The 62847-nt window shown below is 45.7% G+C and overlaps 1 protein-coding gene and 1 long non-coding RNA gene across 2 annotated transcripts; both read left to right on the forward strand.

The window, feature by feature from the left end:
* Nucleotides 1-18706: 18706 nt before the first annotated feature.
* LOC125757245 (uncharacterized) lies at nucleotides 18707-24584 on the forward strand. The gene is made up of 3 exons (XR_007415168.1): nucleotides 18707-18829; nucleotides 20626-20749; nucleotides 24449-24584. It is a non-coding gene; the product is annotated as an uncharacterized LOC125757245 (long non-coding RNA).
* Nucleotides 24585-28134: 3550 nt separating this feature from the next.
* LOC119383811 (MAM and LDL-receptor class A domain-containing protein 1) lies at nucleotides 28135-50720 on the forward strand. The gene is made up of 9 exons (XM_049412967.1): nucleotides 28135-28221; nucleotides 31804-31912; nucleotides 32944-33060; nucleotides 37716-37855; nucleotides 40879-40989; nucleotides 42038-42254; nucleotides 43726-43896; nucleotides 44995-45222; nucleotides 50689-50720. The coding sequence occupies exons 1-9, from the start codon at nucleotides 28135-28137 to the stop codon at nucleotides 50718-50720; spliced, it is 1212 nt and encodes a 403-aa protein (XP_049268924.1).
* Nucleotides 50721-62847: the final 12127 nt, after the last annotated feature.

A 62847-nucleotide genomic window follows, 5' to 3' on the forward strand; every position in this document is an offset into this window, starting at 1 on the left:
TGCGCTCCCAGGCGCCTCGTCGTCGCTGCTTGGAACGGCGCCCATTTCTGCGGCGCGAATCACGATGGTTCTCAATTCGAGAATTCATCATTTTTTGACAAAGCTGAAGGTGGCGGCAGCGATGCTGGTGACAAGTACATAATTGCACGTATGCGCCAAGCAGACCATATATCAGCTGAACCTCACGTCACTTCTGTCTGTGGCCGCGTCATCAGCTGGGGCGCGGTCTGGAGGTGACCGCGAGGCAGCGCTGCCAGCGCCACAAATTGCCGGGCTTACCACCCGTTTTGAATCGTGCTCGATAGTGGTTATATTAATCAACGTAACATATATTTATTCATCCCTCCGTTGCATTTTGTGTCACGAATTGATCATAGGGGGTCGATAACTACTCGTAGATACAGAAATATTAATCTGTAAATTTGATATCAGTGCTCCTTTAAAAACAAGCATTACGCTATGAACACCTATAATATTATAACACCCTTTATAGAGCCAACGGATGGTTCCTGCGACTTCGACTGGGGTGACACCTGTGGGTACGACCTCGGAAACGACCGCTTGGGCAAATGGCTGCTTGAAGGCCGAAAGCGGACGAAATTTTTTCATCCCGACTACAGCGCAAACACACCCTCTGGTAAGTTGTCAGTTACGACACTGTGGTAAGGCCTGCATACCGCTGCCGACCGAATCTTGATGAGCCACCATGTTCACCGCAACGGCTAGCTGAGGAGATCACGCAACGGCGAAAACTATGGAACGGCCTGACATGGCGATCCCCTCAGGCGAATGTTAGCTTCTAGAAGTTCGCAATGCAAGCTTTGTGCTCGTTCTAACTAGTGCTGCGGCATAGACATCTATGCAATATTCCTCGTATGCGGTTTCCTTACATTATTTCCGATATTACCGTTACAAAACAGCTATTTGTGCGCTCTTTTAATGGGACTTGACAAGACAAGCTTGCACTCTAAAAAAGTGTATTTCATTCTTTTTCGTGATCCTTGATTTGTCACGTACAAGACTCTATTTAAAGGTACACGCTAACTCTATTTCGAATAATTACATTCACTTCGCAATGTCTTGTGAGGCACGACTCTCCAAAAGAGAGTTAACGAGAATCTTTAAAGGCATACTAAACAGAATTTAGATTTTTCTCGTATTAGTAAAGTAGTCGTTACTAATACGAGTAAAGGAGACGCTTAGTAAGCGAGAAAATGCGCTAAAATAAAAAGCCGGTGGCGACGCCACCTTGAAATTCTCCCACTAAACGACCTGGCGTCATGGGTTTTCACGGCGCCTAATAGGCTCTACGTAGTTCTTTATCAAGCTACTACGTCGCTTGAGTAGCAACTGCGAACTTTGCTCATTAGGGCGTGATCGCGAGCGCTGCCGCGTGCGTCAACTCTACGGAAATCAGGAGACAGCTCGTAAACTTGCTGTGTTCTCAACGCTTTCTGCACGTTGAGGAGACTGACAGAACGAAAACCCCGCTTCGGTCCCTGGAGCAGCCGTATCCCCTTAAACCAGCGTTTTGTTGAGTTACGCAAGATCGCATCCAAAAAAGTTAGCTGCTAGCCTTAATTCGTATAACATTACAATTCCTTAACATCGCATTCATTGCTTCGTCCTTGCGTCGAAACTGCTATTTTTAGAGTGTCTTTGTACCACGGCGGAGGCAACGATTTTCCATATTGCGCTGCCAAACTGCGCTGCCTGTAAGTACATCTGCTTTCACCAAGTGTGGTACTGTTATTGTAATGGTTTGCGCTTCCCGTTTAAGTCCGAGTGATATAATTGAATTTTCTATTGGAAACAGTGATCTTAATAAACAGACCGCTGCACTAGCGAGATGGGTGAGTGTGGGCACTTGTCCAGTTTTAACTAATGAAAACTGCTTTAATATAACAGAGAGCTCAGCTAGTTGGTAAGTATTCATGGTAAAGAGACAGGGCGTGCAAACACGGACACAAGAGAGATGTCAAGACACCGAAACGCCGACTAACAATTGAAAAGGCGCACAACGGCGGAAAAGAAAGAAGGAACGAAAACTTATCTGCGCATGCCCAAGCAATAGGCGAACCTATCAATCCCGCACGCGTGGTGGTCTACGTGAAAGATAACTATTCAGACACTGGATTTCTTCTATAAGCTGATTAATCGACGGTTGGCTCACGCATGCGCTACCACTATTATCGATATCCCAGGCCTCAACCCTTAATTTCGTTACTTCATTCCTGTGCAGGTACAAAATCGCGCATTCATCGAAGTTTGGCGTGCACTTACACTCTCGACAATGTAATGATAAATTAGATGCTGAGCTTCCGGTTAGTGATCAGTTATGTTCCATTAATCTCTGGTTAACACAGTGACCCGACTGGCCTACGTAAAAGTGGCCGCAGCTAAACGGAACCTTATACACGACACACGTACGGCAGTCAGTAAATTTGTTGGTATGTTTCACAAAACAAATATCAGTCCGCCTTTTGTCTATCACCCGCTCACACTTTCTCCGTACCGCGGCGCATATCTTACCTCGCTTATTGGCAGCCGTACAAACAACATTAACGCCGTATCTACCCCCTACTTTCTTTACCCTATGAGATACGCAATGAATATAAGGAATACCGACGACACGCTTTTTTCCTATTGCTTTCTGCAACCATGCTTGGACTTAATCAAATGGATTTCTTTAAGCGTTCAGCGACAGTGGCCACTGCCACGCGAGGATAACCTACACCTGAAAGACGCGTAACCTGTGCGTTAAAGCTGGTACTCATTTTGTGTTCACATGACTTAGTGAGAGAAGACTTAAGGCATGACATGGCTATACCGTTTTTTTACAGTCTTTGAATGTTTCTGACGAGAAGTTTAACAGCGGTTTAGAGAGAGATGAAAAAAGGAAGGCCGGGAGGTTAACCAGATATTAACATCTGGTTTGTTACCCAGCACTGAGGTGGAGAAATATGGGCAAGAAAGGGGTGTAGAGAGAGAGAGAGAAAAAAGAAAGAAAGAGGATAAAAACGCACATACACACAAACAGGATAAAACTCAACATCACACACAGGAAGGGTGTTGTGGTTACAGTCCTTCAGAAAGGCGGGTCGATAGCAAGGAGCGCAGTAGCGCTTGCACAGCCTTCTTCTGTGACGTTCCGTCCTGTCCATGGCGTAAAATTATTTCCTCCGACAAAGGTCGTTCATCCAACTTGTTGAGCGCGTTGCGGTTTAGAAGACCTAGGAGAATATTGCCAGCAAACGTGGTTCTCCTGAAACGTTAAGGAAATGCCTAAAAACTGTATTTGGTCATTCTGAGGCAATTCTTCAGTGAAGTTAAGCCCTCCTCCGTTTAATTGAAATCGTTCGCTCATTGACGTAACCACCGATTCAAAGGCATCACAACTACAGAAAATCAAGTAATCGTCCACGTACCGAAAAACCTTAATAATACAATTACCTAAGGCCTGCTTTAAACGTCTGTCGATCTTGCTAAGGTATAAGTCACTAAAAATCGGGGCAGCCTTAGAACCAATGCAAATTCTTTATTTCTGCGCATAAATGCCTTCCTTCCAACCTACCAGCGGCGACTTTAAATACATGGAAAGGATTTATAGAAAAGCCTCCGTAGACAAACCGACACTTATCAGTGAAAACCGTTTTCTGCACTTGTTCATTATTACAATTTTAACACATAATAATAACCCTTCATGCTGCAAGGAGTAATGAAGGTGTTCGATATCCGTGCTAAAAGATTTACAACCACCAGGGCTGTCCTCTGAGAGGAACTGAACTAGCCCCTGAGAATTACGCATGCGAAAAGCGCCTGAAAAACTCAGTGAGGTTAAGCAGTTCTGCAAGTAGCTAGCAACATCGATTTGCCAGGTGCCTTTTTCAGAAACAATAGCTCGAAAATGAATCGCGTTCTTATGCGTTTTCGCTGAAAAACAAAACAACTCTGAAGTGAATGATTGAGCCTTCTTGACATTACACGCTCTTCTCTCAAGATTATATCTCAACAAAACATCGACAGCACGCTGCCTAACTACCGATGGTTTAAGTTTTACCGTCCTAAAATTCTTTTTTGTGGCTGTTAACACTTTTTCTGGGAACATGCTGTCCGGCATAATTACGAAATACCCTACCTTATTTAAAATTACAGGCCTAAGTCTCTTCTCCTCACAATACTTAACCAAACGCTGGATGGGATCTGGAGAGCTTCCTAGAACGCTTGATACTAGCAATGCAGTCTGAAATGCAATGCGAGCGCTCTTCTTCCGCTTTTCAGTTAGTCGGCGTTTGTATAGTGTCTTGACTTCTCTCGTGTGTCGGTGTTTACACGCCCGGTCTCTTGACCATGGAAACATTGGTGTTCACTAAAAATTCCGGTCGCTTCACAAGTCTTGCAATAATATTTCGCATTTCTAGTAAAGTACCACAGCCCAGGCACACAAATATAATGCAGTGCCTAAGATGAAACGAAAGGAATACTCTGTAGAATTTAAATTCAGTTGATTGGCACTGGCGCTTCCTACATAAATAACACCTCCACCCTTCAGGCAACATGCAGAATTACAATGTACGACAAATTACTGAAATAACACCGGATTAGCTATGGTCTTAAATAGAGACTATAATTTTGGTCACGGAAAACACCCCGAAACGCTTGGAAGCCGAGTTCTCGCATTGATACATCCAAAAAAAGCTACTTTCATCTTGTTATGACAAATAGCTCTAGTCGTTCATGCCCCGCCGGAAATCACGGCATTTAATTCAGGAAAGGGAGAAAAAATTCGGAAGCCTACTTGTAAAGTTATGTCTAATTTGCTTGCGCCTGATGCAACGACAATTTTTTACAGGTGGCTTGTTGTACTCGGAGTTAAAAGGAAACGAGACCATGGCTATGCTGACGTCCCCAAGGCTGACTGGTCGCCGCGGCACACAGTGCCTCGATTTTCGTTATCTTTTACCTGCGAACTCCGGGGAGACTGCTTATCTCCTTCATGTATTTCTGCATGGTAGGTTGCATGGCTTTCTCTGTACGAAATGGGAAAAATAGGGTCAATGCTATGTATGGACAGCGTGGCTTCTTGAAATAGGGACAAATGGACAAAGCGACAAAAATAAGAGCTGGTGTTCAGCTAAGAAATTATTGCTGACGAAAAATGCACAAATGTTGCTGAAATCAACAAATAAAGATTCCATCATGGTAAACAACGATATAAAACACTAGCGCACACGAACAGAAACGCACACACGACCGCGCGCATTAGAGGACGGAGCAATATCGGAAGCTACTTCGCAAAATGCAAAAATGGAAACAAGGAGACCAGACACGAAAGCGTTTGAGTCTACCAATCAGAATGCCGCCTCGACAATTCTTTGTGTAACGCGAGACCTGCAATCGGTTTATTTTAGTTCTTTGTTGCTTTGACACCTTCGTAGCAACCTACCTTTTTTTTTCTCCGTCTTCCGAAAGGTTCGAAAGAAGCTTCGTGGACATGGCCTTCGAGCGAGCTGTCAAGAGGATCGTGGACTACGAAGGAAGTATCATTCAAGGAAGAAAAAGACTTCACGGTCAGTGCTTGAAGCAAGAAAATCATCCAAAATAAACGCAGCGTTTTATTATTGTAATTAGAACTTACGAAAGCGAACGGAGAAAGCGGATTAAATTGCATTAAGGTCCATAATAAGGCACTTTACAGAAATATTTCTGTGGCAGACATGGTTAAGAAGTTTGCGTTCAGTGGTGATCAACGTACACCACTGAGCATCTTTTATGCATAATAATTCTAGTTATCTGGGACGGAATATACACACCGAAATAGTGTATGAACTAAATGACGTAAACGTACTAGAAGTAAAATGATGCAGCTCTGTCTGCAGACCTTTAAGGTTAATTGTCACGAGTGTTTCACTCCTATGTTCGGGATACGGTGCGTCAAACGGCAAGAAATATTTAGCGGATATATCAGTGTACTCAAGTCTAGACCATCCAAGGTGAATGACTAAAATCATTGCAGTTTAACATACGCGAAAATGTATGTCAAGTACGCTACCACGCGTACTCGCAGAAATATCAGTTAACTCATCGTTAGACCATTAAGGCAAATTATAAGAATTGTTTTATTCTAACATACGGAAAACAGCACGTGTAATACTAAAGGATATTTCGCAAGAATATCAGTTCACTTACGTGTACAGGACTCTAAGGTCAGTCAGTAACGTTTTGCACTATAATGTACGTGGGCTGTTTGTAGAATAGAAAAGAATGTTTCACCGAAATATCAGCGCACGTACGCCTACGGAGCGTTTGGGTCAATCCTTAAAATTGTTGTAATTTAACATGCACAGAACTGTACACCTGAAGACCATTTACATTTGTGTGGTCTCACGTGTATATGCCACTGAGGGCAATAAATAAGGTATCACTCTATCAAACAGTTGCCACATGTCAAGTAGAACAAAATACTTCGTAGATATGATTAGCCTCACATTATGTTTTATAAAAGGAATGCATCTATCTGCAGATGATAATCCAATGTGCCATGAAAGGACGTAGTTCCTCCACATCATATTGTGCCATAGATGCCATAAAGCTACGGGACTGCCAAGGCAAGCGTGGTGAGTTGAGTTTCTTTCACGAAAATTGAAATGATTGGAACAGTCAGTTATTCTCGCAGGCCCTTCACTGGCTATGCGATTCATCAGCCTTCATTAGGCTGTAGCCTGAGTTAAGGCAGCTGTTTTACGTGTAACACACGGTCGCTCTACTTTGCATATTGCTCGAATCCAGTGAAGAAACATCCTAATTTTTCCGTCACTAACATGACCACACCACTGTTCTTTGCGCTGTTCTATTAATTATTGAGTGATGACTCTATACATTCCTTAAAGTAGGCGCTTAATTAAACCACCCTAATTGCAGGTAAGAACTTTTGTTATGCTTACTACGCGATACCACTGTGTTTCAATAAGATGTTTTTACATATTTTCAAAATGTGACAGCGTTCATATTTTCAAAAGGCGAAAAAAAAACAAACGCGAGACATCTTAAGCCAGGTATAGACAATTTTCCGCAGCTGGTTTGTTCAATCAAAACTAGATGGCGCCACCGCACCGTGGCCGTCTCCATGGCCATCCCCTGCCGCGGCCTTTGGCAGCGCTGCTCAATATGTCTCCATCCGCGTCGCGTCGTCTGCTCGGCTTTCCCATAGCGTCTGCGCGCACGCGAGTAATAGCGAGCAGACGGCAGCGCCGGAAAAGTAAACATGGCGGCACCTGTGGATGCAGTTTCCTTCCGCCTCGAATTTATCACGTCGTTGTCCTGCGCTGTGTGGCCCGTAAGTTCAAAACCTACGTATTTATTTGCTTTATATTCGCGTTCTGAAGCTTCGAGAGCAATGTACTTGTCGGTATTTTGCAGTGTTTCCAAGATTCATTCTGATATTCTCGCAGACAATGCTTAGCAGGCATGGCTAAATAAACACAGCTGATCGCAATAATAAAGACAAAGCATACCTGACGCTTTTTCTCCAGCATGAGATGACACAAAGCGATGGCCGATTTCGCCATTTATTTACTGCTGTGAGGACAGTGGGCGAGTAGCAAGCGCGAGTTCGGATCGAAGCGGGCTGTCGCGTCTGCATGGGTGCTGCCATGTTGGTTTGCAACCCCAGCTACTGGCGGTTGCTAATACAACAATAAAAGACATACACCATAAATGCGAAGTAGATTAAACATATCGCTTATCGTTGCGACGTGGTACGTACCAAACAAACGCAAATGTCTCAACGTTTTCAACTTCGAGGCGATTGCATGTAGAACTATGTTTTGCTGCGCAAGCATGTGACTTGCTTACACCCTGCTGCAACCAGCTTGTGTGGTACGGCCACGGCCGCTTCGCTGGCCCAATGCATTGGCTGGGGCAAATGGCTGGGGGAAGGCCAGTTATGATCACGTGATCAAACATGGCAGCGCCCTTGCGCTGCTGCGGAAAATCGTCTATAGATGGCAATGGGGAGTTTCAGGTAATCTGCCCGAAGCCTTGAAATCCGGGTGTGCACTCTCAGAATGCCACTATCTTATTATTGTTCATCGTCTCGGCCGTGGCGGTCCTATTTCGATGGAGGCATAAAGCTAGAGGCCCGTGTGCTTAGCATTTAGGTGCGAGTTAGGGAACCCCAGGGTGGTCGAAATTTCTGGAGCCCTCCGCTGCGGCGTCCCTAATAATCATATCGTGGTTTTGGGTCGCAAAACCCCGACAATTATTACTGCTATTACTAATATCCATTGGACCATTCTGTCAAAACAACAGTACTCTGACCCCTTCGGTAACCTATACTTGAGACAGGGGACGTTCAAATCATAAAGCACCATCTGCCAAAAATACCACAAGCGCTGTTCGCAATCTTTTCTTGGGTGCGGAAAAAAGGGAACGAGTCGCATATGAACATCTGGGCTGTGAGCTCTCCTTGTTTTTTTTTTTTTTTCATGCGTTCCACAATGCCTCCTCACTTCTGCGTTAGACCATGCACGTATATAGCGAGCAAGCCGTGTCGACACCTTGAACATGTCAACACTGTTTTAAACCAAACGCCTTGAAAACTTGGGCGATGAAAAGAAAATATACTGTCGCCATCGCGGAACTGGCTTTGTCAACGATATTGGCATTGCACACGCTCTAAAGCTAACTGAAGCTTCGAAGGACATAAGCAATTATGCGAATTATGCTGAATAATGTTTTTGAACTTACTAGACGGCACATATCACGCCCGCTATGTTGAGTGCACTGGAATTACTCGTATGACTATTGGTTAAATAATAAATTGGCCTGCTTTTTAATATTGCTTATTTATTTACTGGTACAAAACATTTTACAATGCGCACAATCATGATAAGGAAAGGATGCCGTGTGATTGCCTGTCATACCTTTTTTTTTTGTCTATAGGGGACTCCCAAACGTGTTATGAATCATCGTGTACACCATATAACTAATTCCTCTGAAGTAGACACTATAAGCCAAACGATATTACTGCGCTAAAAGGTCATTTTCCTCAATCGCATGGTATAATAATTGTTTAGGCTGCCAGATTACCGAAAACCTTGTAGGATTCGCGGTTGACTATCGTCGGATAACAACTTAAGAAGTCCGAAGCGGCCCCGCCCAGATGATCGAAGTGCGGCAGCCGATCGCCTCCGCGATTGAAGAAATAGTGCCGCTCATGCCCTCGACAATGTTATCCAAAGGCGGGGTCACCGGCCGTCTGGCTCATGAAATCATTCAGGAGTGTGCGAGCATTGATGCAAGTTTGTATCCATCCGTCCTTGAGTAGGTAATGCCGCAGACTTTTGAAGTTGTATGCGACTATAGTATCGTTCATTTGAGAACGCAGCGTGAGAAACTGGCCAAGAGTGTACCAGAGTTGTGTCCTTCGAACATCTTACGTGGTGCTGACTTGTACCACAAGGGAGATGGTATATGCTCATAGTACGGACGCGTTCCCCAACATGCTTAACAGGGTAATCAATCATTATTCGTATTTCACAGCTCAGAACGATAGCCTCTGTGACTTTGAGGATGGCTGGTGTTCCTGGAAAAGCCTGGCGTCCACTTCCTCTCGCTTTTCTTGGCTGCTGGGTGGCGGAAATGTTAAGACCACCTTAGCAAGGCCATCCAAGGATCACACGTACGGGAACACCACAGGTGAGTTCGACATGAAATACCATGAATTAAGCGTCGTGGGAGACCGTGAAGATACAGAACGCATCCAATTGAGACCTCCCCTTGTATATAATTAGCCGAGCTCTAGTTGTTTTCTCGGAAGGTGATAAGGCTACAGAAATACCACTATACTCGGCGACAACTTATCTAGGCATTGGAGCGAAGGCTACGGAGGCGGGGCATCCGCACATTTGTGTTACTACGCAAGTAGTTCGGCATCTTGCAGCCGATTTCAGTTCCAGTTTCGGTTTCGCTTGCTCGCATCGCTAGAGCGTTTAGCACCACGTCTACATGCAGAATGGGAACATCAGTGTGCGTAGATGCATCTACCTACTATACCGTATATTGTCACAGGGTTGTTACGTTGACGAAGGCAGCAGTGGGTGTGTCGAAGATGAAACTCTTTATTTGACCAAACTTGTGGGCGGGAAACGAGTCAGTCAGAGCGTCGTCCGTCAATAATTCTGACAAGTCGTAAAGCGTGTCGGCTTTTATACATGTTCTATCGAATGTTCCAGTGTTATCGCTGGTGGCCACGTAATCTCTGACTATTCGCGTACCGCGCGGAATCTTAACAGAAAGATCCAAAACAATCGTGGCGCTTCTGGAACATCGCATCGCGGTCTGCGCGGAGCATTCCAAACAGTCTTTGCGGGTGAAGCCCGAAGACAACAAAATAAGACACATGGGAATATGATGAACGCCACCAAGCGCACACCGCAACCTGAATACGGCGTTTGCTAGATTCTAACGCGATCACGATTGTAACGCGAGCGGCGACTTTAGTAGCAAAAATTTGGAGAAAAAGCTCGCATTGTATTCGAATAAATACGGAATGCAAGTACCATGGTGCCGCTGAATTGGGTTTAGATTTAAAGAGAGCTCACGCTTAATTAAAAAGAGACTGACGCAGATTATTTTATCAAGTTTCGCTGGTCACACACCTTCACAGAGCGTAGTTTCTCGGCCGTAGGTATTTCATTGCGCATGAAGTAGCTGTGCACTTTGCGCCGCAATGCTGCCAGCGCAAACGTGTAATAGCGCAGCAGCCGCGTCTTGCCGGTGATGCGCTTCTCAGTTTGGCCCGGGAAGTTCAATATCTTGCGCTTCGGGGAGGCAAGTGGGGCCCGCAGAGCTTCAGCCTTGATACGCTTAACTGTTCGCTCACTCACTCGAGCTCGGCGACAGTCCGGCACACTGCATTTGCAGACAAGTCACGCTGACGGCGCCTCACTCCAGCGATGACATTGCAGGTAACTTGCGTGGTCTGCTTTGATAGCCACTTTCTGTCACATTTAGAGTACAGCTTCTTCGGAGAACGAAACGGCGAGTTGGCGGCCGCACACGGTTCAGGCGAACTGTTCAGGGGGCATCGCGGACGCCATGTTTACTGGGACTCTGAGAGAGCAGGCGTGAGGAAAATGTGGTGCAGGCGTGAGGAAAGCGTGGTGATGTCCAAAAAATAACGACAGAAACAAACTTGAAGTTTACAATAACATTTTTTCACGAATGGCTTCCCATACTCGTTCTCTTTTTATAATGAAGAAATCTTTATTTATTCGAGCGAGGTAACTTTTCGAATTAGAAAATAAATATAGGTACTATTTCTTGGCGCGCGCGCATGCAGGCGCTTTGGCTCTGTAGCTTCCACAGTGGTGCCAAGAAAAGTTGTCGCGGACTATAGTAGGCGAGCACCCGGCAAAGCATTGTGCTGCGTTCGAGAGCGCGTAAATCAACAATGCCGATTTTTGTCCCTATCTCTAAGCATAGAAGTTCTCCATAAGCTACATTTTCGATCATATTTATTTTCTACGTTTTCTTTCCCCCTTCTGGCTCTTCACAGTTCCTTTCCTATAGGGACTCTACATATGGAATGGGGATCAGAAATGTAGATATTTCATCTTCATTCTCTGCTATTTCAGTAAACGACTGTATTTCACATGAGTAAATGATGAAATTAAAATGTCAATTTTCTGGTGGCGCTAAACTCCGGGAACTAATTCGTCCAGTAAGCGCTAATTATGAGGAAATTCCAAAGCAACAAAACACACACGTGCACTGAAGCCTTGTTATGCAATAACCGAGAGTGAAAACCAACATGATTCTAAGAAACGCGGTGGTGGACACCAGTGTAACTTTGACTTGGACTAGATAGCTTGTACTTGATTGCATGCAGTGCGACAGATTGGGATGAAGAGAAAAAAAGGAAAACACATATAAGCGCCGACTGCATCACACCTGTTTGTGCACAGAAACTGGCACAAGCAACGAACCTGTTTGTGCACAGAAACTGGCAGTATTTCTCAGCAGGGCACATAATGTATGAAAACATTAAAGAAACAAAATGTATGTTGACAGGTCATCATGCGAGATGGAAAAGTCATGCGCACCCATGTAGGCATGATAAAATTCATGCGCATTAGGATGTTTTTTTAATGCGAAGCATTTCTTACCGAACCCAAGGCAGTTTGAGCGTATCTATCTATCTATCTATCTATCTATCTATCTATCTATCTATCTATCTATCTATCTATCTATCTATCTATCTATCTATCTATCTATCTATCTATCTATCTATCTATCTATCTATCTATCTATCTATCTATCTATCTATCTATCTATCTATCTATCTATCTATCTATCTATCTGTCTGTCTAGCCGCCTACGTCTGGGTGCTCTCGTGATCACCTCCTTAAAGGGATACTGAACAAAATTTTCGCCGCCGAGATAAATGGCCCAATTGAAAGATTGGGTGCTGAAATTTGTTGCAACAACCTTCATTTCAGCCAGAAACTAGCAGAAAATAATGAATTTAGTGCATTTTTCGCAAATTGGCGCGTCTAGCGACTGTGCCGCGAACTAGAGAGGAAGTGACGCAAAACCCGGCGGATACTGACTCGCCAACCGTGCTCGCTGCAAGACCGCTTACCAATCGACATCGCAAGCCGCAATGCGCGGCCGCGCGTCTCACTCAAAACGTGCTTTTACGGAGGAAAGTCGGAAAGGTGTTCTCCGTGCGTGTTCTCAACCGGCAGCCAACGACGCCATTGCCGCGCTCTCAGCCGTATATTTGTTTTCTCGAGCGGAGCTTGCGCCCACGTCTACAAATTTGCCGTTTGTGTTGTGTGCTGCTACGTAATGTGAACGGTGAAACACCTGGCGCAACGCAGAATGCCTTACGCTGTTCTGCGCTAGGGTGTGCGAAGAGCAGCGTCGAGAGAGACAAGCCCTGTCATACCTTTCCGACAGAGCCGAAGTTTCGAAGGATATGGATTCGCGCTGCGCGCCCATCGCAGCCAACATGGCTGCCTTCAAAGCGTGACTTTTTGTGCTCCGAACACTTCGACGATAGTGACTATGAGTCACTGTATAAATTGCTGGTCCCGGCTGCCCACCCACGTTGGGCTATCGCGGCTCGTCTGGCTCGTCGTCCTCGCTGTCGCTTGAAGAAGCAGAAGGGTCACACGCACATGGTTGTATTTGGCGCATGCGTTTTGGAGGCCTGTCGAACACGGAGTCGCAACCACCGCTCGTGGAACCATTGTCACTCGCACCTTGCATCTTTGCGCGCTTGCGACACGCTCGGTAGTTGTAGTGGTTTTTGAGGAAGAATAGCTACTTTGTCTCCCATGTAGTGAAAAGGGGACAAGGCTCAGCGCCACACCAGCCACCCCGAGCCACCCTCGGTTCTTGAGAGGAGAGGTGGAGAAAGGGAAGTAGCAGGGCAGGAGAGAGCGTGCCGGTTGCCCTCCTCTTGCTGGAGCATTCGACGTCACAGCCGTCGACAAGCGCACTGGCGTGCAGCCGCCGCGCTCTCACATTCCACTAAAAATACGGCCAACTGCTCGAAATTACGTGAAATAAACGCTGTTTATAGGAACGGTCGTGTCGTCCGAGTCGAATGCAAGTGTTTTCGTAGATTTTTCAAATTTTTGTTCAGTATCCCTTTAACTTAGTGCAGTCCAAAATTGGCATGGGAGGGCAAGAGGGCTTGACAAATATGACTGTCGGGTCATAACATGAATGACGTGAAAATCCTGCCGCGTACTTAGTCAAACCCTTTCCTCCAGACACGTGTGGCTCACACCCGCATACCACGAGCCACGTTATACGGGTATGCGCCATGGGTGATTGACAGGTTATGTACACCCAGGAACGGCGCGATTAGATGTTGGTAATTATTGCGAGAGCGCTATGCGAAACCGACACCGGCAGCATTGATCCGACGAATTCAAAGAATAAAAATAAGGATCCCAGCAGGAATCCAATCCAAGCATTGTGCGTGGCAGTCAGCTGTTCTACCACAGACCCATGCCAGGTCTTCGAACTGCCTTGGAAAAGATGCTATACAGGCGTAATGTCGGTGCAACGTGAATTGTGGTTGTAGTACTGGCTATCTAATTTTATAACAAAACAATAAACACTATGTATATACTCCTACGATACAGTTTTCATGTCGCTTTAGCGTCAATTGTGCTTCCAGTGTTGGCTCCGCTTTTATAATGGTGTAATGAACATTACACTTGTACTCCTATGATTCAGCAAGCTATATTCAAGCGTTGCTCGACTCCTGAGGAATACGCGAACGAAAGTTACATATGACATTCACAACATCGCACCGCGTTGTGGACTTGGTTCCGATAACACAGACGTCTGTGCTCTAACGTAAGTGCTTATACTAAGTCAGACCACAACTTACCATTTAAACGTCAGCGTAGTCGGCGTGCCTGGTGAGCCCACGATGTGCACATTACCACTACACTTACAGGAACACGTCCATCCACCTCGTAACGCTTGCCTCGAAGCCAACAAATGCAGCGTAGAACTACTGCCTACCTGCTTCGCATGAAAACGGTTCCCACAAGGCGTGGGATCTGTTGAATTTTTTTATTCATTGAATGGGCGGATCAATTTTCTCTTGTGTTCATAGGTGCGCATAAGTTTTGATAATCGGTGCAGTTTGAAGCCTTATCAAGCGATATTTCAATTTTGTATCAAATGCTGTGGCCTGTTGGCGATATGGCCAGTTTCTGCGCGAAATTAGGGTTCAGTGCCAGTGACATTCAGTAATTGGGTGCCCATATGTGTCTTCTTCTCAGGCAAGTTGCTTGTAACAACATACTGGAGAGATGCTGAATCATTTTGACCAGTATGCTACAAATTTTATCCTCGGACTTGATTATTACATGAACGTTTCATTCTCGTCACAATGAAGCCACTGTTGACCTTGATTGACCTCAACAGCGAAATCGTTTAGGTAAATCAACGAGGCTTTACACGCACAGTAAACGGGAGATTTATGCGCCAAAGTGCAGGTGTTACCTGATTTATTTGTCGAACGAACAGAAACGTAATGAGCAGGAAAATTACGCCATCTTGTATTAATGTGGCCAAACTTTTCACTAGGGCCAAGGGGTAATGTTAAGATGTGTATATTTTAAGTAAAGGCCTACCTCTACGAGGGGAAGTCGCACCACTACTTCGCAAAGATGGGGTGTGGTTTTAGGGCCAAGGAACGATTTTGACGATTATCTAGGGAGGAAGGAAACATAAAGACAAAAAGGAGGGAGATTTAGAAGGGAAGCGCTTGCCCTACACTGAAGGCTTCACTCCCTCTTCCCTTTCCCCAGCACAGGGTAGCCAGCCGGTCTGAGAACTGGCTAACATCCCTGTCTTTTCGTTTTTCTTTTCGTCCTCCTCCTTGGGAAAGGAGAATCGAAAAAAATTTTCTACGCAGCTTGCACTGATGGCGCAAAGCTCAACCAACCGCGAAGGTAGTGTTTGTGCTAGCAAAGAGGTCGGGTTACTATTCGTTACGTGATTTTGGTAGGAACATTCCACGTGACTTGTTCTTACTGGTTTTTGGCGCGAACATGTCGCGTGAGTAGTTGTTACGTGGTCATGTAAGCGGTTTCCAAGCTGGACAAGGAACGTCCAGCTGTGCCAGGGGGTTGCTGGGCAACCCGAGGTACCGTTATTCGCCTCGAGATCTTGGAGTGGCGCCCTCTCGCGTGTGACGTCAGAGCGGGGGCTCCGCTCTCAACCGCTCTGCAGCAGCCGCTGCTCCTGTATGCGGATCGTCTGCTTCAGGCGGGAACTATGTCGAACGAACAGCCTCGCGACGGTCAACTAACGCCTGCAACGAATGTTTTCGAGTGTAATCTTGAGCTTGTTTTAGTTGCGGCCCAATCGACAGGGCCAAGAAATCCCCCCGATGGACGACGAGTGCGCCGATACCACCGGCCGCATTGCTGGTTAGAAAGTGAAACTATGTGTGAGTGTTCTCGCTCGTTTTCTTGTTTCCGCCGTAGGATACTTATTAGTTTGGGTGGTGCTTTCGATATTTCAATAAGCGTGCCCTTCTCCAGCATCTACAAGTATGCAGATAAAGCTTGTGAAAGGTTGCGGTGCCTCATCGAGGGTGAGGCAGTGTACGACGCAGGCCACGTTGTTGAATGCGTGGTCGAGGCCGTCAACGGAGATCGCATCACCGCCGCTGCTTTCGTCCTGCAAACAAGTGCGCAAGTGCCGCCTTGTTGCACACCCCCCTGGCGATGCCCGTGATCGCAGTTTGTCCCGTAATGTTGGTTCACTGAGAACGGTATTACGTCGTAGTTCCTATTAATACCGCACAGGGCCGTCGCATGGGTATTAGAATGTAACAAATAGTTAATCGCTGATTATACCACGCACAGGGCCATGAGATTAACGCGGCAAAGGCAAGCTGGGTCCAGTTTCACGCCACGCAGCCTAACGAAAAGCTTAAAGAGCTACGCTTTTAAAAAAGCGTCTGCACTGCCTCAGGTGAATTCTTTTAGAGAATGTGCACTAAACAGCGGCAACAGGTTTCGCTTATGACATTGTGATAAGCAGGTTGTGGAACGGCACCAAACCTGGTGTAAGTCGCCTATGCTTATAGCCTGCGTGCAATAAACGCCTTAAGTATTGGTGGGGCGCTTAAACACGCTCACAAGCTTACCTAAGAGTCGCGCGTACGGTGGGTAGCAGAAGTCACTGTCCGCGAAGTGCTTGCTGCACACGGTCGATGAAGGCGTGGGGCGCTTTCCCATTCTGAGCTTGCGATGCACTTCTTCTTCAGCTTTGGTTCCTTAGGGTAGTTGTGAAAGCTAACGCCTTTTTCACGAGCGGACGAAGTACACTGAGGCACAGAGCAGTACTTCACCATTGCGCAGCACTCGCCGCGGCGACAAGCGGCCGCAGTTCTAAAAAACAAAGATTTGTAGTTCTAAATGAATGTTAAAAGCAGTCCCACGGTTGTTCGAACAGCGTCAGTAGCCACCATACGCAAGATAACCAATTGAACTGCTTTTTTGTTGAGATTTACCACAACGGCGGTTTCAACACGGCGCTGGGCCTACGTAGCAGACGAAAGCGCGCGAATCCTCGCTCTGACGTCATACAGGCGCCGTTCGCAGCGCCGCCATCGGTCGCACACCAGGCCAATAGCTAGGCAGTCTCTTGCCGAGGCGACACAGAGGTTTGGCGAGCTTAAACATGTCCGCTGCTAAAGTGAGTGGCATAGATAAGGCGTACAAACCTCTTGAGCGGGTAGCTTGAATCCTTTGGATCACTAACAGACCAATTTAGGAGCTGAAGGTAAAGTGCGCAATTTATTATAAGATATTTTAATGCGCGCATCGCTATGGATAACGGAGGCGCCGCTAGTTTTCTTTCAGCTCTCCCTACTTTTGGGACTTGCAAGGTTTTGCGACGTGCAAAATTGCGCTCAGTATGCAACGTTTAGCCGTTACTCCGAACGCTCAGACCGTGGCATAGTAATATCTCTATTATGCGCCCAAATTTCGCTGTAAGTGTTTTCGAAATCTTTTTCATGTGTGCAAGTGGATGCGTTATTAATCTAACTATATTTCCAGACTTTCGCAATGTTCCTATATTTTCATGCGAGTGCTTTAAGACAAATATTCTTTCAAATCAGGTGGTCTTGCACGCCGTTTTATACAAGTAGGCCTTCTTTATTTTCTCCCAGGCTCATACGTTTTCTTCAGCAACTACGAGCGGACAAGCGGAGAAACAGGAAATCTTGTCAGCGAGATTCTTTCCTCTAGCAGCAAGATAACACAGTGCGCAGAGTTTTGGTACATCATCTCTGGAGACGAGACAGAACTGAAGGTACATTGGCGTACGCACAGACTTAGCAATGCCCAGCACTTTCAGAATGGGTACCAGAGTAAGAAAGTACTATTCTGATGCCTATAGCCCATTTGTAAAACTGTGTCTTTGTACATGTCACTAAATACTGCCATAGACAAATGCTTGTGATTATTAGACATGAGGCCCGTTATGTACCTTGCTTTGTGAACAATAGATAATTTTATTTTACAGGCCATTTTACTGTGGTCGCTGCATGACGCTTCCTTCAAGAGATACATACATATATGCATTATATGGCTTAACTTCGTGTTTCATGAAATACTCGTGATATCTCGTGATATCATGCTTGCTGCGATCATGAGATCAGTAACTGCAGTATATCACTTACCATGTAGTTACTGGAAAAAAAAAGGAAACGGCGAGTTGAAGCGAATACGCAGCAGACGATTCGCTTGATCCTATTCCGTCGCGCATGCGTTTTTTTTTTTTATGGGCTGGGTTACTCACCTTAGAGCGAGTGCTCTGGCCATTAATAGAGGTAATAAGAATAAAAGTTAATACGAGAACAGAAACGTACCATACGAAACAGGAAGGTTACGATGAGAGACGCGGAAGAAAAGATGAACTTTGCTTTTCCGCAATGAACCGTTTCAGATATTCGACCACCTCATTGCAGTGTCCCTAATGTCACACCCATCATGATGTCACAATATTATAAAAGTGAAAAAAACACGCAAGCTGGTACCTCCGAGAGATGCGGGCTTTCAGCGACATCTGTATTCAATACTATTTCAACTATATTTCTTTACACCATGCGCACTACTGAATTTTTCTTGCCCATACATGTCCGCATGGTCTGCAGGTGCTGACTCGCAACCCTACTCAGAGGGGAGTCGATCATCTTCCTTTGTGGACGCAGAAGAGCGGCGAGTCCTCAGGATGGCAGATGGGTCGCATCGCCGTGCCCCACAAGAATAGGGTGAGGAAAGAAATTCCTAAGAGCAGCCGCCAGTATTACAACCTTTTTTAGAGGCGTGCTTTCCCTCGCATCATTGCCAGTTCGTTTCATTAGGCTGAGTCTGGCAAAGAAACCAGAGCATCGTTCAACCTAGATTCTCTCACCCGAGCTTCGAAACTATAGCCAGGTGTATTTCAAAGAAACGGCAACTGTTTATATTCTGCATGAAAATTAATATCGCACATAGGAGCCCGTCAGGTGGGTTTGTTATATATATATATATATATATATATATATATATTATATATATATATATATATATATATATATATATATATATATATATATATATATATATATATATATATATATATGTGTGTGTGTGTGTGTGTGTGTGTGTGTGTGTGTGTGTGTGTGTGTGTGTGTGTGTGTGTGTGTGTGTGTGTGTGTGTGTGTGTGAGAGAATAGTGTACCAGAAAGGGTACAGACAGGTGACAGGCTCCTACGAGCCCAATAAACATGAATATATCCTCACGTAGTATTTTCATATTCTATGCCTTCATTCCTATGTTTATAGTTTTAATAATTTCTCACTTGCAATTCCTTCATTCCGATTTTTCGCTTCTTACTATTCATTTTTATTTGCTTACTCATCCTGCTGTTGTTGCTGTCTGTTTCGGTACGAAATCATTGCCCTGTTAGAGAAATGCGGGCGAGAGAGGCGCAAGCAGGCAATTTCCTAAATAAAACGCCGCTGGTATTTCGAGATATGCGAATAGTGTATTTCTAATATTCTAACTGCTAGAAACTCAGTGCATTGTAAGCGCCGTGTGGTCTTTCACACTTCTCGTTTCACATTTATAACGGAGCCATATGTGATTACAGAATAGTTGAAATTCAAATATTGCTCCTCAAAAGCCAGCTATTGCGTAGTATAGGCAGCTGGGTACGAAAGTGATGCACAGAGTCAGTCTTTAGATGAGTGCGCTGGAGCAGATCAATCTTTATTTGGTTTGCTTCAAGCAGGATTTCATTCAGTTGGAGAGCTTAAACATCTCCGCTGCTAAAATGAGTGCCATAGATAAGGCATACAAACCTCCTGAGCGGGTAGCTTGAATCCTTTGGATCACTAACAGACCAGTCTAGGAGCTGAAGGTAAACTGCGCAATTTGTTATATTTTAATGCGCGCAACGCTATGGATAACGGAGGCGCCGACAGTTTTCTTCCAGCTCTCCCTACTGTTCTTGTGTGTATTGTTGCTGCTGTCTTCTACATTGCCTTCGGGCCTTGAAGGTACTTAAATAAATAAATAAATAAATAAATATTTCCGGGAGAATATGTGCAAATTACGTCATTCATGCGAACGACGCAAACATTTCTTAAAATTATTTCTAGGCTAAATATTTCTGCTAAACAATTCACGCGTTAATACCTTACTTCAAGAATGTCCTGTTACTGCGCTATGCACGTGTGAAGCTCTCGATGCTAACGATGAATTATGTCGCTCCTCTCGTACCACGTAACTATATAGCAATACATAGTGACACTGCTATAGTTTTGCTTACTTTGCGGTATTATACCACGCTTAAGTATACGTGAACAGTGAAAGCTAACGCTTTTAATGTAGCTGTCCGTCAGACGAACGTGACTACTAAGCATTGGGAGCACAAAATAAGACACTTCCTTACCTATTTTTATCGCTTGTAAGGTATCGTTGGTTTCGTCGACTTGTGAACCACGTTTCAGATGACCGCATTCGAAGTGAAAAGGAAAACATACAACCTTAGCTAACACCACGTTTAATGCTATTACAAAGGTGATCTTCCGGGCAACCGTCGGTCCTCCCTCAAGGCCAGCGTTCGTCGCACTGGATGATATCGCAATCGTGCACCAAGATCGGTGCGAGACCTTCCCGAAAGGCAGCGAGGCCCTTTCCCCAAGTGAGTTCTCTTTTTTTATGCAATCTGACCAAAGTTATAGCATGCGTGTTTTACATACACGCGAGACACACTGTATTTGTTTCCATTAAACTATGTAACATTTTAAGATGTCTAAGAGTTGCCTAAACTAGCGATGCGTAGCCAACATTGAACACAACAAAAATAAGAAAGTGGAGGCGGAAAGCGTTGTTTGATCTCCACTTTACACCATCGCACTAACAAGCCATTACTTGGAGATCATAATGACCAAGGAACGGAAAACGTTCACTTTTTTGCACAGGCAGGAGCCGCCGAAGTAGAGTAAGAAATATAGAGTTAGGAGCACTTTTCTGCAACATCGCGAAGCCGTCAGAAAATAAATTCAGGAAAGCATAAAAAAATGAACTGTTACAACAATCCCAAAAGGAGATGTAGTTAATAGTTAAAGGGCCCAACCAATTTTTAGGGCACCAATTTTATTTAGCGCAACGGAAAGCTAACTGGTCAGAGTGTCTAGCCATGAAATGGTAACGTGGAAAACGCCGTGAAACATATTTAGTCAGATTTTGTTTTTATCTGCGACGAATATGAAGTAGTATACGCGCGTGATAATGCATGCTGCAAACAGTGAGCGTGAGGGCGGTTCGTGTACGAGCGCGGTGGTTTACAGCGCATGCGTGCACTGTTTACAGCGCATGCGTGCCGCGGCTCGACATGACCACCGGTGGCCGCGAAGGCAGCGCCGCTTCTCACTCTGCAACTCCTTATACCTCGTAGGCAGCATAGAACAGAGCCGTCGCTGTGAGGTTAAGCATAAGTCAAACATCCGGCAACACCTACTCACCTGAGCACAAAACTAACCAGCAATTATGCAGGACCCATACTACTATTGCCTTCCCGGTATCCCCAGCATTACCGCTATCACCCCGCACGCAGGTTGTTTCTTTAAAGGGAATCACTGTTTCCCTAAAATACAAAGTATCCATAGTGATAGCAATGCATTATATCTCTGCACAGAGTGAGTGTCGTAGATTTATCTACCTGATATATCAAAACACTCGCACATAATGAACATATCGAGTATGGCGTCATGTGAGTACTGGCAAACTTGAACAAGTGTCCCTCGAGGAGTGTGAAAACTGACGTTAATAATATCTGGGGTTTTACTTACAAAACCACGATATAATTATGAGGCACGCCGTAGTGGAAGGCTTCGAAAATTTCGACCATCTGGTGTTCTTTAACGTGCACTGACATCGCACAGTACACGGGCCTCTAACATTTCGCCTCCGTCAAAATGCAACACGTGGCCGGGATCGAACCCGCGACCTTCGGTTCAGCGGCCGAGCACCGTTACCGCTACACCACTCAAGAACCCTCGCGTGATCACCAGCACCAACATGAGTGAGAAAATACAAGGCGTGGCCTCTCGCGTCCGCTCGATAATTTGAGCTGTAAAAATAGGATCTCGTAGACAGGTAAAGTTTCCATAGACGCCCAATCCAATCGTATTTGTTAATATCCGTGACGACTAGCACTTTTCGCGTGTTTCAGGCACATTATTTTCCCGTACAGACATCATTTCGCTAGCTTTCGGTCGAAAAACATGACGCTCCTGGCAAATTGGTGCCTTGATTCCGACATGACTACTCGGAAAAACGTAATATATTAAGTAGGGACGGCGGACATTTAATTACTAATATCAGTAATAATTACACTAGCTGTGAAAAACCACTCATAGTTCCAACGGGAAACCACCTAGCACGACTCTCTGGCATGCATGAATGGCAGGCGCGCCCCAGTTCTGAGGAAGGAGGGGGGGGGGGGGCAGCTTGTATTTAATCCTAGGTTGTAAGCGACTACAGCCATGTCGATAAGATCAGCCGCCGCGGAACACTTGCAAAGTATTGAGCGCGAACCGCCCTTTATGAGCAACGGCCTGGCTGGCTGCTTCCTGAAGGCTGGCGAAGTGGACGCACACGCTCCACAGCACTCCGCCGCCCTCCCTCCCCCCACCCCCACAAAACACACACACACACACACACACACACACACACACACACACACACACACACACACACACACACACACACACACACACACACACACACACACACACAAACTGATTACTTCTGGAGCAAGCAGTGTGAAGGATGTTTATTTGGAGCGTCCCTATATTTGCTGCCCCAGTGAAACATACTTGTACGAGTGGCAACGATTTACAATATCTCAAAACGACGTTTTCTGGATACCTATCGGCAAGCTACCACACATAACATCATTTCCTGCGCGTGAAAGTATCCTTATACATATGTTTTCCTTATTTCGCGCAGGTAATACACACTCTGATAAAGAAACCTTGCCTAATTTTGAACTGCCTTAGCGCGCATGAATTCACTGCAGGCGCACCGAGTTTACCGCTCTCGCCCGCGTACAGCCGACGATATATTTGTCTTATGGAAGTCTCTCATTTATATCAAAACTTAACACATTTGATTACTTCAGCCCATTTATTCAACCACAGCAACTATTATAAACCGTGGTAATAGTAAGAAGCGCATCTGATCCAAAACGACGCTCTTGATTTGTGTGAGCAATCCGACAATATCAGCGGTACACTAAATTATGAAATCGGGCAGCCGTGGGAAGCTTCGATGAGAGTGGGGACGGGCCAGTGTATGAAGTTAAGGCGCTTGAGAAGCCAGTAGCTCTGTGCCCTGCTTATTGAATTCTGCGTGACCCGGAAGACAACAGAATTTGGCTTAGAGATTCATAGCGGCGTTTTCTGTTTGTGGAATGTGTCTTTTTTTTTCACAAAGCCCCAAATTCGTTTGGAGACCCCTTCAAAAAAAAATCGCAATACTTGTAGTGGTTTGTTGGTGCAGATTCGTCCCTATCCCAGTATTCGCTGCTTCCTTTTTAAGAAACTTTTGTCGCTTCCCCTTCGAGCTACTATAAAACTCCTTTGCAGCACATGATTCAGAAACAAATTGTTATGCAAATGCATTTTAAGCAGATTTTACCACTGTAACGTAAATGCTATGTAATCCGAGATTCACGGTTGGTCTCGGTCTAGGCATCTTTTTTTCTGGTAATCTGGAATTACTTCGTTGTCAGAAGCTATTCTTCTGGATAGAGGTCATAGCGATTATTATTTCTTTTGCTTCATTCCTATGACACAATTTGTTTAGCATTAGGTCTAGCTTTTTCTTCTCTTGTTTATGTAACAAAAGTGCGCCTTTACTGAAGCCTAGAGCTGTTCACTGACGCTATTCAGAAACGAGCGAATGAACGAACGAACGATCGAACGCACGAAAGAGTGAATGAATGAATGAATGAATGAATGAATGAATGAATGAATGAATGAATGAATGAACGAACGAACGAACGAACGAATGAACCAATGAATGAATGAATGAATGAATGAATGAATGAATGAATGAATGAATGAATGAATGAATGAATGAATGAATGAATGCTGTTTGTAGGCTCATTATTCTTACGTCCGTCAGCAAAAGATCATTTTTTTTTTCTTTTGACATTTTTTTCCTCAAGCCACTGGAAAACCCGTTATCATACAATACAAATTTGGCTATACGGGACAGAAGTTTGGAAAGAAAGTGTTAGTGATGACAAAAAAATCGGTAAAAGCAAACGCATGTTGCATTAATACCACAGAGGCAATTTTATCCTTCATGCTTTTCACGTGATTAATTGCAGCGGAGCTGCTGACTTGCGATTTCCAAGACTGGAACTTGTGCAAATGGTCGTCGCTTGGCTCTTCGATACCAAAGTGGAGGTTTCGTTTCGACCGATCCTTAAACCTCGGTCCTGTTTCATATCCCATTAAAAAAGGTAAGACGGCCTTACAATAGTTGTGGTGATGCCCTCACAATGCGCCTTATGTTAATGCACTGAACGCTTATTTTCAAAATGGCATGGCATTATCATTGTCGTCATAAATATTTATGTTGCTATTAAAAGCGCTCTGTCGGAATTCAACGCGGGGGGGGGGGGGGGGGTGACGGGAAGAAATAAAAAGCGACATGGTTGCAAATGTTTCGTACAGGAGTACAGCTGCGGATTGCTTGCAATTTAAGTAAAGCGGATACTCAACACAAGCGCAAAGAAAAACTGCGCAAAATGTCTCAATAGAAATGCAATAGGGAAAAGGAATAGTGAGGCAATGTACAGACCAATACCTCTTACTCCGTGCTATAAACATTATATTTCTAGGCATTATTAAGCGGTTGTCTTGAATGCTGTGGTGTTGCGCTCGTTTAAAACTTTGTCTGCTTGGCCGTACTCCGTGGCAATTGCGCTGAGCATAAAGAGTGACTAAACCAAGATTTCGAACCATGTACGCGCTGGATACTGGAAGGGTAAAAAAGGGAACGAAAGTACGGGCGGGAGGGAGAGGGGAGGGGAGCGGGTTATGAGGTTACCATGTAGTTTAGAGCATTTAGTATATAGTTGGTAAAGTAGAAACAGAGCCTGGCAACAACGATCCACTCTGGAAACTCACTCCGGTACATCCATCTGCACTTTCTCGATTTAGACCAAACGAGACACACATAAGCAAAAGTAATCTCGAGCAGGTCTTACTTCCACATCGGCATTGTGAAAGGCCTTTCGGGTTTGCCGCATACTATGCAGGCACAGGAGCATAATATTGTCGTAAGGTACGCCAGCTTCATTTTCAACGGAGAAAAACCGAATTCCATGCGAATGTAGCGGTAACTCCTTTTTTAGAGTTATCTGTAATATATCCCCAAAAAACACTCCACTCCAGCAGTCTATGAAAACGTGTTCACTGGTCTCCGGTTTTTTGCATAGGAAGCGATCTGGGCCCCATACAACTCATAATTCCTAATCTTCCAACGATGATTTAACTTTTTCCGCGGTTGTATGTAGGAAGTGATGAAGTAAGCACATAATTTTCCCTTGATTCCATGGTTTGCTTAAATAAGCTGACTAGTTCCTTAAATAATTGAGGCACACTCAACTTTTCTTTGAATGAAGGCTTCGTAGTTGTAGTTTCCGAGTGGGCGAGAAACATAGACCGCCACTACGTCTAAAATAAGCCAACACAGCGGCCAACCTGTGACCAAGTATGCGACAACAAAATAACAGAAAGATGTGCATATAAATCTAAGCTACCCTACCTTTGTTTTTATCATATTTAATGTGGCGCTCAATTGAGTGATCGAAGCAAAAAAACTATTTTAAATAACTGTTGGAAACGCTCAAGGGCAACTGAAAATATTCCTAAATAAGAATAAGTCTGTGAGCTGCACCGACGAATTTTCGCACAACGCTTACGCACTACTCCAGAATTCGTCCTGGGAGTTTAGGTGCAAATTTTTTTCCTGTATGACGTTTTCCTTTGGAAATCTTGCAGCCGAGATTGCAAAAAAATTGAAGCAATAACTCACGCTATTAGCACAGGATGAGTGTTCGTCGTATCAGTCTTACGTCCTTGTGTCGTCACCTTTAGGCGCTTCGACAGTGTTATGAAATCTGACAAACCTGTCCAATTTTCAACTTGTAAGAAATAGGCGCCCAAATCCAAGACGAGAGACGCTTGAATAGCAGTGCTCACATGCAAGGGTAGACCGTCAGACTTATCGTCCATAGCGTACCAATGCAGGAATTCCAAAGTAAACAGAGCGAAAACATTCGCAATAATCAGTGCGTAAATAAACGCATGTAGCAAACGAACACTACTTACGCTTTATGTAGCGAACAGCCATATTGAATTGACTTGACTTTACAAGGAGTGTTCTTGAAGAACATTTCATTGGTAAGCACGTTAACTGTCAACGGGATACAAAACCATGCTTGCACATTTACAAGATCCTGCAAAAACGCGTTGCAGTATGTAAAGATATTATTGCTGGAGGAAAGCCAAGTGCTTTTCGTTACGTTGTAGAGGGCATTCCAAAACGAACGATCCAATTTCTCGTGGCATCGCACATGCTGCGTGGTGATTTTTTCCGGCATTGAAAGAAAGCTGGCGAAATACGAAGTAAAACCAGGCGACCATGCTCACGTGCTACAGCACTTCAGTGCTCTCAACCGTGCTTCGAGCGAAGCAACCCGCGTTGGATCCAGAGATCCAATCTGATCTCTGGTTGAGGTTGGATTCCCGCTTTATGAGGTGTCCAAGCACGGTACATTTTACGGCGGTTGAAATGGCACTTGGAATAAATCAACTGAAGGTCGGCACTTCGAAACGCAGGGTGAATGGTCGTGAGGCGCTGCAGGCGGCTTTTACACGTAGTCGAGGTAATGGGAGCGCGTTCACTACTTCAATTAGCGTAAAAGGAAGCATTGCTTTACACAGCCACGTAGGCTGTGTAAAGCGAAGCCTTTGAAACATCAGTTCATAGTGCTAACGTCTACGCACGCTTGACATACTATAATGAGGCTTGTCAAAGGCATTGATATTGAAGCTTCATTTAAAAGAAAGGGCCTTCCAACATCCTTTCCATGCACATTTTGGGATGGGTTACGATGTCCGAATCTCACCTAAGTAAACACGACGAAAACAAGCGCAGTTACTGACACAAATATGAAGAAAAAAAGCATAAAGATAATTAATTAAAAATAAGTATAAAGGTAAGGATATCATGGAAACTAATAGAATAAACTGAAAGAAACGATAACCTTAAAAGTTAACAAATACTGCGCGGCAGCCAGCACATCAAAAACACAAAAAATCACAATGTCTTCTTTTCATCTCAATCTAAAGGTTGACATGTCACCAATTTGTTTTTTAGGGGCGAAGCTCCTCTTAGTCTAACATTGTCACGCGTCCGGCGTAAGGCGTAACCGGCAGTATCTCCCGAACAGTATCTCCCATCACCGATCCTTTGCAACCTGCCCACTACTTCGTCTTTGCAAACATCCCACTACGATCCATCGCTGATCCATTACTTCATCGACCATAAAGCCGTTATAATGAAGGGGGAACGGAAGCCATGTCTAGCTACCACTTACGATTAATAAAATTTCTTGTGTAAATATATACAGTGTTTGTCACGTCTTTGATGGTGTACTGGGCTATCGCTTTGATTACTGCTGTGCGAAACCACTGAAGATTTCACGGTGTAACCATGATTGCTTCAGGAGCTTCGCCCAAGCTCTTCATCATTCACCCGTGGATATGCTGTGAATTTTTTTCTTTGCATTCGGCTTCTACTTTTGACGCAGGTAACATAGCTTACCTGACTGGGTCAACTCTAGCAAGTTTACGAGGAAAAGCGGTGCTTCAGTCACCGATTGTTGGACCCCAGGCCCAACCAGCGTGCTTCTCGTTTTGGTATCACACGTTCGGCGGCCGCGGCGCGTCGCTGAAGCTCACCTTAGAGAAATCTCCCAGCACGGGCAGTGAGAAGGAAACCATGCTTTTCCTCCAAAGGGATCGCGCCACGGCTGACCAATGGTACAACGTGCGAAGGACGCTGAACCTGGACAGCGTCCATAACAAGGTATATAGCCGTTATATAGTTGACGAGAAGTGACAATTGCGCGAGTTGGTTAGGGTTAAGAACACTACAAGAAAGCATATCGAAACAAACAAAAAGATATAAGGACAGACAATTCACTATCACTCACCGTCATACGCATCAATATGCATAGGAGATACAGCGGGAGCGTTCAGCAAAGAATGTATGTGTCAGTGACGCCTCAGTGTCATTGTCTCAGGGGACTGCCACTAGAAATTGACAGCGATTGGGCTCTAATACCCCGGTCACACTGGCAAATTTAGTGTCATTTTGAACGAGTGCACTTAGGCTCACAGAGTGTCACTTTGGCGGTGCGCTGCTACAGGAGAAAGAGAAGTGTGCTTTGGAAATGATGGCAGTGGCAATTGGTGGTTTAGTAGCGCCACATATATTTGTTATTTTGGCAATGCACGCTGTTTAATGGCGTATTATAGGCATGAACATAATTTACAATAAACTTTGCGCACAAATGAAGTAAATATTGCGACCGCATAACATCACTGGTCATCGTGAGCCGAGACAAGACAGTGTCATATCAAAGGCAAATGGGAAACAAAAATGACGGACTCCGGTGCATAAGGGACGCGTAGTGGTGACGGGCTTTTGGAGCGTGTTTTGGCAGCACTGATTTGCTCCTCCCAAAGGCGTATGAGCGCCCGCGTCTCTGCGTCGGACCACGTTGTCTTCGTGGAAGTTGCACCCGTGGTACACGCCATCGCAAATGACTAAAGAATGACTGGCCTACACATGTGCAAAGAAGTAAACAACGTGACGGACGCGGCCATTGCACGGCATGTGCTCCCGCATCCCCCTAGCGGACGTGACCACGAAGTGCCCGAGGGCAAGAGTAGCGAGGTTTTTTGTTGTGATATGATTTGTTTGAATCAATGGCAGTATTCCTAATAACGAGAACGATGGTTTAAAAATACCATGATCGCCGCGTTTTGCATTAGCGTATTTATTCGCAAGTCATTGCTACCGAGGCTAGACACTCCGTCGCAGCGAAGTGAGTTTGGCGAACGCACTTGCCGGCAAGTGTACTTTGCAGCGAGTATCACTAAGCGTTCCTGTGTGACAGCGTGCTAATGACACTAGCGGCGAAGTGCACACCCTCAAAGTGCACTTACGTTGCCCTATGTGACAGGGGTATAACCCTCGCGCATAAAGTCGATGCCTGTGTGGTAGGAGCCTGCTCACGATTGCTTAGCGTGCCTATTTTGTACATAGCTTTTACAGCGTAGGCTGTTACGAGTTCACAACAGCAGCCGATGTTGGTGGGGAGGGTATATTTGCACATCAGCAGCACCGGGTTAGGTGATTTGAGCAGTAACGTCACCCACGACGCCCGTCGTAGCACACGTCCCTTCGACCCTGACTCTGGCAGCAGTGATGCTCGAAAATGAGTAGGAACGGCGAAGCGACACGGCGTGTGTTGCTGGTCCCCCAATGACACGGGCCAACAGTTGACAATGGCAAATTAGCGATACTTAGGCATCACTAAACGGAACCTTGCCTTTCAATAAAATTTTGCAGCGGCGACATGAATTCGTAAGGGACGTTTAGAATCAGGTCACCTGAGCGCGACCTGTTCAGGTGCTAATTGGCGATGTTGTCCGCCGCCGGTGTCGACTGCAGCTAGCGCCCGAAATTAAGGGGGGAAATGCCCTGGTTCTCGGGGGAATCGAACCGCCCACTCTACTTGATAGGAAAGTGTTCTACTAAAGAACAGCGCTAATGCTCGAAACTGCTTAGGAAAGATACCCTATTAAGGCGTCATGTCAGCCAAGGAGTACCATTAGCAGCTGAGCAATTATTGCGTGGCAGATGCGTAGAATCTAAGCCGTCGCGCCGTCGCGCATCGTGAAGTGCGTAAAGACTACGTATTAAAAGCTGCCCATCCATTAGAAAGGTTCAGCCATAATTCATGACCGTCATTAACCACAGCGCCAAAAAGGCAGTTGCGTAGGTGGCATAATGCCTAACAGATGCATAGTGACTACTTCGCTACTTCGAAGAATTATCTACAATTATGACGCAGTGAGCACTGCGAAACTGTACTTGAAGCAGGTCAAGTACTCTACCACATAGGCACGCAAATGCTTAAAACTTCTCTTAAAAAGGGCTCCATAGAAGCATCATGTCGAGCAAGAAGTCAGGTCAGCAGCTGTGCAAATATTGCGTGTCAGAAGCGCTGAATCACAACAAGCTCGCGCATAGAAAATTGCGCAACGACTCGGTGGTTAAAAGCAACCCAGCCATTACGACGGGCTCAGCCACAATTCACCGACATGAGCCACAGCATCAAGAAAGTGTGCCGCTACGAAGGTACCCATAATGCCTTGGGGACGCGTAGTGGGCACAACGATTCTTCTTCGTCAATATGATGATGAATTCTCGCCTAGTGGGCACTTCGCCGCTTTACTTGTGACAGGCCCCCTGGGAGAGTTTGCAATGTGCTCTTAGAACGCTGCTCTCCAGCTTACGCTGTGCCTTTGCTGTGAATTTTTCGCGTAGTGCTGTATTATTGTTATTAATTTTTTTGGAGCGCACGTTACACGATCACGTATAAGAATATATATTCATGTTAATTAAGTTCCTAGTTGCTAGTCCGCGACTGTTTTGTTGTCTTCTTTCCTGTCCATGTGTTTTTTTTTTCGGTTTTCTTAAGATGAACCATCGCTCGTATTATCTTTCAAGTACGAATAGCGTTAGCTTAGTGCTAGAGTTTTAGATGGGTGGTGTATGTGGCCAGTGACGACACACACAGTCTCACACATACACACACACACATGCACGCACACACACACACACACACACACACACACACACACACACACACACACACACACACACACACACACACACACACACACACACACACACACACACACACACACACACACACACACACACACACACGCACGGATGAACGAATGTTCTCATCGTTTCCTAGTAGTTTCAGATTCGCATTACACATTAATGTAAAGATTGCTGCGCGAGTAGTCAAATTGCTTTGGAAATCAAACAGAGACGCTTTTAGCTATAGGCATCTTCGGCCGTATTCACAAAGCTTTTCTTTTTTAATTGATGGCTTTCATCGGCCGGTTACCTTCACATTATGGCCACCATCAGGATTGGTTGAAAATTTTTTCACGAATGAACCTGGCAAATGAGGTCTTTAAGAATATATCCCTCAAGAACGCAACCCCCAAAAAGCTGTTCAATGATGTGCCCAACTAGTACCTGCAAAATATTCTTAAAATTATTTAAATAACAAGAGATATACAGGAAATCGTGTTTTCGCATTTGGTGATGTGCGTGTCTTGGGGCTTTACCTACACTAATTAATTCACAGCTACTTGGTTTTTTTTTTCGAATGTCTCAACCCCTGCCTCCTCTACCTAATATCTTTACTGTGACGTGCGACGTGTTGTTGCGCAACTATCAGACTGGGCAAGACTCGTCATGTGCACCATGTCCCAATCCTAATATTTCCTGATTTCTATCGATTTTAAACATAGATCATCACAGTGGGACATTGTGTTACCTATTTCCAATTTGCAGATGCGTTTTACCATTTCAAACTCTCCGTCTCTGCGTGAAGATGGGGTGGTCGCTCTGGGACCTCTGCAGTTGACCATGGGAGAATGCGACGTTCCTACAGACGGACTAGGTGAGTCTTCCATCATTTCCTTTACCTCTGCAATTTGTTCTTTGTCTGTTCAGATGCATTTCCCCGATCCCATTCTATTTCACCCCTCTATCAGAATCGTCCTTCTACGTGAGTCGTCGACGCCTCCCATTACTAGTTCGATGGGAATTATCGTTCCTGTAAATGTTCGTGACCACCTTCGCAAAACTTCTTTCTCTTCATTCTTATTTTGTTTCTCTCTCTCCCTTTACACGACGTTGTACGGCACGCAGTCTTTTTCGTTATTTTTCTATTAAATTTTGTCTCACTAGATGTATCCGAATACTGGGCAGAGGGCAAGAAACCACATTTTCTGGACGGTGTACAACCGCGATTTATATATATCCCCACCAGAACTAGCTCTACAGATGCATTGGTGTTTCACTCTTCTCTACACAACTACGCAGTAAGACAAGTAGCAGTACTCGAAGATTGTCAGTGTAAGAAAAAAGAAAATAATTCGTTAGCATCTTAATTTCTTTAATGAAGAATATGCATCGGTTTCTTAATATGACATTCTGCACTTCCTACACGTTTTATCATCATGCACCGAATTTCTTCGAGGCCTGGTAATATTTGCAACGCAATCGTCTGCAAAACAAGAGCAAGTTCACCGCATTTGCCAAGGTAACGAGAAATAATTTCATGGACCTCTGTTACTATAACATCCAGAAAGCTTAAGTAAATTCCTGGCAGGTGCGCTCTCGACGAATGTGATGGTAAGAAAAGAAATGAACACTTTTTAGTGATAGATGTGCGGCTGTGACAATTCTTAGCGCAAGAAAAAAAAACAACGACACAAAGACACGAGGTACTTCATGCGAGCGCTCGCATGTCTTCTTATTTTGTGCGCATATTTTTCGTGCACTACAAATTGTCACAATTTAGAAGACCTGGAGGCCCATATATCGACCGATATGTGACGCTTGCTTATGTTCAGCGAATAGCGTACTGGTTAGGATAGCTTATTCACTTTTTTCTGTATAATTATTTATATTCCGTTACCCTCGCAGGATATTGTGATTTCGAGTTCGACACCTGCGGTTGGACCGCTGACGCCACATGGACGAGGCAAATCTCCGTTAGACCAATGGATGTCACAGATGCGCTCTCAGGACCAGATAATTCAAGTGAGTGAACCTTTCCAATCGCAATTATTGCTGGGTGTCAAAATCACAGCTTGACCTTGTCATTCCTACTTGTCTGCATGTACACATACAAAGCACGGGCTTAATCATAGTGCTACTCTGTAATGCCTGACGTGACACAGGCGTCCGGACACGTGCATATCGCTCCATCTCTTGGCAGCGGTTGCGTGACCTGCCGTGACAGAATGGCAAAAATATATATAAGCAAGAACGTACATCCGACAAAGAAGACTATTGTTATCAACATTCATCTGTGGTCATATGTACAACAGACTAGACATGTGCGCCGGACCCAAAATCACCGGCGGCGGCGCGCCGGTGTTTGCACTTCCGGCGGCGGCGCGTGAACGGCGCGGGGTTCATCGGACCGGCGGCGGCGCGGCGCGGGGAGGGGGGAGGGGGGGGGCGAAGCATTGAATGCGATAAGTACACGCCGTAATGTTACATGAACGAGGGGTAGCAGATAACTCTTTTTGCTCCGATCTCACTTAACTCTACAAAACGCTGGTGTATGGCAATACGGCCGCTCCCGGGGGAGACGCGGTTTTCGGTCAGTTTGTCGTATCAGTGGTCCGAGCGCGAAGCTGTGAGATCACAGCGCTCACAGCGCGTTGAAGGTATACGAGCCGTTCGCTGGGGGATTTCTGCCGAAATAGCACTCGTGCCAGCGCGCTCGACCACGCCCTTATAGTCAAAGTTCACAGTTGCTGCTCGAGTTACGCAGTTCCTCTCCCCAGACATCCCTTCCTGCTCCTTCGCCCAGCAAATGACGGGCGGGGCGTTTCCTTCTGCTTGAGGAGCAATCGACGGCAGGCCTCGCACGCGTGTTGATGCTATTCCGTGTGACGGAGATGGCCAGCTTGTTTCATCTCTGCTTTAGCCATGTTCTTTGCCAAAACTCGCGACCTTTTACTCGCGGCTGGAACATACAATGTGCGGAGCGATGTTATCGATTTAGAGTTTATACGGAACATGACGGCGACGGTGAAAACCTGTCCGGAGTGTCCATACAATTGCTAATGCAATAAAAAAATACAAAAAACCGTCGAAGCGGGCTCGCCTTTTTCCTGGAAAGCTGCATCGTCTCCGCTGTAAAGAGTGCGTCCGTTGGAAGAATCATATAATCCGGCTCTTTTTCCCTTGGTTTCGTTCTCGCCTTCAATACCCTTCCTACAGGGGACATCTCCTCGCCACTTATTTCTTCATAAAGCACGCGTACAATGTCAGCACTAAGCGTTGAACCTATCATGATTTCGCGCTTGTCGGCTACAGTCTGTTATCTCTGCATGCACGGTCGCAAACGCACAAAATGGAGCGAAATCGGTTAATCGCGCACGATAGTCGTGCGAGAGAAGCAAGAGCGGGTGGGCGGCTGCATAGCAAAGCAGTATGGGAGACAATTCACAACTGTTATTTCTCGTATATGGACCAGTCGAGAGTATGTACCCTGACGACGTCACGTGAATCACTGTTCTGGCATCACGAGGCGCACCAAAAGACAAGCGCCAAGAGAGAATAACGCGCTCGTTGTTTTTGTTTTTTGTTGTATTTCGAGAGGTTGTTAGGGCTCTTTATAAAAACAGGGCGTGTAAACACGGACACAGGAGAGTAGTCAAGACGCGAGAAACGCCGCTAACAACTGAAAAATCACACAGCGGCGGAACCAAAGGTAGACACAAATATTTATCTGCGCATTCCCACGTAAGAGGCCATACCTATCAATCAAGTGCGAGTAGTGGTCTACATGAGAGGTAGCTGTTCACTCTCTCGACTTTCCTCTTATGTCCGTGTTTCCACGTCATGTCTTCTTAACATGAATACTTACCAACTAGCTCAGCTATATTCTATGTTTGCCATTCTCTTTACTTCTGTATATCGATTTACTCGAGTAATCATGAAGGAAAAAGTGTACTAACGCACCGAGATATATATATATTACTTATCTGTTTTATTTATTTATGCACGGTGACCTAGGTCAAGACTCCAAGAATATGGTATCTAGCGAGTTGGGTCGTCGCCCTTTAAGGCTGGAGGATGCGGCAGCGTTAAGGTCAGGCAATACTCGTGATATTCCTGGGCTAGAAAATTAAACTACAACTTCTGCCGAGCTATTATTGATCGTTCATCCAAAGGAGGTCTCCACAGTCCATTTCGGCAGAGCGCATTCAGTGATTCCAAAAAGCGGTGAGCTGTGATGTCACCTCGCTCTTGACAGCGTCGCCGCACCGAACCCGCCAGCACATTCCTAGCGTAAGAAGAGCGTGGACGAAATGCACAGAAACAGGAGCTTTTCAAGTCTGAATTTACATATGAATGTGTCCCAGATGTTTGAGAACGATGCAGGGAATGCGTACCGATCTTACTGCTGCATTAGACGAGCGGCCGCATTAAACATAATCAATGGTTAACACGATCATGTGCACCGAAAATCGGATCTCTGAGGGCTGCGTTCGTTGCATTGAAGCCCATTCCACTCCTATCATTTGTGTCGAGAATGTTTGAAAGCTTCGTGATGTTATGGTGGCGCTGCAGAACAAGAACCGAAAACAGAGGGCGCGCTTCTCGCCGAGCTCCCGCTATACAGCGGCCGCTGAAATGGACAGTTACATGGACACATCGTGAAGAGCTCTTCCGGCGAAGTGCTATATTTTATTTCCGGATTCCCCATTCGAATTAAAAGAAAAGACTAACGGCGGCGCGCCGCGATTATTGCGCGGCGGCGGCGGCGGCGTGATCTCTCTTGGGACTCCGGCGGCGGCGCGAGCGGCGTGACCAGAAGCAGGCGGCGGCGGCGGTGCGGCGCGGCGCGGCGGCGCACACCTCTACAACAGACCCACCGGAACATTCTGGTAGAATTTCAATACTATACCAGAACTTTCGTACGTTCCCAGGACATTGGATTATTTTCCGGCACCACGCTTAACAGGCTCATGGTCTGTACCATAATGGGCTGAAATTTTCTGGAAACACGCGCTCTTACTTTCTAGCATGGTACAGTAGTTTTGAATTTTGCCATATTGTTCTAGTGGACATGCGGTATCGAAAACTGTAAGGCAATTTTGATGACTAGCTTTGGTCGTTAGATATACATTTTAAAGCACTTTACGGCGATATGGCCGTCACATTTGCGGTGCCGTTTTTATAAGGGGCGACGTGATACAGCGGCCGATGCAGTGTCCGTAACGGTGGCTCACAATTTTTAAGGCGAAAGCCTTAGATGCCTCATCCAACACAAAAAGTGACACGAGTGACGTCAACACGTCGACAGTAAACACGAGTGATGCAAAAAGTCATCATCCCGTGAAGACGTCATTATGACGTCAGAAAGCACCGAAATTTTGTGAAGTCACATGACATCATTACATGGCATCATCGCTTGGTCAAAGGTGGGCCCATCATGGAGGCGCTTTAAAACCATGTGAGGTGCACAAAACGTTCATTCCTGTGGTCCTGGAGGTAGTTCAAAACAACGTTGGGTGCGATGTTAACCGTCTGTGATAATAATTTTTTCTAAACAAAGCTTTCGAGCGGGTTCAATATAATCGACTGAGAAGAAAAAAAAACTCGCCCGCATCTTTCCACGGGGGGAACTCGAGTAAATGCGTCGCATAGTGGTGGGGGTATCGCGTGAATGTTGCGTAATTGGGTATGGTTTGGGAATGCTTAATTGTTACACGATGCGCACACCAAGTACGACTTGAACGGCTCCAGCGTGCAGGAAGTTCCGGGTCCGCAGCTCGCTTCAAACGCTTGCGTTCAGCGTCGTATGCTCGTCTCTTCGCAGCCTTGTCTTCTGCGTTGCTTGCGGTTGTTGACGCCGACGACGGTAAGGGTGGGGTAACGTTGCCTTCAACGAGTGGTGCGACGGTAATTGAAGGTACTGTTGCTTCCATCGCATCTACTCGAGTCAAGCAAAGCGTCAAGTCAAGCGAAAGCCAAGTAAAGACGCCCTTGACTGAATTCCGAACGCGCGCTCCGCCGCTTATGTACACACCGCCCGCGTTCGAGTTAGAGGAGGGAGGGACGGAGAGGAGGAGGGAGGGAGGGAGGAGGGAGAGAGAGAAGAGGCTTGCTACCGGCACGAGACGAGCCGAGCATACGCAGTGGGGGTGTGGACGGCGCCGCCGACGTCGCAGGTGCGACTAAGAAATGCTCCGCATTTAAAAGAAGATGTCTTTCGCCTTGTACTCATGTTAAGGAAATGCATCAAAGACCATGTGACTTTCATGTGTAAGTGGGCTGACGGTGCCACTTCTGGGAGCGTAAAATGTGGTTTGGCCATCGTATGTCTCTGAAAATTGCTCCCCTTAGCTATGACGCAGTTCTTAAAGTGACGGCTACCTAATGATAGCACAATAGCAACTATGCGTTTAATGTCAGCAGCATCAACGTTTTTACTGTCTTTTATGATGTGGTGGTCTATCTTGACAGTTTGGTTTTATGCTTACGTTAAATAACTGGTATATTGTACCCATGTAATCTCGTTCATATGTTTTTGGAAAGAAACTTCGCTACGTATACAGCTTTCTCAAGGTAATAGCGCTAAGCGTTCGGTGTTTAGAAAGATAGAAAATCTCTTTTCAGCGTACATGTCTATATGCTTATCTTTATCAAATCAAATGGTTTCTTCCCTATAGTTTATGCCTTGACAGCGATGCAACTCAACGCACCAAAGGACGGAGCCTTGCTCACTAGCCCGAAGTGGTCAGGTCAAAGTCAACCTCAGTGCCTGGAGTTCTGGTACGAGCATGACGGATTTTTTTACCCAAATTTACAGGTAAGCGGCCCTGTTCAGCATTGCTATTCTATATAGACCAGTACCACAGCTACACTCGTTAGCAGTTTAATGGCGACTGCGTCCCATTGCACGACCTTTCTTTCCTGCATTTATTGATAGGAGTAGAACATGTGAAAATTATATAGAATTAACAACAAATACCAATCTTGAACAAATTTTCCATGTAGTTCCTGTGACATGCACTTGGAGCACGCATATTTCAACTGCAGAGCTGATTTCGCGCAGTGCTGGGTTGCTTCAGGAAATGCGGTCCTAAATGTAGATAACATGCAATGTATGAATGACTTCAACGTGTTTGCCCTTAGGGCAAAGTACTGCCTGAGGACTACACTTATACCCATTGCGTGGTGTAGTGCTTATAGTGCGCTGACTGCTGACCCGCAGGTCGCGGGAATCGAATCCCGGCTGCGGTGGGCGCATATTCGACGGAGGCAAAAATGCTTGAGGCCCGGGTACGTTAAGTAGCCCTAGGGGGTCGAAATTTCCGGAGCCCTCCACCACGGCGTCTCTCATAATTATGTCGCGGTTTTGGGACGTTAAACCGCAGCAATTAAGTGATTATTAATTAAGGACTACACTTATAAGTTATGAGCGCAATCACGAAACGTAGGTTAACTGCATCTTCACTTCATAGTGACGCCATTGAGCATAATTCAACACTTGGAGTTCCGTCATCTAAAGCCACTGTTGCAGAGTGGGCCATGAACCTGCCAATAGAACTTCTGAATAAGCTCACTGGAGTGGCCGCGCAAGAATGCATAGCACTTTCAAGAATGCAAGAAGCATCGAAAATTCGTCCGCTGGTAAATGATGCCCGGGACATTTATGAAGCTTACCAAGTTTTCAGCAAGCACGCCGATGCACCGACTGTACTCCCCTTTTCGACTTCGTCTTCCATTTCGACTCTCCACTCTAGATAGGAATATTTTGCCAACTGTGGTTCAGTGTCGCTTTTATGCAAGATGAGAGAGAGAACAGAGAATAAATATAGGAAAGGCAGGGAGGTTAACTAGACTATACGTCCAGTTTGCTAGCCTACACCTGCGGAAGGAATGCAGAAATAAGAGAGAGAGAGAGAGAGAAGGAGAGACACAGATCTTGGAAGCCTGGTCGCACAGCACTTCAGCCCAGAAAGCCACACGAGCCCTCCTGCAGTACTTCAAAGCAACTTCATTAAGCGACCAGCCTGTGAAACTCGGCACTCTGTGTGTGATGTTCTATGCAAGATAGCGCTCGTTTTGATCACGGCGGCTACTTACAAACATGCAGTTATGCTCCTGGTCCCTGCTCACAGCTGTGCCACAGCGGCCATGGAGTTGGTCTCCTATGCACATGCGTGTGGGTTCGATTCACAATGAAGGTCGACCTTCGATAATAAAAATGCCAAAAAAACGGTGTGTGTATAGCTTTTGAGACACGCTGAAGAATTCCTGGTGGTCGAAAATAAATCGGTGTCTCCCACTATACCATGTGCATCATAATGATATTGGGTGATTGGCACATAATTCCATTGTGTGCCTAGACATTTTTTTTCAATTTCACCCCAGCTGACTCTTTGCTCTCCTCGGCCGATTTTCTCATTCCTTCGTATCCATTCCGTCGCTTTTATTGGCCATCGGTTATCTGTCCTGTGCTTTAGGTATCCCGCCCTGGTCATTTTTTTATATTTATGTCAACTAGGATACAGGCTACCACTGTTTGTTCATTGGTCCACTTTGCTGTCTTCATATCTCGTCTTCTTAGGCCTGCCCTTTTTCGTTCCATTGAATTCCTTTGATGTCCTCGAAGTTTCTGCCTCATATGTCTCTAACACAATGGATGTATACTTCCGGCTCGACGGACAGCGCTTAGTTGCCGGCTAATATATGCAAATGTCTGCCGCGTGCGCTTCCGTCAATCCTTATTGCTGGATGACTTTCCTCTACAAGATAAGTCCTGACTCTTGAGCACTGACCTCTTACAGACATGCATGTGCTTGTACAGATTCTGGGATCCCTTTGCCACTCGTGGACTCTTGTTCTCTTCCCGGGCCATCGAGCATTAGCGTTGCCATCTGCATGTTTATCTTCAACGCGTACTTATCAACATTCAAGACATATTTATCGAGCACATTTATCTTTGAGACTTAGTCGGCTTCAACTCCTAAGTTATCATCGCACTCTGTGGCCATAATTGCGGAAAAGCCTTCAAGTTGCTGTGATATTTCGGTTAGCTTTTATTTCTGTTTCTTGCCAGTTGAGTCGTGTGGATACTTTAAGCGTGCAGTGAACAACATTGGAGGCATTGTATGTACTTGCCAGGCCCCTCTCTCGATCTATTTTCTTTTTTGATTTTCTTGTGTAGAAGCAGCGCAGTTTTGGACCTGCGCCGCTCGCGGATGCAACTGCGAACTTTGATCAAAAATGGTGGTCGCGCGCGCATGGGGGCGCGAAATCTCGACAGGTATCAGTAGAGGGATCGTAGCTTTATACGTACTTTGCTCTTACAGCGAATTATTTCGTACTGAAGGCGACAGACAGCACAAATGACCGCTTCGCTCAGTGGGGAGGCCGTATTCCTTTACGCCAACACTTTGTAGAGTTACGACAGAACGGATCTTAAAGGACTAGCTGCTATAGCCCTATGTCGTATAACATTCCAATTTATTGCTACTGCATTCATTATTTTGCCCTTGCGGCAAAACTAGTGACATTTCGGTTGCAATTTTCATGACGGTGACAGTCACAAGCTCACGTTGTGTTGATCTGGGAAACAATTCTTGATAACCTGCAAATATTTAGCAACTGGTATAATGTGGGCACGAGAAGCGAGTTCAGAAGAACCTGTATACATCGCCTTAATTGGCACTGTTTTCTGATCGATCCGTTGCAAGTCCGTTGCGTCATAGCTTGAAGGAAGAATGCAAGTAAATGCATTGTAGTGGTGCTTGACCTGATTACAGCGCGGTTTTCTGCGAGAGCTCCTGTTGGTGATGTTCGGTTTCTTATTCCTGGCATGCGTAGGTGGAAGTTAAAACGGATGGTAAGAGTGAGGTTGTGTGGCAGGCGCCATCATACCCCAGGAATGACTGGCTGCTCTCACGGGCACAGATTTCGCAGGATAAAACATTCCAGGTAAGCGGAGCATGTTCATAGAACAGCGACAAAATGCAAAGGAATAAGCCTCACACACGTTCTGTTTCTTTTTTCTTATTGTTTTCGAGTTTTTTGAGCGCTAATTTCAGGATGGCTTTCACGATGGTATCCTTTACTCTTACTCGAAGACATAGGCAGCAATGCTCAACTTTAGCGGGTGGCGTGAAGAGAAATGAAAACGGTGGCGAGCAGCCCACGCAACGTGTGGCTGCTTAGGCCTAACTACTTAATGTTTTGCAATAATATACTTTCATGCAATGTAGTGTGCACAAAGGTTACGCCGTTGGTCTTTAGGAATCCTCTAAAAAAATCTGAAAGCACTGAAAGGAACAATTCGCGTTTATCGGGAGTGTTTTTATCATGGTCGTAACTAATGTCCGCCTTTGTGGAAGCCCATTGAAGCCCTGTGGAAATGAAATGTTTGCCGCAGTTCTTTTTCTTTGCACTTGTGGGAACATGTGAAATAAGAGTTAGCAAGGCGCATTTCCTTTTGCTGCCTAGGTTATTTTTTTCCATGGACACAAGGGCAACCTTTTAACTCCGAACGGACCTAACAACTTCGAAACTCGTCGCATTTTGCCATTGGCGCTGCGCATATTTGTGCATACAACACAGGAACGAGCTATCTGCTTCGTATCTGCTTCTGCTCACACAGCAGCGCATGGTCTGGTTTGAGGATTCACCGACCGTACACGTCGCGAACAAGGGCCACTTTAAACGTTAAAGGCAACAGATAAGCCATTAAGCTAGCCGAGAACTTCCCTGTTTTGAGAAGAGCTATTTTTTAGTCAAAATTAAGCGGTCCGATAAGCGACAGGTATTGCACGTTTGCATTCAATTTACCTTACAAGATTCCTAAGCTTTATTGTCCTCTGCAATATCTGCGTTGCGAGACCATCGCTATAGAAGCTATGGCTTGGTGACCGCAACATTCAAATTACGATGCACATTGACCTTAATGCAAATATTCGTGATTCAGTCTTGTTATATGCGCATCTTTTCCCACGTTCCTCCCTCATTTTCGAAGGTGGTATTCCGGGCCAAATTTGAGGGCGACATGGCTCAGTTTGTTAGCCTGGACGACGTCGTCCTGCGCCCAGAGCCCTGCGTCCACGTCGCCGAGTGCGACTTCAGCGAAGGGCTTTGCGGCTACGTGAACCAATTTCAAGCGAACTTCCAATGGCTCGTGGGAACGGGTCGCTATGAGCGGCCTGAACTTCAACCAGCCGTGCCCAATGCAAGAGGTACGTACGAGCACTAACATGCTCGCTATCCCAATTATGATGGTCACGTGGTGTTACTGTTGACACTATAGCGGCTATAAAGATAGCAAGAGCAGAAGTGTGGTGTTAAAAAGGGCACTACAAATAAAAACCTCCAGTTATGGAGGCCGTTGTTTACAGGTCAATTTCGCCCATGACCAGCGTAGCCCTGTGGGTAGGGCTTACATGTTTACGTTCTTTTTGCGTATATAACCATGGTCAGCCAACGCCCTGATCTGACTCGATCACCCAAGAGATTGCGTTTCCCAACGTACCATACCGTATTCTGGTAGATCAGTAGCTTCCAATAAGTAAAAGGCCAACGCCGCGTATACCGTGTTCGAATAATTTCAGTTTCAGTTGCAGTCGTGTTGGATTCTGTCAAGAGTTTTTCTGCTTCAGAAATAGCCGAACCGTGAAGAGTACTTCTCCGATAATCTTGATTGCGTTTTTTTTATTAGGCCCGACTCTGCGGAGTTGCCTACCTGAAACCGTAATGAGCACCGTTTATTGCTTGATATTAAAAATACGTTTCATTATTTTGCTTAGAGCACCTGTATGATATTGAATAGCACTGATAACGATTAGCCTATCGTTTCGTGCATTCTTTAGAGCACCACCCTTCCTCCAGCATCTATAATGTTTCGGAGTCCAATAACTTTATTACAGCAGTCGGTCGGAAAGCACGCAACTGTTCCAACGTGCTTTCTTCGGACTTCTAAACGCTTAACGTGGTACGTCACTCTATAGAAAAGCGACTGTAACGTTTGTCAGTTCATGTTACTGCCCCTTGAAACAGCATAAGCTTTAAGAAAACAGAGGATTTTAGATGTTTTCTGAAGTTCTTCGCAAGTAACTTTCTCAATCTTAACGCCATGCCTTGTAAATGGCTTCATTAATTGAGCAAATAATATTTTAGGAGAAGCAGAATGGCGTATCCCTAATGTTCTGAAAGTCCAGCAATATCCCCATCCGATACCTTGCGTTGTTCTTTGATTATTCGTCCTCCGACTCAATCGTGCGATTAGGGATATTAGATTCTGCAGACGCTAGCAAAAGAACCATTCGGAAAGCTGTCGCAGGCAAGTTATCTTACTGAACAGGAGTACACGTTTACTAAAAGAATACAGTGAACATGGCGAACTTGGCCTGAGGCGTATACAACACTGCACGATTGCCTATTTCCAAGTACACGTGCTTCTCGACACGGCCAGACCACTCGTGTCCTTCCAAAGTTTCCTTCGCGAAAAGGCACTCGGGATCCCCTTCGCAAATAATTTTATTTTTTTCGTCTTCGCACTTTGTTTTTATCGGTGTGTCCTCTTCTTCGTCTACTTCATCGCTTATTCTAGAATACATACCTTATTATGTCATTTCCGCTCCCTCTATAAGTACGTCACATTAATTTTTCTTGGCATGACGAGCTTACGAGTGCCAGTATGAAAAACCGCAGATACCCCTCCATTCGCCTACCTTGACTTGACCACGAATGCGTCATACACGGTTGGTCCGGTTACAAAGAGGACGCAAGGGGCTCCCAATACAGCCGTGCTTCGTAGCTCTCTCTTTGACGTCACGAACAACAACACCCAACTGGCCATACGGTACTACAGACGAGGACCAGGTGAGTGGCACTGTATTGCCCGTTCTTTCTGAGACCATCAATGTGCAGAGTAAAGATATTGTAACGTGTACAATATTTGCATAGGTTGCCTTACTTAATGATCGTGAGTGTTGTTGTGCAACGCACACTACCTCGTGCATCAATACGCGCCCTAAATTGAAGCACATTAGTCACTCTATCTGTGTATACGTGAAGAATTCTCCGCGAAGCTCTGTAGTTAGCCCAAGCCATCAAGAGAGCTGAGAAATATAAAGGTAGGCTGGTTCTTCACAGGCATTATCAAAATGAGTTGAGTTCAATAAACTCTACTTGTCCAACGGTTGTTACTTGTGCCCGGGGCTAGGCTGCCAGGGATCCACCATTCGATGAACATCTTCCGAGATCCTCGGCCGTGCATCTTCCAAGTTGTTTTTCTAAACGTCAAAGCGACGTTAGTTTTCGCCTCTTAAGGCGAGCGTCATAAATTGAAAACTAGGATAAACGCTGTTAGGAAGCCACCGCTCAAAAACAAAAAAACGCCAGAACATCAGTGTAAAGTTATACCACTGCGCATTATCTACCTTTAATAAAAACAAAATCAGCTTTGTAGAACTTCAACATTTATTATCAGCCATCGAGACACGCTGTAGTCACTGCTATATGCTATCTACAGCGTGATATACCGTTAAAAAATATCTTTTCCTTGATAACATTCAAGAAAATCCGTTTGCTGAGTAACTCGCTTTGCAAATCAAAGTTTGATGAGAATTTGAAGTGTTCTTTTCTTTATTTTTTTTGGTTGGCTAAGAATAGCAAGTTCGAAATGTTACAAGCGGCATATCCAGCGAATAGAGTCAGTTATTGTGTCTTAGTTCCATTTCATAAACACTAAGTGTGTGTAGTAGGAGGGGTGCTTTATTCATAACAACATTTCATTTAGCTTAAGCGAGAGCACCAACATTTCGCTTTCATCAGATCAAACTGTATTTAAAAGAGCGCCGATGTTTGACAGCAGCATAATAGAGAAACCAACCCTAAACTACAGTCCGGAGGGCTGGTTACGTAACACTCCTGCACAAAGTGACGGGTGAGAAGTCATTTGCGTTCCTTATTGCGCAGATATAACTACAGCCAATGTCTCAGTCACCTGTTACGGGAAAGCTTCCGACAAGGCCCCACCCGAGGTGCAGTCACTTGTAGAAGTGGAGGAAGTATCACAGTGGACAACAGTTAAAGTCCCACTCAACGAGGGCACGGGCTGTCAGGTATCAGTGATGGTGACTCGAGGGCCAGGTACCAACGGCGCGATGGCCATCGCCTCCGTAAAGATCACATCATCGGAGCCAGGTAAGTCCGTTAGCTTGGAGAGTGAAATGCCAGGTAGTAGGAATATAATCAGGCTATGATAGGCAGCAATACACACTATTATAACATACCCCCGCATGTCAAGTGGCTTGGAGACTTGCGAAGGCATACAGGTGCGGCGACTTAGTGGCAATATATAGATAAAAGCTCATTTGGGCACAAAACGAAAAGTCACAGTTTCGCCGCAAGGGCGAAGCAATAAATCCGATAGCAAGAAATCGAAATGTCACACGAAGAACCAGAAGCAGCTCGATACTTGCAGCGTGCCGCTGAAGCACAAAGAAGGACGCTCTCTAAATGAACGCACAGGCATGCACAGGGCAAGCGTGAACTAACAACTGTCACAGTTGTTACGCCTATGTGCTTGAGCAACACGCTGCAAGTGTTGACAATGGAGAATCAGACGCTTGCTTGCTTGCTTGCTTGCTTGCTTGCTTGCTTGCTTGCTTGCTTGCTTGCTTGCTTGACCCTTAATCCTTGGCTCTTACTCAGTACGGGGTATTGGCCATGAAGCCGTCGGTTAATATAAGTGGGGAAATTTAGAATTTAGACGCTCTTAGATATTTCTTTTTCTTTTAAGCTGCGGCGCGTGGAGTGACCATCTGCGTCTCCTACCACAGGGGTCGTCTGGTGCAAGGTGCGCCCGGTGATCTTTGTCTTTTTTTTTCTTCCAAATCCTGTGTGGGTACAGAAAATGGCCACATTGTCGTGCGTGTCTGAAGGGCAGTATTCGAAATGAAAGAAAATTAGGAGCGCTGCGTCTGCAAGTGTCGACAATGGAGAATCAGACGCTCTTAGATATTTCTTTTTCTTTTTGACTGTGGCGCGTGGAGTTACCCCCTGCGTCTCCAGCTACACGGGGGCGTCTGATGCAACGTGTTCCTAGGGAGCCTACATTACCGGCCGTTTTTAGGGTGGAGAAATCTTAATAAGTGCCTTGAAGAAACCCAGCCAAAACCAGCGGGCAATGGGACACGCTGTTGCCAGCTTCCACCAAATTCAGCATAGTTTTCTGTACGCCGCCATATTGGGGCCAGCCGCCGCTCCCTCCAGCTACGCGAAGCACTCTTGCTCTCCACAAGGGTTACTCGTGATCTGCACGGTTAGCAGTAACTTGCCGTGTATTCAAAGGCCATTTTCCAGGCGAAAGCCTTAGATGCATCCAACACGAAATGTAACCGTCGTTGGCGTCCAGCATCGGCGTCAACACGAGTGATACATCAATTAGCAATACCATGGTGTATGACACCAAAGTATGACGTCATCATGAGAATCATACGATGTGAGGGTGAGCAACTGGGCGTGTTGGTAATGCATGATTCGAATTTGTAGGCGCAAAGAAAAACACGGACGAGAAGGGAGACACACACACAGGGCGCCCTGTGTGTTTGTCTCCCTTCTCGTCCGTGTCTTCTTTGCGCCTACAAATTCGAATCATGAGAATCACTATGACGTAACACGTGTGATGATATTGCCACACACTGTCGGCGGCGGTGTCAACAAAAATGATTCAAGAAAACGGAATAAAGGTAGGCCAGAGGTCACGTGCTGGATAGGTGAATGCATGCAAGCCGACGACGCATCGAAAGTCGCATGACCTGAATGTCAGTCGATGTCATCAAGGAGCCGACCGTGTGACGTCATCATGAAGTCATAGAGCTCCGAAATTTTTGACGTGATCATAACGTTTCATGATGAGTTCATCACATGGCCTCACATTATGACGCCATCACACGCCATCGTCGCTTGGTGAAACGTGTCCCCATCTCGGAGGCAATGCTTAACAACGAGTTGAAAATAAAAAAGCTGCAAGCCTATGATCGCGGAGGCAATGCAAAAGCACGTTAGGTGCAGAAAGCTTCCGAGGTAAGGATAAATATAACCGAGCGAAATGAGAAGGCTTTCTGTTTCTTGTCATCTTAGGCAAAGGCATGAGGGGCCCTATGGCGTCATAATACTGAGGTTACGGTGACGCGAACTCACGCAAGGGAGGCAACAGCTCAGACTAGCGAGCGCGTCTCCGTAGGGCCGCGCGGACGCGTCCCGTTTGTAGGCTTCCTACTCGCAATGCGTGGACGCAGCAACGACAACTTTGGTTATCTACGCATTCGCGAACACCGTGAAAGACATATAACGTGTGCTGCAGCAAAAAACAGCGAACGAAATACGCAGTATTCAGAGAGCAAATACGAGACGCACTCTCCCAGCCATCTCGCTTCAATTGAGCCAGCCAGAGTTTTCGTCGGCCAGGGCTCGCTGGGAAGCGGGACATTCGCACGCCCTTTCTGTTGTGGTTAGTGCAGAGCGGTATGCAGCATCCAAGGCTTCACCGGCAGCGTTTAACACGCTGCCGCTTGACGCAATATGAATAAAAATTCAGTTTCGCCGCAACGGCGAAGCAATGAATGCGATAGCAATAAATTGGAATGTAACGCGAAGAACGGAAAGCAGCTCGTAATTGCCAGCGCGTCGCTCGAGCCCAAAGGACGCACGAAACGCACGCACACAGGACGAGCGCGAACTAATGCGTCACAGCTCGACACTTGAAGCGCACTGCACAAACATAAAGCAGGACGCACGAAACGAACGAACAGGTACACACAAGACGAGCGCGAACTAATTGTCACAGTTGTTACTTATCTATGTTTGAACAGCGCGCTCCTTTCGCAAACGCATCCGCTGCAGCGAGCGAAGCGAAGCACCCCACCGGCCGGCCCTTCTTTCCTCGAGATAAGCGCACGAAGGCGACCACGCCCTGTAGGACGAAGAGCAACGGCATGCGCAGGAGCGGGACGACGACCTTTAAAGCGTGCCACATGCGCGCACATCGCGCCATCTATGTGGCAACCAAGAAAGCATACTGAAGTACATGGTGTATATAAATAGCTCGCCGTTAGCAAGCTGAAAGACGGTACTGTCGTGGCCTAACGTCTAACGCGGCTGGCTGCAAAGCGAGAGGTCGCCTGTTCCATTCCGCGCGTCGGAAAGGATTTCTCAATTACTTTTCTTTTTGGCTTTTCTATATATATACATACTTATACATATACGGTGAATTACGGCGGCAGCGGCGACGGGGACGGACATTTTCCAGCCAAGACTGTCCATATAATTGAATAAAATAAAGATCAGGTTTCAAACCGGAACTGAACCCAGCTATTCAGCATGGCAGTTAACTATTCCATTACAGAGGTACTTCAGTGCTTGAACAAGCCTTGGAAAAAGACCCCATACTTTCGTCATGTCGGGGTTCTGCCATACAGTAGCACGCACTTCGTTGAGAAATTACGAACTTATCTTTGATTACCGATATGAATTCCATTAGATACTACACATCCAAATTGGCTGTCATGTTTCTTCTTGGCAACTGATTGTCCGATCAACTGTTGTACAAGTGACTTCCTTTAGGAGGGATAAGATATGTGTGTTTGTGTGTGCGTGTGTGTGTGTGTGTGTGTGTGTGTGTGTGTGTGTGTGTGTGTGTGTGTGTGTGTGTGTGTGTGTGTGTGTGTGTGTTTACACCTCACAGGCATGTGGGAAACATGCCTACATAAGCCAATTTGAGCTGAACTATTGCGGCTCGTCTAGCTACAACTGAGACGGCTAATTATAAAGAGTCCTGTGCCGACCTATGGGATAGTTTCGAGTGCTAGTGAAAGGATAAACATGTGGTGGAAATTCTGCGGTGGTTTAGTTATTTTGTGTCGCAGACATTGTAATCTTGTACGATGAAACGTGCAAAAATTTGCCAAAATATAACGATGCCACATTCCATGGTAGTGACAAACTGGCTTTATCCTTTCCAGCTTCCAAGCCAGACGAAACAACGGACTCCCCTAGTGAGTATACAGACGAAGTTTTACATTATTTAAACTGTATCCAATTTTATTGTATACGTCTGGCTGAGTGTCACATTTTATGGAAGAATAAGTTTGAATAACGCCTGAAGAAATCGTCGTTGTATGTTAATCATAATATATTTTCTCTTTTTATGACACTCATGGTATAGCACAATTTCATTCATATCAGGCTATCGGAATGCTACGGGGTCGCATTTGTACAAACAAGATTTCTGTTCGTTTTTCTTAGAGAAACAAAACGCAGCTTGCTACTTTTATTCTGCCATTGATATACTCGTATCTTTTCTGTGTGTCTTTTTTTCCTGAGGTATAGGATACAATCGTCTAACCACCGTTCATCTGCAAAAGTGCGCTCTGTTAACGCAGGCACCTGCCAAAAAATAGAGGGCATAAGGTAATGAGCGCAAGGTAACATAGCTCTCCTCATTTCCACAGTGCTAACTTTCTTCGCCAAACACAAAAGGTGCTCAATAGTTTCATCAACGGCACAGTCATTGCACTCGGCGTTGCCGACCACCTCGATCTTAAATGAGTAGGCGTTGGTGAATGCTACACCCAGACGCAGACGGCACAACACTGTATCTTCATCCCGGGAAAGACCAGGTAGTAGCCTCAGTCGTAGAGATGGGTCGAGAGTATACAGTCGATGGTGTGTGAACTGTGATGTTTGCCACTTTTTTCAGTGTCATGTTCTGCTCTAGCTTACTTAGGTATCGAGCCGCACTGCCCGACATACGCAAACGAGAGGCTTCACCTTAGCACTGCACTAAATCAAATGGACGGAAGCGCTTTCACTGTCGCGTAAATATTGGGACCATGGGGCTGCCCATCACAGTTCCTAAAGGCAACGAAAGCGCTGTTGTGTTTCCTCAAGGATACCGGACTGATTAGCCGTTTGTGATGTCAAACGCGGAACTCTTACGTCGGCTGAAGAGTGACTTTTTCTCTCCTCTAACTTTCTTTCCCCCTTCCCCAGTGCAGGGTAGCCTGCCAGACTCATCCCTGGTTAACTTCCCCGCCTTTCCTTTATTCTTATTCTCTCTCTCTCTACTTCGCCAAACTATGGCGTCCCGTGAACATCCCTATAGCAGTCGCAAGAAAGTGTCAGGTTTACGATGTCTTCTTGTTATGAATATGAATCGTGGAATATGAATCGCAATACAGAAAATATCGCAGCGCTAGTACGACTACAAAAAAAACAGCGTTTGAGCCCCTTTTCACGTTTGTGTAGCGGCAAAGAGATTATATATTTACCTGGTTCATGCTGAAATCGTGACCAATGTTGAAGAATTCGACGAGAGCTTGTCATATCAGGTCGCAAGTTGCAAATGAAGATTACTGTCAGGGACAATGTTAAACAAAGGATTATTTCGCTACATTTGGAATGTTCACGTACGCCAGAATATGTTACCCGAGTACGCCCGTTTTGATCGGGCACCTCTAATTTGAAACATACTTGTTAACTCTCGATGTCGCCCTTGCTGGACTGCAAAACATAGCGGAAGGAGCACTGGGCGCAGGAACATGATCTTCTGGAGCGTCCTCACCAGTTCACCTTTCGTTTTTTCACAATTTTCTGAAATTCTTGCAGAAAGATGGAGGTTAGTAGCCGTGGCAGCGTAGCAAGTAACGTTTTCCGCTGTTGTTTGGAGCGAGATAGAGTACGTCTTCTCCCTTTAATATGTTACAGTGTAACTACTGTTACGGCGCAGTACCATCTAGCCCAGTTCACTGGAAGCCATCTCCCTAGCTGGTTCAGTGGTGTTGCTTGACGTCAGCCACAGCGCCGATTATTTGCCGAGACACGTTGCTTTCAAACCGAAAAGTATAGTTCACTGCATGTACGTTCAAATGACGATTAGATGTGGCTCCTACCCATTTCTCGTACCGAAGTTTATATTGTAACGAAGTGCTGCTTTCTTGCAGCTCGGTGCACATTCGAAAATGGCACAATGTGTGGCTGGAATCCTGGAGGATTGTCCAATCAGTGGTTTCTGAACGATCCTTCCAACAAGCTTCCAGAGTTTCCTCGATCCGACCATACCCTCAAAGCCTATAGAGGTGATCTACCAGACATTTTTCTTTCATCGCTTCATGTAATATTTAAAACCATATAATGCCTAGGAGGACCGCGCGCAATGCAACACATAATATTCCTATAAAGTGAGGCTGCGAGAAACCGAAAATGCGTTGTTTATCGCAAAGCCATCTTGTCAATTTGAAATATAAAGTTAGCCGTATGAATAGTGGATGAAGTTTTAAAGCGCTCGTAGCGCCTGCAAAAGCCCATCTATAAATGACATTGTTCCACCAGTGTCTATTAAATTGTTTTTTTTTTTCTGGCTTCCTTCTCTAGCCTCGCTATCGCAACTTGAGATAATGGCTTTCGAAAAACGCCGTGTACACAACGCTGCACGTGCCTGTTAATTATGTGTCATTATTTTCTAATGGGCTTGGAACGTTCGACTATACAGCTCCAACTAATCCAACGCGCTACTTTTCTGAGTTATTTGTACTTGTTTCAAGTAAAATTTTGTATGTGTGTAGTGCTGTTGTGTCTGTTATGGAGTTTTAAGTATAAGCCTCGCGTTTGAATGGCATAATGTGTCTGCCCCTCTCCTTCTGTGTTGTTTTGTGATAGCTAATGTATGCACGCCATAGTAAAGACTCTGCTCTGTTTCTTGCAGGGCGTTTCGTATACGCGAAGCACGATGTCGACTACGACTGGGGTACTGCAGTGTTTAAGAGTCCTGAGCTGGACGTGAATGCCACACGCGGAGCCTGTCTCAGCTTCTGGCTGTTTGCAGGTCCATTCAACTCACGTCACGTGAGTATTCCTAACAGGCCGAATAGCTGGACAGACAACTGAAAACAAAGACTAGCGTAGGAGAAGACAAGAAGCATTCTCTTCGTTATGAGTGGCACTTTCAAAACTTCCAATATTTCAATATACAACACAAGCAAGCTAAAGATGAACGTCGAGGTTAGTTTTCGATCAGACCCGCAGTCATTAGTCCGAAATATGCCAGAACCATTTTGAGGAATGTTTGTGTGTACAGTGCGACATCAACTATATGGTGATTCTACTAGTTGCTAAATTTCCTTATAAGGGGTACGACAAACAAGAATGACAACAAGGTTCTCTTTGCATTTGATATAACACTATTAATATTATCTGATTACGCGAATTAGACGAAACGTCACCGCATTTATGTAGCAGCATTTTCATATCTTATTGGTTGAAAAGCGTCCACCTCGGTGGTACAGTGGTTAAGGTGCGCGGCTGCTGACCCAACGGTCGTTGTTGCGATCCCGGACGCAGTGGTCACATTTCCATGGAGGCAAAATGCTATAGGCCCGTGTACTGTGCGTTGGTGAGGCATGCTAAAGAACACCAGATGGTCGAAATATCCGGATCCCTCCGCCTCGGTGTGTCTGATAACCATATTGCGGTATTGGCACGTAAAACTACAGACATTATCATCATTGGCTGAAAAGCATCAAATAGGAAAATGAAAGAAAGCTGAAATTCCTGCTAAGTTCGTGTCTCAAGAATGCAGTACCAAGCGGCCAAACGACATCAAGGACGCGGAGAAACGTGCGAAAATAAAATAAGCTACTACAAGAAATACCAGAGAAATCTCGCGCATGCGCATGACTCTTATAACTTGCATTGCAGCCTCGACGTGTGGTCAGGGATCGATCGGCTGTACACTACCGGCGTTCGCTCTAGCCACCACTGGGAACACGTAGTGGTGAACTTCAGGAGGCCTGAAGGGAAATTCCAGGTACGTAGAATAATTCTACCAATGAAACTTCAGCATGCATGTAATACACCGATAGCTCTACTCCTCCATGTTGCAAACTCAGAATTACGTGAATTGAACTTTATTACGTGATTCTGACCTCCAAACTTTTATGAACCAAACGGAGCTGGCCACACCTTTATAGATGTTTTCTTTTTGTGTGTTCTTGCTTATTTTTCTCCTAGTCTTTGTCATTTTTTTTCATTACTTTCCTAGCTTCTGTTCTCTTCTTCATCTCTAGTCTTCCTTTCATCTATCTGTTCCCTTTTCCCAAAATAATAGGCAAGCGTTGTGCCCCCATACGAAATAATAATAATAACAATAATAATAATAATAATAATAATAATAATAATAATAATAATAATAATAATAATAATAATAATAATAATAATTCAGTACGTGTCCACCTCGTGTTTCCACCGCTTGCGTGAGTAGAATGCAGTAGGGCCGTGAATGAGTGCTTCGCGTATCGTCGCAACACCCGTCAAAGAGCTTCAGCGAAACGCTAGTCACGCTGAGGAAAAAGCGCGCTCGCATGCTTTTCCGCAAGCAGGAACAATTGTGCAGCTGCTTGGGAGACATGCTGCAGCATCATTGCCATCGGCTTATGAACAGGATCCCGCAATTCGGGAGCACAGTGCATGTATATGAGATGCGTGCATGATTTCATTTGATTGAATTAGCACACAATGCCTTCCAACAGCTAGATAAAGTAACGGCTCGTTAATTCAGCCCTCGTTAGTTTGGAAATGGAATAATTCTGATGTGTTTTCTGGTCTCGGCAAGCGCATGCATTGCACCTTCTGTAACAACGCTTACAAGTAGAAAGGACGACGTCCGAGACAGAGTGTAAAGAGCGTCACATGCTTAGTGGCATCATAAGCTCGTTAATTTCGTCATATTTGGCCGCAAGCCGGTTAATTGGGACGATCCTCGGAGCGCGCCGAGCGCAATGAGCCGCAAATGCGCGACGCGAAAGAGCGAAAATGGCGTGTTCGCATACAACCGAAGCGGCCACTGGTCTTCAGAACGGCGTGGTCGCCATGCACGATCGCTTTCTGGGTGACCAAGGCTTCAGGAGCTGCGGCCAACTTGTTTCGTTTTCGTTTTTACTCGGCGCACGCCAATTGCGGTGTGCTATGTATGATGGCGTCGATAGAAAGCGGGCCCAAAGCTGCGTCAAGCAGTAGTCTCTTTTTCGATGTGTGCCTTCAGAACTGCGTTTCGCCATTCATAATTCCGCATTAGCGAGCCAGGTTTCTTCAGAAGCAAAAGATGCGGTGCTTAGCAGTTACGTTTCCACTCCAAGTGTAGGCCGCGCGCGTGCCTCCCGAACTGCGTGGGCGCTGCACGTATATTCGTGTCGCTAGTGGACACGGTTTCGTCCACAGCGGATGCGGCACTCAGTAGCTTCGTTTTGATCTCGGGCAACGCGCTCGCAATGACACAAAACTGAAACATGGTCATAGCTGTTGAAGATGAAGAGTTTCAGCCGCGGTCTGCATGCCGGTATATAACCTGCTGGTATAAAACCCGCTTGCTACGTCCTGATGGACAAACAGTCAGTTGCGGCCCATTTTTTCACTAAAAAGTTATCCTCACGTGCCCGTTGTGGTGTTGGTCGTGGCGGTACGCAATAAGGATGAGCTGAGAACGCGTTGGGGGTTGTGAGGTGGGGGTATTGAGCCGCTGTCTCATTGTTAACGAAGTCCCGAATGATGAAAATTGTGGCTTTTACACTGTTTGTATGTGAAATTAACCCTGGACTTACGTATTCATCAATACTTTTTAGATACTTACGGTAATTCGGCATTCGTTTAATTTGGACCTTTTTTTCCTGTCCCGTGAAATCCGATTTAATAAGATCTTAATGTACCATACACTTTGTCTAATAGGCGTGTTATGTCTTACTCTATGTGTCCCGGCCCTGTTGACTGCTGGTGACAGTGAAATTGGGGACGTTCATGCAAGACATGATCATTTATATTCCAGCAAAGACGCGTTTAATTACAAATGCTTCATAATGAATTTATCACTTACAGATGCAGCAAAGCTTATACTGTAGGTGGCTGGTATTTTTCTATCGCTTTAAATCATTGCCCACAAGATATATTTGATATCCAAAAGCAATTTTTAATATTCGAGCAAAACTTCATCTTTTTTCCAAGCTGAATTAGTAAACTGACCATTTAATTTATCCAGAGTGACCTGGAGTACTCTAAGGACATGCTTTTAATTGGTAATTGTACTTGTAATTGACCTGCAAGCGAAGTGCATGCAGGAAGATTGAGTGTTCCAGTGATTAACAGTGGTACGGCAACAACCATCGCAAGCGCCAATATTTTGAAAAATTTATTAGTAAGTTCCCAGGTCAAGATTCTGGATTATGTTTGAAGACAAGCCCACATGTGTTGACTTATTTATCAGCATTATTCCTGAATCTATCACCTTCATCCATAACTATAATTTGCATACATTGTAAGGCTACTTCCATGAAATCGCAGTAGATGTCGCAGTTTGGTAATGAGATGAGTCTTTTGTGTAGTAACACCGCTTTTCACTGCGGATGTTTCAGCTATGGATCTCGTTCTTCATGAAGCAGGCTCTCGTGGCGCTGGATGATATTGAAGTCAAAAGTGGATTTTGCGAACGAATCGGTGAGTGTGTGCATTTAATGCTGTTTTAGCCCACGCCGCGTTGGCGGCTTGCGTCGGCGTTTCCATCTTCTTCTAAAAGATTTGAAAATCCCAGTCGCTGTGGAAGCAAACTTCATGCGATACATGTAATTACAAATTCCAAAGTCTGACATATTTCACGTGTACCACATCAATATGTCAGCGTGTTTGTCAAGGTGCTTGAAGATAAATGAAAGATGCCCGTCCACATGTATAGAAGGAGACGCCATGTTAAACCTATTGTGAGTACGTGCTATAATGTTTCCTGCTGTAGCCACAACAGCAAACAACAGCAACTGTTGCTCAGTGGTGTACCTTACATGGTGTGATTAACCAGGGCTATGATGGTATGATTGAACATTGAAATTATCGTGTTTTAAGTTTAGGTGACTTCTGTGTTGTTTATTATAGTTTAACCGTCTTATTGGCTCAAGTTTAGCAGTAAATGTACTTCCCTTGACATTGTCAGAATAACTGCATAATTAAGCATTTTGCCGTACACACTGCGCAAAAGTTTGCTTTAAATGAGCATTTTTCAAAGTTGCAAGCACTTTTTAAGCCATAAGTGCAACGTGAAGGCCGCTGCGTCTAGAATGGCAATCATTCAAGAGCTAGTTAAACTGTTATTGTAACATCTACGATTGTATATTTTAGCGCTGAAGGTTCCATTATGGTTATTTGTATTGGAAGCTTTTTGAGTGACATTTTCAGTATGACATGATCAACCCGTGCTCTAGTTCTAATAGTTGGTAGCGATTACCCGTTAAGTGAATGGCTTCGATTGTCGGAGGCAAGTGACCGCACACACTGCGCAGGACAAAGACTCGTTTAGCGTGAACTGTCGAAGAGAGGTTCTACAGGCACTCTTATTATCAGTCAGTTCGTTGTCTTGCAGTTCATCCTTCGTCTACCAGTTGCCGATTCTTTAGTAATATTTGTTCTTCGGACGTTTTCATTCCAATGAGTCGAAAGCGAGCCGACACATCATCGCGCAAGCCCACTCCTCGTGTATCCCTTGTACACCACATTCACCTGATTAATTTCATTTCGCTATAGAGGCCCTTCAACAATTTTCTAAATTATTATAGAATAAGTTTGCTGGCACGTGAATCACATGCTACAAACAGTGATTCCACTCCTGCGCCAACTGCGCCAAAGTGCGCCAAATTGTATTTACTGCGCCATCCTGATAATATCGACAAAAATTGCGCCAAACCGCGCCAAAGTCACGGGTTTGGGGGCGTCTATCACCGGCAATCGCATCGCCGGCGCGTGAGAGCATGCGCAGCTCGATCTTGGGGCTGCCAACAAAGTCGTAACCATAGACCAAGAATTATTCCGTTGAATAAATAGCGCTCGCGCGTGCGTTCCGAGTAAGCCACGATGTCATGCACGGTGCCGACGCAGCTTCTGTTCTACAAGTCGGCTCGACAGCAAAACGCGCTCTCCGCAGAGGCTCGTGACGTCTAGGCTTATCGGTAGCGAGAAAGTGCGACGGCGATTCATCGGCGGACGTCGTCTGTTCCAGAAACGCTGCTGATAGCTCGTTTCAAGCGTCGCACGGCACGTAAGGAAAGCAATGTTCAGTAACAGCTACATGCGTGCCGCTAAAATGTCTGTCACTTCTGTTTCCGGACATCGCGGAATGAAATCTGGGATCGCTAGCAGTAGATACATGGGACAATATCGAATTTTCCTTGTTTCGCGTTTATGGAAGAGCACGCGAACGGTGGAAACGCGTTGACACTTTTCCTCAGATATACTTTATCCATGGATCTTCATCCAGAAGAGCTTTTTCGTAATTCCTTCCGCCAGCACGTCCGAGTTTGTAATCACTCTGTGGCAAATACCCCCTAAAAGGCCCTGCCCTTTCGAGCTCACGTGCTAGGTTCCAATTCGATTTTTTTGCTTGCTTTTCTAAAAATGTAATCTCATTAGTAAAAGCATATCTCCTGGTCGGAGCAGCCGCAAATGCGCAGCTGTCAGTAGCGGGCCCGTCGCTGACGGCCCATAGTGAAGCGGCTACGCCATGTTACACGTCCACCCCTCGCTTTCAGGGCTCAATAGCTAACGGTTAAAAAAACTCAGTTTCACTTAAGGGCGAATCAATGAATGCGATACCAAAAAATTGTATTCTTAAACTAAGTAAGGCTAGCAGCTAATTCTTTTGGATCCGATCTTGCGTAACTCAACAAAATGCTGGTTTAAGGGAATATGGCCGCTCCAGAAACCTAAGCGTTTTCTTGCTCTGAGTTCTCTAAATGCGAAGTACGCGTTGAGAGCACAGCAAGTTTACGAGCCGTCTCCTGATGCCTCGAGATAGCGCGCGCGCAAGCCACTGCACCCTTCGAACGATGCTGCCCCCCCCCCCCTCCGCTCCCCTGACGTCCCTTCATGCTCCTTACGAAAGACGGGTGGGGCGTTTCCTCTCTGTTTGATAAGCAATCGACGGCAGGCGTCACGCCGGAAGATGTTATCTCATGCGCTGTCGGTGCGACGGAGACAGACGGCCAGATAGTTTAATCTCCGCTTCAGCCGCGTTCGTCGCCAGCGCTCGCGAGCTTTTACCCGCGGCTAGAATGCGCGTGGTGATGTTATTAATTTGGACTTTATACGGAAAATTACGGCAACGGCAACGGCAAAAGTCCGCCGAGAGTGTCCATATAATTGCTATCACAATAAAAATTTTTATAAAGTTGAGGAGCCATTTCACTCTGTGAAGTGGATAAGCGAAGCTGTTTCGCGCATGGCAGAGAGGCGACATGGTGGAGGACAGTTTGGTATGTGAGGCCAGGCTGTTAACGTTCAATACACAATATTAATGCGAAAGACTTAGATGCTTTATCAAACACGAAAATTGACCGTCGGAGGCGTCAATCAATTGATGCAAAAATAATTATCATGTTATGGCGTCATCATCACGTCATAGATCGTCAAAACTTGTTACGTCATCATGGCGTCATATAGGATCGTGATGTCACGTGATGACGCCATCACGTGGCATCGTCACCTCACACTGCTTCCGTGATCGGTGCGCCGATCATGGAGCTAGCGCAAAACCATGTGAGGTGCAGTAAGCTTGCAGAGAGGGAGGGGGAGCATCAACCCGTCGATCGAGAAGAAAAAGAACCTGGCTTTCATCTTGGGGTTGTCTTAGGGGAATGCATCAGGGACAGTGTGGCTCTTTGGGATTGAGAATCTGCTGTACATCACGGCGTTTGTCATGTCTGCTCATAACCACATAGGTGTATTTAGAGTGTTATTTCATAAAGTAAAATTTTCTTGACCCGGTATTCTGTTTATTTGCTAGTGTCGAAAATAATCGCCGAAGAGGTTAATCCAGAACACTCAACTGCATGAGCCCTTATTTTTTCATGAGCGAGCGAAATATGAAACTTGATTCATGGCTGCGCTAAAAGCACGGACAACAGAAGAGACGTACACAGGACGGGCGCAAACTACCAACTTTATTACTGAACGCCGTCCTGTGTACGTCTCTTCTGTTGTCCGTGTTTTTAGCGCAGCCATGAATCAAGTTACAAATTTGCACCAACTGGCCCAAATGAAAGCATTACTGAAATATGGAGTTCTCCTGAGCATAGGCGTGCGCAGGGTTCCCCATCGAGGGGGGGGTAGGGCGAAGGTTCATCGCAGCGCCCCCCCACCCACCCTACTAAGTCAATGTATGGGGCAGATTTTGTGGCCCTCCCCTCTTAGGTGACTAGAAGGGTCAATGTACGGGGCAGATTTTGCGCCCCCCCTCTTAAGTGATTAGGGGGGGCGGCCGCCCCCCTGCCCCCCCTGTGCGCACGCCTATGCTCCTGAGATGATTTTTACCATAAGATTTGCAATGAATCGAAATATTTCTAGCCTTCATAAGAGCCCCATAATAATATTCAGGTGCTTGAATGTTAATGCAATATGCTTCGGTAGTGCACTCTAGGATGTAAAATTCGCTGCTCCAGAGTGCTCCCAGATGCAAAATTATCTGCTCCAAAGTGCTCCAAGATGAAAATCTTGCTGCTCCAAAGTGCTCCAAAAGGGAAATTTTGCTGCTCCGAAAATTGCTCCAAATCAGCAGTCCTTGGTAGCATCACTGTACAAACGTTTTAGAGCCCGTCAGTAAAAAAAATGCCCCCACCTCCCCGAAGGGAATCGTGAAGAAATGCGAATGCACTTCTTGCGCCGAGAGTACAGGGTGTAGTAATTTTAATGGTGTAAATTAATGACGAGACGAGGATTTGTACCATAACCATTTATTTACACATTCATCAGCACCTGTTTGTGTTGTCATTGTACCTGACGGCCATAATCTCTGCCTTGTGGTCGCCGTTGGCGTTTCACAGTGGCGTCTCTAGCAGACATTTCCGGATGTTCTTGAGAGGCACCCAGCCAGCGAACGGTCGAGAGTGAGGCGCGAGCGGACGGGAAAGTGGGGCGCAGGAAGGAGAGATAGCGAACGGCGAGAGAAGGAGCGGCGAAGCACTGCACCTACCCTCTCCTACACTCTCTCGCACCACATGCTCCGGTTGCTGGGGGTGAGGATAAGCGCGCGCCCGCAGCTGTTGCTATGGGAGAGGGAGTGAGAGCGGAGAGATAACACCTGCCGGCGCGCGGGCAACGCCGGATGCCTTACATAGCCGAATAAGAAATGCATTCGCAAATAAAACGAGTTAGAAAAATTTTGCCCAGGCTCCGAGCCCTTTTTATCTCCTTTTGTCACGACAAACACGTTAGAAGCTACACAAAGAGTGATCAAAAGGAGGCACGAAGCTATTTGAGCGTGCGCCATGGCCCTAAGCCTTTTGCCTTTTAGACGGGCGTTACACCAGTATGTGGGGGCATGCCATGGTCACCGCGGTAACCACGCTGCACAACAAGCATGACTGTCTTGCTAGTCTGGCTCAGTTCCTTACAAGAGATGGTGCGCACCAGATTTGCCCTGCGTGAGCTTCATCGACGGATAGTTGCCAAATTCTAATCGCACATTTTGAAGCGGTTTCGATCGGCTAAACACCACGTGGCATTGGCCAAGGCATCTAACTGAAGAAGAACGTAGGAGGTAGCAAACTTGCGCTGGCAGCACTTACTGCTCGCTTTGAAACCCCCAGCACACACACGGGTTGTGTGGTGTGTCATAGAAATTGGCGAAACCCCACTACTCACCACTGGCCCACTAAGCATGAAGCAGAGGACACAGGGGCGGCTAGCACCAATTTAGATCGTTCGCGAAAATCCACGCGCGTGCGCGAACCAGACAATACGACACATGCCGCAGAAAAATTGCCCATGCTGCTAAAATGAAAAACTAAAGGGATATACGCAAATTTCACAAAGGGAATTTCTGGGCAAACATTTCAGATTGAGTTGCGGCGTGTGAGGGGATAAGTTTCGAAATTATGTGTCACCTCTGTATCGTCTGCTAAGCAACTTCGCTGATCATCGACCGCTAGAGAGTGGAATGGCGCCTCAAACTTGTTCGAGAACTTGTTCGCTCGCACTTCTAAGAAATGTGCTGGAGCTATTTCAAACAAAGTCACTTTGCAGCACACGAGTAACCAGAAAGGCCATAACATGTATAACTATTTCTGCTGTGGCTAACAGACGTCTTTCTTGCCGTTACTACCAGAACCGTCGAAGCTATTGAAAAGTGTTTCCTGTCAAGAATGAACCAGTGACTCGACTAATTGTGCAGATGAAAGGGGCATACTAACCAATGTGCGCCATAACTGCCAAGCGAAGTCTCGTGCAAAGTGACCCTACTCTTGAGGTGATCCAAGGGCGTCAGCACGGAGCTCTCGACAGCGAAGCCGTTTACCTCTTGCCAATGTGCTCCGAGGGAGGCGGGGAAGTATTCTTCCATAGGGGGAGCATTCTTCAGTATACGGCATCCGTATATGGACACCGTATGTAGACAAAAAATATTAGCAGAGCTTGCACAAAGTCGTGCGAGGTTGGGTCATAGAAGAGCTGGTGGACAAGAAGCAGAAGAGGAAGAAAATGACGAAGTTGAAGAAGACAACGAAGATAGCGCGTGCCGGTTCATGAAGATGATAGTTCCGCTAAGCCACACGGCAAACTATACTTGCTATGATGTACTATACAACTGTACGCTCTATGTGTTCCTTTTTTTTCTATCTTCTTTTTTGTGTATGTTGATTTATATGCATTTCTCTCTGTGTCTCTTTCTTTTTATGTTTTTCTGTTTTTTTCTCTCCCTCTTCCCTTAGTTCTCTTTCCTTCTATCTCTTTGTTTCTATATATCTCTCGGCGCAATCGGCTTCTCGCCTTCTATATCTTTAGCCGTCGATTCCATTTGTTAGTCTTTCTCTATCTATACGTCTCTGTAGTCGGTGTCTCGCAATCTATCTCTTTTTTTTCTATTTATCTATTGCTTTCTAACTCTTTCCCTCTCTGTCTAATTCCTAATCTTTCTTTTTGCATTTTTCTGCCTTTCTTCCCTTTCTTTCGCTCGCTTTTGCATTTCTTTATATGTCTTTGTTTCTCTGTCTCTCTATCTATCTGTGTAGTCGGTCTCTCGCCTTCTATCTTTTTCTCTTTTCCTTCTCTTTGTTATTTCTCCCTTTTCCGCAATCTCTCTCTCTCTCTCTGTATTCGTTCGCCGATCCTCCTTTTCCTTCTCCTAACCCTGACATCTATCCTCCTCACCGTCACTTGCCTTTCCCACCGCCCCACCACAATTCAAGCGTATGATCTGCTCGGTCAGCGTGCGTGGATAGCCTAATGGTTAGGACGCTCGCATTCGAATCGTGGGTACGCGAGTTCGAATCTTGCCGCGGTAAAAAATTTTTTTCGCCAGGAAATTTTCCTTCTCTTCCTTCCTTTCACTCTCTCTTTCTTTCTCTGTACTCGTTCTGTCGCCCGTAAAGTTATTGCATCCCTCGCCGGAGAAATCGGCGCGCGTGTTCTGGTAGCGAAGCAGGAGAGGAAGAAGAGGAAGGCGATGAAGAGGAAGAAGATGGTGCGTGCCGGTTTATGATTGCTATAATTTTATTTCTACGACACACGGCCAAACTCGACCTTAGCAGCTAGCTCTGCGGTAAATTGTAGACGGCGCAGCCTGCGAAGCATGCTGACGCGGCGGGGCTTGCATCGACGTCGTTTGGTTACGCTGCTACAGTACAACCTAGAGCACTGCGTGAAACCAGAACAGGCTAGAAGACGAGATGGCGGAGCGCGTTGAAGCCGAAGGAAAAAGCTAGAAAAGTGCAGACTTGTCGACAGCAGCAACGCGGATGCAGACAACGA

Source organism: Rhipicephalus sanguineus, chromosome 2, assembly GCF_013339695.2.
Source record: "Rhipicephalus sanguineus isolate Rsan-2018 chromosome 2, BIME_Rsan_1.4, whole genome shotgun sequence".
Classification (NCBI taxonomy): domain Eukaryota; kingdom Metazoa; phylum Arthropoda; class Arachnida; order Ixodida; family Ixodidae; genus Rhipicephalus; species Rhipicephalus sanguineus.

What these genes read in the sequence shown, in the direction of transcription:
- LOC119383811 (XM_049412967.1), top strand. Translation starts at nt 28,135, where the DNA reads ATGCTTTTCCTCCAAAGGGATCGCGCCACGGCTGACCAATGGTACAAC. An exon ending in TGGACAGCGTCCATAACAAG is followed by an intron (nt 28,222 to 31,803) that starts GTATATAGCCGT and finishes TCCAATTTGCAG; the next exon opens with ATGCGTTTTACCATTTCAAA. An exon ending in CGTTCCTACAGACGGACTAG is followed by an intron (nt 31,913 to 32,943) that starts GTGAGTCTTCCA and finishes TTACCCTCGCAG; the next exon opens with GATATTGTGATTTCGAGTTC.